At 38.6% G+C, this 72,089-nt stretch overlaps 3 protein-coding genes across 8 annotated transcripts in view; 2 read left to right on the forward strand and 1 right to left on the reverse strand.

Moving 5' to 3' along the window:
• grsf1 (G-rich RNA sequence binding factor 1) overlaps positions 1–2,357 on the forward strand; it is a 13,762-nt gene extending 11,405 nt beyond the window's left edge. Inside the window, exons 10-13 of the mRNA XM_062025066.1 lie at positions 1,555–1,652; positions 1,817–1,952; positions 2,117–2,201; positions 2,273–2,357. Of these exons, the coding sequence (XP_061881050.1) occupies positions 1,555–1,652; positions 1,817–1,952; positions 2,117–2,169 (287 nt within the window). The 3' untranslated portion in view covers positions 2,170–2,201; positions 2,273–2,357. The remainder of the gene's footprint in view (positions 1–1,554; positions 1,653–1,816; positions 1,953–2,116; positions 2,202–2,272) is intronic.
• A 5,577-nt stretch (positions 2,358–7,934) lies between these two features.
• rufy3 (RUN and FYVE domain containing 3) lies at positions 7,935–49,496 on the reverse strand. 6 transcript variants are annotated; one of them, XM_062025076.1, is made up of 19 exons: positions 45,200–45,312; positions 44,824–45,167; positions 33,372–33,545; positions 30,772–30,889; positions 30,591–30,692; positions 30,389–30,512; positions 26,205–26,269; positions 26,010–26,075; positions 25,868–25,937; positions 24,661–24,753; positions 21,354–21,437; positions 21,122–21,289; positions 17,245–17,342; positions 16,471–16,590; positions 10,330–10,435; positions 10,180–10,259; positions 10,087–10,114; positions 9,924–10,001; positions 7,935–8,537 (listed from the first exon to the last, which is right to left on the reverse strand). In XM_062025076.1, the coding sequence occupies exons 2-19, from the start codon at positions 45,065–45,067 to the stop codon at positions 8,394–8,396; spliced, it is 1,962 nt and encodes a 653-aa protein (XP_061881060.1). In that variant the 5' UTR covers positions 45,068–45,167; positions 45,200–45,312; the 3' UTR covers positions 7,935–8,393. The 6 variants fall into 6 exon arrangements, with proteins under 6 accessions (XP_061881060.1, XP_061881062.1, XP_061881059.1 ...); XM_062025078.1 differs by lacking the exons at positions 44,824–45,167; positions 45,200–45,312 and adding an exon at positions 49,357–49,496; XM_062025075.1 differs by having other exon boundaries at positions 44,824–45,321.
• A 16,286-nt stretch (positions 49,497–65,782) lies between these two features.
• The window catches only part of slc4a4a (solute carrier family 4 member 4a), a 191,087-nt gene continuing 184,780 nt past the window's right edge, over positions 65,783–72,089 (forward strand). The window contains exons 1-2 of the mRNA XM_062025094.1: positions 65,783–65,927; positions 69,682–69,747. Of these exons, the coding sequence (XP_061881078.1) occupies positions 69,731–69,747 (17 nt within the window). The 5' untranslated portion in view covers positions 65,783–65,927; positions 69,682–69,730. The remainder of the gene's footprint in view (positions 65,928–69,681; positions 69,748–72,089) is intronic.

A 72,089-nucleotide genomic window follows, 5' to 3' on the forward strand; every position in this document is an offset into this window, starting at 1 on the left:
AAAAACAGTCAGATAGGTCAGTCAAACTTTAATAATATATTACAAACCAGCGTTCTAACAACTCTGTTCACTCCCAATGTAATGTGCAAATGTGCAATCACAAAAATAGTAACACTCAAAATAGCGCAGAGCAATAACAACATAAATAAGTCAACGTTGCTCATACGTTAATGTCACACAACACACAAAATAAACATTTAAAGCTCACTTTCTGAAGTTATTACTCATCCACAAATCCCTCGAATTATTCTTCGGTGTGCTTCACTTGTTTTTTGACACCATCTGTGATGTGGACGCGCATGCAGTCATAGATCAACAGGGACGGAGCTGCGTGAAAAAAGTCACCCGGTGTCTTCGCTCATCTTTTCTTCATCCATCCATCCCTTCGAGTTAGCTTTTATGATGACGCCGGCTGGAAAGTTCTCTTTTGGCAAGGTCTTCCTTTTGAATATCACCGTGGGTGGAAGTTTCTGGCCGTTAGCATGGCAAGCTAGAACCACAGTGAAGGACGACTTCTCATTCCCTGTGGTGCGAATATTCACCGTACGTGTTCCCGTTTTATCCACAGTGCGGTTCACAGGAATATCAAAAGTCAGTGGAACCTTGTACGCGTGTCTCTTAGTAGGAGCCATTTTGTGGTCTTTACAGAAACACACAAATGAAATAACTTAATATCCGCGCGCTTCTTCTTCTACGGGGGCGGGTGCTCACCTTGGCGGTTGCTTACCGTAGAAGAAGCAGCGCTTCCTCTTCTATGGGGGCGGTTGCTTACCGTAGAAGAAGCAGCGCTTCCTCTTCTACGGGGGCGGTTGCTTACCGTAGAAGAAGCAGCGCTTCCTCTTCTACGGGGGCGGTTGCTTACCGTAGAAGAAGCAGCGCTTCCTCTTCTATGGGGGCGGTTGCTTACCGTAGAAGAAGCAGCGCTTCCTCTATGGGGGCGGTTGCTTACCATAGAAGAAGCAGCGCTTCCTCTTCTATGGGGGCGGTTGCTTACCGTAGAAGAAGAAGCGCTTCCTCTTCTATGGGGGCGGTTGCTTACCGTAGAAGAAGCAGCGCTTCCTCTTCTACGGGGGCGGTTGCTTACCGTAGAAGAAGAAGCGCTTCCTCTTCTACGGGGAAAAAAGACGGCGGCTGTTTACCATAGTTGCGAGACCTAAACTTTATGAAAATAAATATGAATATTAATCCATATATAAGGCGCACCGGGTTATTAGCCGCACTGTCAGCTTTTGAGAAAAATTGTGTTTTTTAGGTGCGGCTTATGGTGCGGAAAATACGGTATCATCCCTAGATTGTACTGTGCTTCAACATATGAGTATTATTATGGTGTGTGTATAAGGTAAGACATATCTGCCGTTTTGTTTCGTAATATTATGCAAAACCAAATGTTCTTACCTTCTGGTACCTGCTGATCTGTATTTGGGATCTGCATGAGTCCTGAAAACGATCAGATGAATGAATATGCAGACTTATCCAGCAAATGACAGCATTTGAAAAATAAGAGGGAGGCAGAAAATGAACACTTAGTCATTAAAAGTGTGTTCTCTTCACTAGTTGCTGCACCTCGGCCTTCAAAGACCTCCAGCCTGTCATCACATTACGTCCACTTGAGAGGACTTTCCTTCCACGCGTCTGGAGAAGACATCGTTAAGGTAAAAAAATAAAATCAACAACGTTAGTGTTTATATTTATTGTTTGAATGCTGTAAAGCACATTGTAATCATCCTCAGCATTCACACATTTTTTATTTAAAAAAAAAAAAGGCTTTCTTTTTGTTGTCATTACTCATCTTCAAATATGTTTTCATCTGCGGCAGTTCTTCTCCCCGCTGTCGGTGTCCATGATCCGACTGGAGCTCGGTCCAGACGGGCGGCCGAGCGGCGAGGCCGACGTTTACTTCGACTGCCACGAGGACGCGGTGGCGGCCATGTCCCACGACAGAATGAACATAGGTGAGGCGGTGAACCGCTGAGTCAGCAGGAATAGCACCATCATCGTAAACAACTGCACTCTCTGACTTTCACACCAACTTTTTAAAAGATGCTGCTAGTTCCAAAAAAGGGAGTTCGCCTACAGCCACAGTGTTTCCAATTCAATCCCTTGTGTGTCACTTCAGGTGGACGATACATCGAATTGTTTCTGAACTCTGATTCTGACGATGAAAGGTAAAAGAAATTCCGGAACGTCTGCTTGTAAACCAGGTGAGAACTTTTCTTTCCTTGACTTTGCATCCTTTTTGTCACCAGTGAAAACATTTCTTTCTCTCTTTTAGCAAAGTGCCTGAATCCACAAGCATGAGACTCCGGTATATTTATTTACGAATGACAGCAAACATTACAAATAAAACAATAAGAATGTTTCCGTCTATATATATTTTTTGACACTTTTACACTACAGCAGGGGGTCGGCAACCCAAAACTTTGAAAGAGCCATGTTGGACCAAAAATACAACAACAAAATCTGTCTGGAGCCGCAAAAAATTAAAAGTCTTATATAAGTTATATGTAATCAAGTTATAATGAAGGCAACACATGAAGTAAGTGTCTATATTAGCCTACTATCAAAATGAGTTTAAAAGTCTTATATAAGTGCTTTAATGAAGGCAACACATGATGTAAGTGTCTATATTAGCTGTATTACCCTACTATCAAAATGACTTTAAAAGTCTTATATAAGTGTTATAATGAAGGCAACACATGAGGTAAGTGTCTATATTAGCCTACTATCAAAATGAGTTTAAGTCTTATATAAGTGCTATAATGAAGGCAACACGTGTCTATATTAGCCTACTATCAAAATGAGTTTAAAAGTCTTATATAAGTGCTATAATGAAGGCAACACATGTCTATATTAGCCTACTATCAAAATGACTTTAAAAGTCTTATAAGTGCTATAATGAAGGCAACACTTGATGTAAGTGTCTATATTAGCCTACTATCAAAATGACTTTAAGTCTTATATAAGTGTTATAATGAAGGCAACACATGTGTCTATATTAGCTTACTATCAAAATGACTTTAAAAGTCTTATATAAGTGTTATAATGAAGGCAACACATGTGTCTATATTAGCCTACTATCAAAATGACTTTAAAAGTCTTATATAAGTGTTATAATGAAGGCAACACATGTGTCTATATTAGCCTACTATCAAAATGACTTTAAAAGTCTTATACAAGTGTTATAATGAAGGCAACACATGTCTATATTAGCCTACTATCAAAATGACTTTAAAAGTCTTATATAAGTGTTATAATGAAGGCAACACTTGATGTGTCTATATTAGCCTACTATCAAAATGACTTTAAAAGTCTTATATAAGTGTTATAATGAAGGCAACACGTGTCTATATTAGCCTACTATCAAAATGAGTTTAAAAGTCTTATATAAGTGTTATAATGAAGGCAACACTTGATGTAAGTGTCTATATTAGCCTACTATCAAAATGAGTTTAAAAGTCTTATATAAGTGCTATAATGAAGGCAACACTTGATGTGTCTATATTAGCCTACTATCAAAATGAGTTTAAAAGTCTTATATAAGTGCTATAATGAAGGCAACACATGTGTCTATATTAGCCTACTATCAAAATGACTTTAAAAGTCTTAAGTGCTATAATGAAGGCAACACATGATGTGTCTATATTAGCTATATTATCCTATCAAAATTACTTTAATTTGAATTTATTATCACTATTTGAGTGTATTTAATTGTATTGTAAATGTTTGTAGTTTGAATAACGATTATTATATATATATATTTTTTTCGGACATTGATGAACGTCAAAAAAATTATGTTAATAAGGCTATTTGCTGTAAATTGATCTATATTTATTTGTTTTATTTAATGTTAATAAGGATGCAATGATATGCAGAGGTGTACTTATAACAATTCTATAGAAACAGAAAATGATTGAGAAGCACTGCCTCCATTAAATAACATTTTAGTCTAAAACAACACATTTGTTAATACAAACAAGTATCAAATGATTATAGTTGCATATTACTCCTCAAGGCAGAAGCGTATAAGAAAGTATCCAGTAACAAACGTGTCCGCATCATTCAATTTACGGCGTCATGAGCTTAACTTCATGAATTACCACTCTACTTCAAAAGTATACAATTGTCACAAGTGTAGTGACCAATTCTACTTGATCAAAACTTTTCTAACGTTCCACACTACATGACTTGTGCTAATTGGATTATTATTGGTATCGGCCAATACTCCAGCCTCCATTATCGATGGTATCAGAAGTGAAAAGGTTGTATCGCTATTTATGTGCACATGGGAACTATTTCTTGTCTGTAATATGGTAAATGTTCTAAGATGGCGGACAATATTCCACTTTTTACCTTCTTAAACACAGATTAAAAAAGGCCTCAAAGATGTTATATAAGAAGAAAAAGTTGAGAAACTAAATGAGGCCCAGTGTGTGTTTACACTGCACTGATGTTTCTTAAATGGTGCCATCTGCTGGATTAACAGGTCACTGCAATTGACCGGCAATAGTTATAAAATTGTTTCATGTGTAACGGCGCAGAAAGGAATATATCTAACACACAGGTGTCAAACTCAAGGCCCGGGGGCCAGATCTGGCCCGCAAACACCTGGAAATAAATATGTGTCAATAAAGTACTTCATATTTTCTCACTAAATGTAATTGATCTTTTTCATTTGGACAGAAAAAATATATATACTGCTTGAAATTGCATACCTTTAAAACGTGAATACTATCCAATATTGCAACAAATATTACAGTATATAATCATACTTTCCCCAAAAAATGTGTATAAATAAAAATAAATACTTCAATATCTGCTTGGCTTATGATTTTACAGCATATTTACGGTGTTCTTTACAGCATAATACTGTAAATTGAAAAAACATTTTTTTTTAGCGTTTAAATTCTGTTGACTGAGCTGCCAGTTTTTTACTGTAAAATCTACGGTTGTTGTTTTTAACGGTGTATTACTGTAAATCAAGGGTCACCAACGCGGTGCCCGCGGGCACCAGGTAGCCCTTAAGGACCAGGGGCCGTACTTATCAAGCTTCTTAGAGTGCCATTTTACACTTAAGTCCTGAGAATTTGCGAAATTTAGTCCTACTCTCAAACTTAAGAATAAAATCTTTTTATCAACGTTCTTAAGTCTAAGAATCACTCCTACTCTCCACGATATTTAAGAGACCTTCAGAGGTGTCTTAAGTGGTTAGGAGTTGCCAGCAGGGGATGGCACTGAGGCGAGAGAGACGTGCGCGAACGTTCAGGGAACGGAACAATGTTTTTTTTTTTTTTTATGACGAGCAGCTGATCAAACGGTATCGTTTAGACAGAGCGGATATTATTTTTGTCACAGATTTAATACTTTTCGATTCCTTGTTGATTTCTGCATGTGTCTGCAGTGGGCTAGTATATATAGAGCCACCCACACCAGTTTCAAATTAGTTGCCTAATTAATGAATTGGAAAGAAAATGTCATGACAGTAGCGTATGTGTGTGGCCGTGAGGTGAGTGAGTGTGTGGGCGAGAGAAGAGAGGGAGCGGTAGCGTGAGTGCCGGCGGGGACTAGTTTGTTTTGTATTATTTTGTAGTTTGTCAAAATATACACTCCCATTGTCCATTTAAATATTTCCAAGATATTTCTTTATTCTTAGACAACGGATTCCCTTCCGTGATTGGTCATTTCTATGGACACAGAAATGACGTCACCTAAAATTCCGTTTACGGCACATAGTAATGTCGTAATTCAGCTCTGAGTGTGACACTTAAGATTCAGTCCTACACTTCGCTGAAAGTGTGAGTAAGACGCTTTATAACTAACTTTTAAGTGCAGCTTTCAGCGAAGAATTTATTTACTCTTAAGTCAACTCTTAGCAGACTTCTTAGGAATAATTCTAAGAAGCTTGATAAGTACGGCCCCAGATGAGTAGCCCGCTGGCCTGTTCTAAAAATAGCTCAAATAGCAGCACTTACCAATGAGCTGCCTCTATTTTTTAAATTTTATTTATTTACTAGCATTTTTAATTCTAAGAGAGACAAAACTCAAAGAGAATTTGAAAATCCAAGAAAATATTTTAAAGACTTGGTCTTCACTAACTGACAAAGAAACAGATAACAGATTTGGTGTCCAGTTCAAAGTGACATGATTTATTTAAAAATTTCAGAGTTGACTTTTGTATTTTACATGAGTTATTATTTGTACAAACATGGTGCAAAGTAATTCATGATTTGTTAAAAAATGTTAGTGGCTAGCTAGTTAAAATGGGATATTGTGATTTCACAAGACTGTCTTAGAAGTGATCATTTGAACATGTTCAATTTGAAAAATGTGCACTTAGAGAAAATGTAAAAATAAAGTGTTGCATATTGATATTTATCTGTTTCTATATATATTTATTGTGAGAAATCATTAAGATGATCAGTGTTTCCGCAAAGATAAATATCATTAAATATTAATAATAACATAGAGTTAAAGGTGAATTGAGCAAATTGGCTATTTCTGGCAATTTATTTAAGTGTGTATCAAACTGGTAGCCCTTCGCATTAATCAGTACCCAAGAAGTAGCTCTTGGTTTCAAAAAGGTTGGTGACCCCTGCTGTAAATGGAAAGACTGTACATTTGGTTTTACGGTAGAAAAACTGGCAGCTAAGTTGCCAGAATAAAAAAAGAACTTGTACTGTATTTCTATTAACAATAAAATTTATAAATCAATGTAAATCTAATAGTAAAATTCTGGCAACTAAGCTGCCAGCATCTTCCGTAAAAAAGAAAACAGTAGTACTGTTTTTATATTACCGTAAATGTTGTAAGAAATATTTACAGTAAAATGTAAACGTTTTACTGTAAAGTCGACAGTCTACTTAATAAAAAAATATATAATAATGAAATCCAGAGGCAAATTCATACATTATTCGCTGTTATAAACGGCCCTCTGATGGCAGCCATAACTGCCATGTGGCCCTCAATGAAAACCAGGTTGACATTCCTGGTCTAAACGCACAATGCTGGTCAGTAAGCCAAATAGGATTATACACGCCATGTTTTCCAGCACAGGCTGTCACTCCACAGTTGTTTTGCCCTTAAAGCGACACACACAGTATCACTCCTTGTTTGAGTGCATCCATGCTACAGTATGGCTTGACCCATCACGACTAACACTAGTACTTGTACTGGTAACTTCTTAGCACATCTACATTAACTAGCTTTAGCCTTTTTGACAAAACACAAACATATCAAAGTACCGTATTTTTCGGAGTATAAATCGCTCCGGAGTATAAATCGCACTGGCCGAAAATGCATAATAAAGAAGGAAAAAAACAAAAACTGGAGAATAAGTCACATTTTTTGGGGAAATTTATTTGATAAAACCTAACACCAAGAATAGACATTTGAAAGGCAATTTAAAATAAATAAAGAATAGTGAACAACAGGCTGAGTAAGTGTACGTTATATGAGGCATAAATAAGCAACTGAGAACGTGCCTGGTATGTTAACGTAACATATTATGGTAAGAGTCATTCAAATAACTATAACATATAGAATATGCTATACGTTTACCAAACAATCTGTCACTCCAAATCGCTAATCTCAGTTTTTATAAATTACCGCCAATGTTGAAATTATCAATTTTCATAGGTACGGAAGTAGCATGTAGCATCTTTTTTTTCACAATGCACTTCTGCCATGACCCGCCCCCGCCAAATTTTTATTGGTTGACGGGTGTGTGACGATTGCTGATATACGCCTAGTCTCTTACGTGAATGAGATAAATAATATTTGATATTTTACAGTATTGTGTTAATAATTTCACACATAAATCGCTCCAGAGTATAAATCGCAACCCCGACCAAACTATGAAAAAAACTGCAATTTATAATCCGAAAAATACGGTAACCCATGAATCATTTGAATTTTCAAATAAAGGATACAAAAAAGGCTAAAAAAAAACTCCAGCAGGTTTATTAAAGAAACATTTCTATGGGATATGAATCAAGTCATTGCTGCAACAGAAACATCAATAACGTACGATCAATAAATCAGCTGTTGTAATCAAGTAGAGACATATTTCTAACATGATTATATGGCATTGATGAAAACTGTATTTTGTATTTCCTTAATAATAAAATTATTTTGATGTATTGTGTATGTAAAACTGTTGCACGTTTCACAACAACACAAATCTAGTTCTTCCTTTTGTTAAAAACAATGGAGGTTAAAAACATCTGTGGTAGCAGTAAGCTTTGCAAATATACACTATATATAAATATACATCTATACTGCGTGTGTATACAGTATAGATCTATATATAAGTGAAACGTGAGGAGATCTTTGGAGGAGTCTTCCAAAAAGAAAAGTGCACCTTGCAGTTCCAGTGGGAGAGGAGGCGTGTCCGTGTTTCAGGAGGGCGTGGAGGCGTACTGCTGCAGCAAGAGGGCGAAACAGGCGCTGCACACCACCTCGGGCAAGATGGAGGACGGCAGCGGCAGCTGGTTGGACACGCAGCTCTCACAGAACACACCGCTGCAGTTCTTGCACTGCTTCTACAACAGCAGCTTTGTTATATTTGCGTGCACATATTCATCAATGAAGTAAGTCAAAACACTTCTTTAGACACACTGGACGTGCTTTTGGGCAAGAGTGGGTTTATGGGATTGAAAATTTAAAAAAGACAATTTGGAGAAACGTGCTTTTGAAGAAAAATATTGTTTTTGGATAACATGAGGAGATACATGTTTTCCTATGAAAAGAAAACATTTTTATACTAGATTTTTCCTGATCGCAAGAAAAAGTTACAATTGTGAAAAACTACATACTAAAACAACAACATTGTGAGATAGATGATGTGTCAAAGGTCAGGGGATCAAAAAACCCACACAATTTAAAAATTATTTAATTTTTTTGGACAGAAAACATTTGGAAGTACATGGTTATGATCATTTGTTTTAGATTCAAATTAGTTTATTGCATTTAAAGAGAAGTAAAAAATTAAAATGGTTTTGGATTAAAAGGAAAGTTGAAAAATTAATTAATTTTCAAAAATGGGTTTGGATAATAAGTAATTCCATCCATCCATTTTCTACCGCTTGTCCCTTTTGGGGTCGCGGAGGGGTGCTGGAGCCTATCTCAGCTTTTTTTTAGATTTAATTTAATTGATTTAAAAGGAATAAAAAAATGAACAAAAATGTTTAGTTTTTGGGGTGAAAACTGAAGTAAAATAAGATATGTTTTTTTTTAATAAAAAGTAAAAAATGAACACATTTTTTTAGTTTTTTGTCATTTAAAAAAAGAAAACATGAAAATGTGTAGTTTACTATTGAACGAAAAGAAAAGTCGAAAATTAACATTTTTTGAATGAAAAAAATAAAAATGCTTATTTTTTGTAATTTAAAAGAAAAACAAAAATCTTTGAATTACATTTTTTTAAACAAAGTAAAAAATAATTAACAAAAATGTTTAGTTTTTTGTCATTTAAAAAAAGAAAACATGAAAATGTGTAGTTTATTATTGAATGAAAAGAAAAGTAGAAAATTAACATTTTTTAAATGAAAAAAAAAACGTATTTTTTGTAATTTAAAAGAAAAACAAAAAGATTTTAGTTCTTTTAATGCAGTCAAAAATTAATTCAGTTTTTTTAAACAAAGTAAAAAATAAAGTAGAAAGAAAAAAGTACAAAATTAATTGAATGAAAAAAGTCAAAATTAGTTTTTGTTTCAATGATAATAAGTAAAAAATTAAATATTTAGTTTTTTGGATGAAAAGAAACGTTTACATTTGAAGATACTGTACATGCTTGGTGGGAATTTCTATGATTGTTTTATAGGTGAATGATAAAATGAAGGAATATTTATTATATAATTATGGTATGATTGTTTTACAGCGGAATGACAAAATGAAGGAATATTTATCATATATTTATGGTATGATACCTTTGCCTTGATAAAAGAGTCGTCCAGCTGACACATGTCACAGATGGAGGGTTGGTTGATCTCCACAAAAGAATCATCCTGTGCAACATCAACATTGTTATGAAATATGAATCACACGGTTTGAACGTTTGACAGAAAATCTGCATTGAAGGTGGACGCTCACCTCCTCACCCTCAGAGGGACACAAGGACCTTTGAAAAAGAGAGAGAAATATCAAGTTTGACATCATATCAGCAATGTTTCAACTTGTCCCTACAAGTTGGAGCTCAGGCTGGTCTTGTCCTCCGTTGTGACGACGACGTTCTCCTCCGTCCTCGATGGAGACGCCCGGTCCGGCTGGAAGATTTAGAAGAACAAATAAACACAAGAGAATATAAAGTAGCCACGTTGGAGACGCAGTGTTTACTTTAGGGATGTGCTCAGGTTGCTTCCTCTCCCTGTGCGGCGTGCTGGGATGTCCAGCCTGCAGGGGGCGCTCTCGCTCCCTCCTCAGCTCCGCCTCCAGATTGGACCTTTAGGAAGGAGAACGTCGCTCATCGTTTTGGTTTTAGGTCTCTTCAGAAGAACATCCTACTTTATTCGTACAGTGCAAAATAGGATACTTTCACACAGCACGGCCAGTTTTTTTTGTTAAATCCAATCTTTTTAGTGGCATATGACATGACAAAAAAATAGCGATTTCTACCGTGAATGCAATCCGACTTGCTGCAGTGTTAACGCAAGTAACCATGGCGGAAACTTTCACGTGACTTCCTAAAACATTTTATTCCCACCCGTTTTCCGCCCTATTTATTTTATATCCGTCTATTTTGGAGAATAATTATGACGCTTTTTGACGACCTGGTGGGATGTCCGCGGCCCGAGCGTGGGAGCGTTCACATTGAGGACGCATCGCACACACAGTGGGTACGGAAAGTACTCACTCTGTGTGTCATTGCAGCTGTTTGCTAAAATCAAAAAAGTTATTTTTATTTCTCATTAATGCACACTCGGCACCCCATCTTAAAAGGAAAAAAACAGAAATTTAGAAATGTTTGCAAATTTATTAAAAATTCAAAACTCAAAAAGAACATTTACTTAGGTATTCAGACCCTTTGCTCGATACTTTGTTGATGCACCAATTATTTTTGGTTTTCATCCAGGATGTCTCTGTACATTGCTGCATTCATCTTTCCCTCTATCCTGACTAGTCTCCCAGTTCCTGTGGTTGAATACTTGCTTGTCACCTTTACGTATGATGTATCCATTAATTTGTACATGAAAAAATGTAACAGTCATAGGCAATAATGTAATAATATGAGGTGATTATACAGTATTTATATCAATGCTGTCAAATGATTTTTTATTCTTTTTATGATTGATCACAGGTTATTGCCCGCATGCATAATTTTAAATAATGTAAAAAAAGTGGCCCTATAAAGTTAAAGTACCAATGATTGTCACACACTGTGTCCGCCCTGAGATCGGTAGGTCGCGAGTTCAAACCCCGGCCGAGTCATACCAAAGACTATAAAAATGGGACCCATCACCTCCCTGCTTGGCACTCAGCATCAAGGGTTGGAATTGGGGGTTAAAATCACCAAAATGAGTACTGGGCGCGGCCACCGCTGCTGCTCACTGCTCCCCTCACCTCCCAGGGGGTGAACAAGGAGATTTGTCGAATGCAGAGGATAATTTCACCACACCTAGTGTGTGTGTGTGTGTGACAATAAAGGCAACCATTACTGCGATGTGGCCCTCAATGAAAACGAGTTTGACACCCCTGCCCTAAAGCGCCCCTCGTGACATTAAACTGTACAACTCTACACTTGGAGGTAGGAAGGGGGCGGGAGGACTGATAAGGACTGAAAAAAAAAAAAAAAAAGGAGGGGGGGGGGGGGGTGAATCAGGCCAGACCATCTGTTAATAAACAGGACAAATACAACAACGCTAACGACAATGCTGCTGCTATAACACCTGTGTGTGTACTAGAGATGCGCGGATAGGCAATTATTTCATCCGCAACCGCATCACAAAAGTCGTCATCCACCCGCCATCCACCCGAACTAACATTTTATCAAAACCACAACCGCCTGCTGTTATATATCTAATATAGACGATGCAAGGCATTAATATCTCTTGCGTGGCATTAATATCTCTTGGCCACGCATTAGAGGCTAAGAGATATTAATGCGTGATAATATTATTTATCATTATTATAATATTATTGTCATTCCCATTAAGAAAGTGTTGACTATTATTATTTTTTCCCCCTGGTCTTTAGTATTCCCTTTTTTAGTTTGTCGCGTACCACGTTTTTTCTTCTTCTTCTGTTGTGTTATGTTGTGCTGTGTCACGCCAAACTTCTTCCCCCTACAAAATCTTCCCCACCCCTATTTACTTCCGTGGTCATGTTTCCTCTTACGTCATTGACAGCGATCGATAGCACTTCGGCTTTGACTGCCCGTCGCTGGAAGGATACTTCGTCTTTGACAGCTGCTGGAATCTGAAGTTTTTTTTTGTACAGGCGCGATACAGAACAGTCGCGTGCCGGTTAAGGACCCCCGGCAACTTTGTGACTTTATTGGACGCTGGCCCGGACGGCATACCCCCAGAGGTCGTGAAGAACTGTGATCTTGATGACATCATTCTAGAGTTCTGCAACCTTGCTCTGCTGCACAATCGGCTGCCTGATATGTGGTCTCTATCAAACATCGTACCAGTGCCCAAATCCGGAGACCTCTCGAAGCCAGACAACTACCGAGGCATCAGCCTGACCTGTATCACTGCGAAAGTCTACAACCGCATGATCCTAAACAGGGTCCGGCATGCAATTGACCCTCACCTGAGAGTAAATCAGAACGGCTTTCGAGAAGGACGAACAACTACAGCCCAGATCTTGGCACTTAGGAGATTGATTGAGGAGGTGAGGAAGGAAAAACTGACTACAGTCCTTTGCTTCATAGACTTCAAAAAGGCATTTGACTCGATACGTCGAGGCACGATGGTGAAGATCTTGAAGGCATACAGTATTCCTCCGAACCTACTCCGGGCAATAGAGTCCATGTACGCAGGAACAAGGGCCAGGGTGGTGACCCCAGATGGCAACATCGAGGAGTTTGACATCCTGACTGGAGTTATACAAGGGGATACATTAGCCCCCTTCCTCTTCACCATAGTCCTTGATCATGCGCTCAGGAAGGCAATAAATGGGCGAGAGCAGGAACTTGGCTTCACGCTGACACCAAGGAAGTCGAGTCGACAACCGGCAGTGGTCCTGACAGACCTTGACTATGCGGATGACATCAGTCTGCTCTCCAACAACGTGGAACAAGCACAAGAACTCCTACACAGGGTAGAGCTAGAGTGCGCCAAGGTTGGCCTTAGGCTAAATGCCAAGAAAACTGAGGTCATGACCTACAATGTTCCACCAGAACATCAACCTCTGATAACAGCAGGAGGCACTGTGCTGAAAGAAGTTGAGGACTTCAAATACCTGGGCGGATGGGTCAACTCAACTGAGCAGGATTTAAAAGTGAGGAAGGCACTTGCATGGAGGGCCCTGAACGGCATGACCAGTGTATGGAGCTCCAACCTCCCCCGCCAAATCAAACTCAGCTTCTTCTACGCGACAGTTGAGTCCGTTCTCCTCTATGGCAGCGAATGCTGGACCCTGAAGCCAACCCTGGAGAGGTCTCTGGATGGTTGCTACACCAGGATGCTGTGTGCAGTGCATAACATCAACAAGAGTGCGCACGTAACCAACAGAGTCCTCTACAGGGGAATACCAAGGGTGAGCGAGAAGATTGCTGTAAGGAGAATGAGACTAGCAGGGCACTGCCAAAGGCATCAGGAGCTGCCAGCCAGCAAATTGGTACTGTGGGAACCAACACATGGGCATCGGTCAAGAGGACGTCCCACACTAACATACGTGGATGTACTCAAGAAGGATGCAGGAGCTCAGAGTACCAAGAAACTGGCCAAATGTATGGAGAACCGGGATGACTGGAAGCAACGATGGAAGGCTCGTCTGAGGACGACCTAGAGAGAGGACGCAGCCCCGGAAGTAAATGGGGGGTGGGGGAGGTTTTTGTAGGGGGGAAGAAATTTGGCGTGACAGCTGCAGCAGTGCCTGATGAATAATTGCCTGTTTCAAGGAGTGCTGCTTGTTTTTCGTATGTGGGTAACAACATTTAACTATGTATATATATTTCCGAATTGGTTCAACCGCCACCCGCCCGAATCTATTTAAAATGTATTTTTTTCGTCATGCATCCGCCTGACCCGCAGATTATCCGCGGAGTCCGCGGTTGTGTCCGCAAACCGCGCATCGCTAGTGTGTACATATAGATATTCTATAGTATCCTTATTTGTTAGTGCTTTTTACTGTATTTCTCAGTGCTAACCTGCAACTGGAATTGGAATTTCCCTGAGGGAACCTCCCCAAGGGACTAATAAAGTTAATATCTATCTAACAAAGTTGGAATTGCCACAAAACACACTTTAAGATATTCAACACTCTACTGCCATCTGGCGGCTAAAGTGGATAGTGCACCCCCTCCGCCCCCAATTTGTCACGTTTCATGTGTCAGGTAAACCGTTGTGAATGTATATAGGTAGTGTTGAGTCAAACATCAAATGGAACTGCATGAATAGGGGGCAGGTATTTTAAGTTTTACTTCTTGTTTATTTTGGGCCTGCTGCAATGCAAGCAGCCCATAGTATCATTCCTCATACTTCAACTTTTATTATTATAGTATCACGCGTTTCTCTTACGCTTAATACGTGACAAACCGGCCAACAAACCCCCACATATGCTATACCATCGGAAAGGTCTCACTCGCGCCAAGGCGGTATTTTAAGTTGGCAACATTTCGTGTTACCATGGTGACGCTATTCACGAATAAAAAAAAAAATGGGCCAATTTAATGGGTACATATCCTTTTAATGGATGATTGCTCTGAGGCAAATGCCAAAAAGACAAGATTACCTCCTCTTGTAGCTCAGCCATACTTTTACGTAGCTCTGTGCTTAATGTCTCATTTTGTTCACACACTGGTCTACTTTCGACACAAGCTAACTGATAGCGGAAGGCTGAAAAGCAGACGGCGGAGCGAGCAGCAGAGGGAGGCGCAGCTGAAAAGCGACCCAACCGCAGACAAGGTTTATTTGCAAAAATAAAAGCTCGCAGAAATGTCTGTCCTTGATGGTCCATGGAACCCACACGACGGCTTGAGACTGTCACAGGGTGTTACCATTTAGTGGTCAATTGTACGGAACATGTACTGAACTGTGCAATCTACTAATAAAAGTTTCAATCAATCAATCAAAAAGCAAGCCAATATTAGCATGCTAACTTTTTTTGCTGTTTTTTCACCTTACAGCCATGTTACTTGATATGTGAGACATGCTAACTGTTAGCATGCCATCGTTAACACACATGTTAAGTGCTACTGTGGAAGGGGGGCGTGGTCTGCGGGGTGTGTAAGGACCGGCCTCGAAGCCAGCGGCAGGTGAGTAGATTGCCCAGCTGGGGCTGGTTACCTAATCACCTGTCGCCTTTATTAGCAGCAGCCGGGCCGAGACACGTTGTTGGAGTTGGAGCCAGAGAGAGAGACACGCACAGAGACACGCCGGACTGGAAAGTCCCAAATATAAATACTGCTGGAAAGCAAGCCATCCCCGGGTGTTTAGGTCAATAAAAGACTTGATTCAAACTGTCTACCGGACTCCCGAAGACCGGTCGGCGTCAGGAGAACCCACCACGTGCAGAGACGTTCACAGTTACATTTTAATGTACACTACCGTTCAAAAGTTTGGGGTCACATTGAAATGTCCTTATTTTTGAAGGAAAAGCACTGTACTTTTCAATGAAGATAACTTTAAACTACTCTTAACTTTAAAGAAATACACTCTATACATTGCTAATGTGGTAAATTACTATTCTAGCTGCAAATGTCTGGTTTTTGGTGCAATATCTACATAGGTGTATAGAGGCCCATTTCCAGCAACTATCACTCCAGTGTTCTAATGGTACAACGTGTTTGATCATTGGCTCAGAAGGCTAATTGATGATTAGAAAACCCTTGTGCAATCATGTTCACACATCTGAAAACAGTTTAGCTCGTTACAGAAGCTACAAAACTGACCTTCCTTTGAGCAGATTGAGTTTCTGGATCATCACATTTGTGGGGTCAATTAAACGCTCAAAATGGCCAGAAAAAGAGAACTTTCATCTGAAACTCGAAAGTCTATTCTTGTTCTTAGAAATAAAGGCTATTCCACAAAATTGTTTGGGTGACCCCAAACTTTTGAACGGTAGTGTATGCATGATAATGTTTTAGGCTAGCTCTATAGCTCATTTTGTACAGTTATACCTAAAAATCACGGATTCAGACACTCGGCACCATCTTAAAAGTACGGCGGCTTCCGACGGCCAGAGGTCCAGGGCACAGATAGCAGGCCCATCAAAATTTCAGCGGGGATTTTCTAGTTTTAAATGTTATGTTGATTGTTTTGTGTTTGACCTTAAATGAACGAAATAAAACAATTGGATTTTCAAGCGTACCTGTGTCTTCGGAGCTGCTCCACCTCCGCTTGCAGGCTCTCTATCTTGTCTCCAAACTCCCGCTTGAAGAGGCGGTTGGCCTCCAGCGCCGCCTCCTTGTCCCGCTCGGCCTGCTTACATCTGGTTCGAGGAGGAGGAGGAGGTGGGATGGAAAAACAACAAAAAAGAAAACCACGGCTGAAAGGAAATAACTCAAAAAAGGTTTCCCGAGGCCGCTGTGGTGGTTGCGATTGTTTTATTAGCCTAATGGTTACGACGACAACGTTGACATACAGCCATAAATCCATATGTTATAGTCCCCTTCCTTCACTTTCTTTGGAGCAACACTGCACTGCCCTTACACAGGGGGGCGCTCATGAGCGCAGAGCATCTGGAAGGCTGCGCGTCCGACAAGAAGAAGCAGCATGAAAGAAACAAGCTTAAAAGATGTCCAACTCTACTCAAAGCTGAAGCTGGTGGAAATGTTTTTTTTTACAGAAAAGTTAAATCCCTAATTTGGTTATTTCTACATGAGTGGGACTTGAAGGTTGGTTGGTACTACTACGACTGCTAATACTACGACTACTAATACTACGACTACTACTGCTGCAGCTGGATGAGCTTCTCTGCGGCCGAGTTGAGGTTTCGGGCCTGCTTCACCAAATGCTTCTCACTAACGTTGCCGGTGGAAATGATTAATAAAAAGATGGCGGAGGGGGGGATGAAGGAGACAACAAGAGTGTTTTATGGTCAACAAAAGGAGGACGTCCAAGGGTGACACAGTGATGCTCTCACCTGCTCTCCATCTGTTTGACGGTGCCTGACATCTGGTTGATTTTGTCCTCCAGCCGAGTGATGACGTCGCTCTTCTGCTTGGAGCTGGCGTCGGCGCTCTTGAGGAGGAAGAGACCCGGGCGTCAGTTTTAAAGTCAACCTCGCCCCGAATTTTCCACTGAATGCGGACTGGCTTCAGTCCATGCGTTATCACAAAATTTTATTTTGTCCTTCCAGAGAAGCAGAAGCAAATAAACTCGGTCCTGTCACTTTATTTTTTAGCAGCGAGCAACAACACAACAGCATCATCATCCCTGGCGAGCGTGTCACACAACCAATCCTCCCATCAGCTAATATTTAACAAAGAGCCCCCACATTGCCATTTAGCTGCCCGTGATATGCCTGTACATTATTCTTTAATTTTGCACCTCCAGAATCAGCATGTCCTCATCCATTTTGTCAACTAGGGTCGTACAGTATACTGGTACTAGTATAGTACTATACTGCCTCTAAACTGTACCGGTCCCCCTCCCCCCCTTTTTTTTTAACGGGCATGACATTGCTGGTTTTCCGAGCAGAGGAGCATGTTCGGCAGCGCACAATCACAGAGTACTTACAAGCAGACACAGTGTGTAGACAGAAAAGGGAGAACGGACGCATTTTGGCTTAAAAACTAACAATAAAGGTGAAGTTATAACACTGAAACGCCCTCGGGAAGAGGTGCTTTAAGACATGGCTAAATAGCTAGCGGCTAGCGTCCAGCCACAGTCGGCAGTGTTTTAGCTCCTTCTAAATCACTAATCCTCGTCTCCATGGCGACAAATAATTTCTTACAAGTATCATCCCTGCAGGACGAGGAATAGCTAAACACGCTTCACTACACACCGTAGCTCACCGGCGTGACAATGTAAACAAACGCCATGGGTGGATCTACACCTGACATCCACTGATACCAAGTACAGGAGCGTATCTAGTCGATACTACTATGATTACATCGATATTTTTTTAGTATCACAAAATCTTTTTTCCTTTTTAAAAAATGATATTATGTTTAAAAACTCAGGCAATACATCCCTGGACACATGAGGACTTAAATCATGACCAATGTATGATCCTGTAACTACTTGGTATCGGATCGATACCCAAATTTGTGGTATCGTCCAAAACTAATGTAAAATATCTAACAACAGAAGAATAAGTGATTATTACATTTTAACAAAAGTGTAGATAGAACATGTTAAAAGAGAAAGTAAGCAGATATTAACAGTAAATGAACAAGTAGATTAATCATTCATTTTTTACCACTTGTCCTTAATAATTTTGACAAAAAAAATTGAATGATAAATGACACAATATGTTACTGCATACGTCGGAAGCTAAATTAGGAGCCTTTGTTTGCTTACTTACTACTAAAAGACAAGTTGTCTCTATGTTCACTATTTCATTTAAGGACAAAGTTGCAATAAGAAACATGTGTAATGTACCCTAAGATTTTTGTTAAAATAAAACCAATAACGAAATTTTTTGTGGTCCCCTTTATTTAGAAAAGTACCGAAAAGTATCGAAAAGTATCAAAATACATTTTGGTACTGGTACAACAATATTTGTATCAGGACAACCCTAGTGTCAACAAGATTAAATTAAGTCTGAAAACCTTCGACAAGTTGACTTCACGCTCATTAGGACGTTTCAAAGTGTAAAATACAATCCGCCTTGAAGACGGAGTATCTTATTTTGAAAGTAAACCGGATACTTAATTTTGTGTTTGTGCATGACATCCTGTCCAACACGAGCAGACTTTAGCTAAACTGAACAGATTTGTTGCGGCGTCCGGCAAAAATAGAAGCTCTGCGTATATTTAGCGCTGGAATGCAGAACGGAAACGGCATGTTGATGACGTTCTGCAGGCGGTGGAAACGGACACATTGACTTGAATAAAAATGGAAAGCATAAGCATAAGCATTCAGAGGAATTTCGGGTTTAGAGGCACAGCCTGGTGCACCTGTGCACACTGCTGAGTCATGTGTTTGGTCTTTAGACAGCAAACGGCTCGTGATGCGTTGAACGGACACGCGGGCGCCTATTGCTGCTTGCCGCCAAGTACTGTGGAACATCGATTTACAGACGCCTCTTTGTACCAACTTTTCAATTTAGGAACCACGTCACATTGTACAAATGGCCGGCAGCACATCCATTGTGGGTGGGCCGATAAATCTCCAGTGCTCATTCAGTCAGCACACAGTGCTGTTGTTGGCTACTTTGGGTACTCTTTAAGGGTTTTTAGCCTTTTTCTGAATGCGTCCAAAGAAACCAATGGATAAGCGATGTGCTGTTTGAAACTCTCCCCTTTTCTTCCACTGAAAGGATGACATTTATTATTTCCTAGTGATAATATCTGTTGAAGATAAGTGGTTTTGTGATGTCAAACTGTGAGTACACCACGGGGCTGAAGACACAATGTGTGTGTGTTGGCAGGGTGGCGACATAAGAGGACAGTTTAGCTAGTTGTTGTTCTCAATTCAAACTCTAATACAGTTTTGAGTTGAGCTTTTGATTGCCAATGATAAAAATCATAATAATGGATTGAATTTCTTTCACCGAATTTCCAATTTTTATACTGTAATTAATACTTTTTGTTTTTAATGTATTTAAATTACCGTAATTTCCGGACTATTAGCCGCTACTTTTTCCCCTCGTTCTGGTCCCTGCGGCTTATACAAGGGTGCAGCTTATTTACGGCCTGTTCTTCTCCGACACCGACGAAGAGGATTTCGGTGGTTTTAGTACGCAGGAGGAAGACGATGACACAATGATTAAAGACTGACTTTTCATATACCGGTAGGCTGGTTATTTTGATAACGTACAGGCAAGCACTTTGTATTACTTTGCAGCGTTGTATTATTTGTACTCTGCACAAATGCTGTTCGCCATGTCAAAGATGTGAAAGTTTGATTGAATGATTGAAAGATTTATTGTTAATAAATGGGACGCTTTGCGTTCCCAAACAGTCATCTCTGTCCCGACAATCCCCTCCGTGGTAGCAGGAACCCCTATATACTACGCTAATTACACATCAAAACCCTGCGGCTTATAGTCGGGTGCGGCTTATATATGGAGCAATCTGTATTTTCCCCTAAATTTAGCTGGTGCGGCTTATAGTCAGGTGCGGCTTATAGTCCGGAAATTACGGTATTTGTATTTGATCAATACACATCCTTTTTATTGAATTTCTTTACAATAATTTAGGCATGATTGCAAGTATTTCATAATTTTTTACCCCAATATTCAAATAAAATATTTTATTTGACCATTTTATTTCATTCTTTTGCAGCCTTTGGTGCATCTTCATTGATAATGATGATATTTTCTGATCTGTTCAAATGTTTCTAGTAGGGCTGTGAATCTTTGGGTACCACGCGATTCGATTCAGAATCGATTCTCGATTCAAAATGAATACTTTTTAAATAACATTGGATGCCAGCTCTACGATTAACTGCATTCCTCTAAAAAATAGATAACAGTTCTGTTCATTTTCTATATTACTTAAAAGAAAGCTGGTTTGGTAATAAAATTCTACCCAAACATTTAATAAAGTCAAATACAAATAAGGCTAATTTTGATTTTAATGAATCGATTAAGAATCGCGATTCATTCGAAAATCTTATTTTTTAACACCCCCTAGTTTCTAGTCTCCTTTAAAACGGCTTAGCTCATCTTCAGACCTTCAGGTGTTGCTCCTATTTGTCAGTCCAAGAACCCGATTGATTTTAAATGTCTTAAAGACTCTTTGCTTTCAACAACGACAACACACAGTGTCTGTTTTCTATCCTGTTAGCTGCAGATTAGCTCTTGTCTACCACATTTGTAGTTGGGTTAAGCCCCACCCACGCAGCCTGACCTGTGACTTGTGGCTGAGCTGCTGGTTGATGACGCGAAGGTCTTCCAGCTGCTGCCGGAGCTCCACCAGCGCGTCCTGCTTGTCGCAGACGTCCTTTTCCAGCATCTTCATGGAGAGCTCCATCTCCTGCTTCATGCCGATCTGCACCTCCAGCTCCTTCTCCACATCCTGCGCACAGTCGGACCTCAGACATCTCATGGCTTGTCGAGGTGTGGCGGGTAGGAGGACTCACCAGTCGAAGGAGCGTTTCCTCCTTGAGCTGCTTGCGTGTCTCACCCAGTGCTGGACCGTCTGATGCAGAGTCGCTTCGCGACGCCTGAAACGCCAACAGCAACGGACATGAAAACACTGACAAACCAACACAAACAGGATCTGGACGTCTGTTGCAAATAGGGATGTACACAGAGTATTTTTTGGAACCAGTTCTTAGTTAGGTGAAGATTCTGTAACAATACTGCTATCTGTATTTTTTTTAATCTAGCTAATTATGACACGCTGTCACATTCATTCAATTCCGCTGCTACACATTAAAAACAGATTTGAATAATGACAAATAAAGAAGCAACACCACACAAACGTTTGTAACAATATTTCCTCTTCAATGTCACGCACACTGTCAGTGTGAAGTGAACACACTTTACTTACGAGTCATAACCCTTAGAACCTTTAGCATATCAGTATGTGGAATTAAATTATGGAATGGATTAAGTAATGAAGTTACACATTGTACTGATATGATCCAGTTTAAGAGGTTGTTCAAATTAATAGTGCTTATAAAGTACAAAGAAGAAGAATTATGAGAATTACTTTCAACCTTATTGAAAATAAGATATTCTTCATCTCAGTATGTTAATAATGACTAGGGATGTTCGATAATGGCCTTTTGCCAATATCCGATATTGTCCAACTCTTTAATTACCGATACTGATATCAACCAATACCGATATCAATCGATACCGATATATACAGTCGTGGAATTAACACATTATTATGCCTAATTTGGACAACCAGGCATGGTGAAGATAAGGTCCCTTTTTTTTAAATTAATAAAATAAAATAAAAACATTTTCTTGAATAAAAAAGAAAGTAAAACAATATAAAAACAGTTACATAGAAACTAGTAATTAATGAAAATGAGTAAAATTAACTGTTAAAGGTTACTACTATTAGTGGACCAGCAGCACGCACAATCATGTCTGCTTACGGACTGTATCCCTTGCAGACTGTATTGATATATATTGATATATAATGTAGGAACCAGAATATTAATAACAGAAAGAAACAACCCTTTTGTGTGAATGAGTGTAAATGGGGGAGGTTTTTTTTTGGGTTGGTGCACTAATTGTAAGTGTATCTTGTGTTTTTTATGTTGATTTAATAAAAAAATAAAATAAATTTAAAGAAAAAAAACCCGATACCGATAATTAAAAAAACGATACCGATATTTTCCAATATTACATTTTAAAGCATTTATCGGCCGATAATATCGGCTGGCCGATATTATCGGACATCTCTAATAATGACTGAATTAATTAATTACATATTACAAAACTGTTGTATATACTAATTCACAGATGTCATTCTATTATAAAAAGGTCAGTAAATGATGTATATATTTGTAAACGCTCTGAAGTGGGAAAAGGGTAGGATTAAATAAGCTTTGCTTCTTCTTACTCCTTTTCGGACATGATGTAAAGTGAATGATATGAAATTGTGTGATGTATTATGCTGTAAGTGTGTTCATGTTCGAAATAAACTAAAGAAAGAAAGAAAGAACCGCATTTTATGAACCGTCCTCCTAGCGATCCATTAATCCGCAGGCCAACATTAATCCACTTACAAAAGTAAAACATTTAGGTAGTATAATAATCCATTAAGTTGCTTTGAAGCAATATAGCATCAGCTGTGACTGACAGGTCTCTGGTTGCCGTCTGACGTCACTCCATTGCACCGCGTTTGCGTGTCAGTAAACACATCTTGCTTAAATGTGTTTCAGTTAGTTAAATAAATAAATGATAAATGGGTTATACTTGTATAGCGCTTTTCTACCTTCAAGGTACTCAAAGCGCTTTGACAGTATTTCCACATTCACACACACATTCACACACTGATGGCGGGAGCTGCCATGCAAGGCGCTAACCAGCAGCCATCAGGAGCAAGGGTGAAGTGTCTTGCCCAAGGACACAACGGACGTGACTAGGATGGTAGAAGGTGGGGATTGAACCCCAGTAACCAGCAACCTTCCGATTGCTGGCACGGCCACTCTACCAACTTCGCCACGCCGTCCGTTCTGTCTCTTGACTACAAAATGGACCATCGAGCATTATACTTGCTCACTTTTTAGTTCTATAATACACACCCACATACATCGGTAGCTGTCAACACTCAGTAAACACAAATAATTCCTATCGTTACAAAGTGCACACCCACATAACATGCTAATTGATTGTATTAATTTATATGATGGATCATGTAAAAGGTATGTTCTCTGCATATGCATGCCATTAATAAGTATTATTCAGTGTTTCCCATAAACTGCCAAGATACCTGTGGCGGTGGGGGCGTGGCTATGGGCGTGGTCACCTTGACATCATCGAGTAATTTGCATAATTTACTACAATGATATAATTTTCTCTAAAAAGGCTCAAAAAATGTATACTTACTAATAATAACATTTTTGTTTTAAACGTCCATCCATCCATCCATTTTAAAATATAATTACAACACTTTATGTACATATTTATATACAGATTTGAACAATAAGTTGTTCACTGAAATATATTTATTAATTGTGGTTCTTACAAAAAATATATCTTATAAAATATACAAGCTAAAATGTCTCTTAAAGCTCTGCCCCTTTAATTAGTGCATACTAAATAATTTAACTTTAGCCTACTACTACAACCATATTATTTACCAGCAACATAAAGTGAAACAGAGGCAGAGGTGTCCTGCCACAGTCAGTAACAAATAAACAGAAAACAGTAGTGGTCAAATACAAATAAGGCAACAAGAGAAGTATCCTACACTTCTCTTTTGTAAAGTAAAACTGAACAGCCTATATGGGCATCTACATCAACTATATGATTTGCCTGAGAAGCTGGACAGGACAAAAAAAATTAAATAAATAAAAATTTTTATTTTTTATTTGTGGCGGACGTAATTCTTTCGTGGCGGGCCGCCACAAATAAAGGAATGTGTGGGAAACACTGTTATTTACAGCGGAGTGTAATTGTAATGCATAAAACCAAAGTGATGGATCTGTGTGGTCTTTACAAAATTATGACATAACTGCATTGCACCTTGCACTGCACACACAGATGACTTGTTTAAGACTTAAACAAACAGGCGTTGATAAAAGACTTCCCTGCTCTGAGATGTTTCAGTACATCGTGTTGGAGGTTTTCAACCTCTTGTGCTAATACAAATGCATCTATATTTCTGTAAATTATATATACTACAGATAAACACCGATACCCATAAATACTTGTATCGATAAGGAATATCGATAAGGGTATCGTAGAAAAGGGAGACTTCACCTTCCTGTTGGACTCCAGCTGATACGAGCTCTCTTCCTTCACTCGCTCCACGTCTTCTTGTAGCGTGATGATCCTGTTGTTGGCCACCGCCAGCTACAACGCAAAACATCACACATTACATCATAGCGCACTCTTTTGGACCAGTTTGCTCACTGCAGGTGCTGCGGGTTGCACGTCTACAGTATTTTCTTCTGTTTAGTGCTTTGAACTGTAAGTAAAAGTTCTGTTCCGTCTTCTAGTTGTCCCCAGCGTTTCTACTCGTATGTGATTCTTCATTCATAACTCCAAGCAACGTTTGTAAGTTTTACAGTATTACTAATACAATTCCTACTTACTAAATTATGTGTGATGTCTCCAGGAGTGTTTTCATGCATATTTGTACGTGTTATTGTAATGTAATCAAGCTAGCGTCGTCAGCATTAGCTAATATACTAACACATTTATGAGTGTCTGTTACTATTATTAACTTACAATGGCATTCTTTTTGTATTATTTCACAAATTCCTCAGTAAACTCACCAAATTGTCACCGTGGACTTATTGAGTCTGTTTAGCAGATAGCGGGTCCATGATGATGACTTCTGTTTTGCTTGATCAGCCGTTTTACTGCCGTGTTACAGACACCGCTTGGAAACAATTAAGGTATAATAATAATAATAATAAACATTTGCAAAATCTTTGTGTAAATATATAATTTCAAATCGCATATCTGCGGTTTATAGTACAGTACGGCTAATACATGGGAAAAAAAATTTCTTCTAAAATTTGGTGGGTGCGGCTTATATACCAATGCGCTCTATAGTCTAGAAAATACTGTAGTTAAGATGAAAAAAACTAACTTCTATTCATTTGTGATTAATTGCGAATATATACGAGTTAATTGGATTTAATCATTAATTAAATATTCTTATCGTTGGACAGCCCTAATACTAAGAGATATACCTAATTTGAGATTGTATTTATTTTATTACCACACATCCTTTAATTATTATGATCATATATTATTTTAGAAGTTGAAAACATTGTTGCACAATATACAATATATACAATACAGCCATTATATTCTCTTATGCACCCCAAATCAGAGTTAAAAAATGTACTTATGTACAGTTTAATGACTTTTCAGAATAAAAAAAATAACAGCCTCTCCTCAATAATGAGGTTATAAAATAAAAACTATAATATATACAGTATAAAAATAGTTTTACCTCTTCTGTTAGCTTCGTGTTGGACTTCTCTAGCGCGTCCACTTTGGCCTGGAGGTTATTTACTGAAGCACTAATGAGACAAGATACAACACACCGTTTAGCTTCAGTTGCACATCGAAGAGGAAGCTGCAGGGTGACCAACCTCAAATGTCTGTTGAGCTCCTCCACGTAATTCTTCTGGTCCAGAATGGCTGTGATCTGACCGTCACTGGAAAAAGAGTCATGGATAGATTAAAAACTTGCAAAAAAAAAGCTTAAAGCAGACAGTGGGACTTCTCATGGATCTGTAACATGATCACACCTTTTGGTACGTTAGTATTAAGGAAGCGGCCCTCACCCTTCTGCACTCTTGCTGCTGTGTCCACCATCTTTCAGGTACATTGAGAAATCAATCACTCCCACCTGCAAAGAACATTTTACAGTGAATCAATGACACCTAAGACCACACTGTAACTTTAGTAAATAAAATAGAACTAACACCATGTGTGCTGTCATAGAATTACAAGAAACAAATTGTAATATAGCGAGTAAATGTGCATGATAAATATCAGACAGATAATTATCGGGTCGATATGAGGAATTATTCCATCACATAGATAAATTCAATAACAAAAAATAGCTCCGATAATCGATTAAAAATTGCTCCAATGAGGCAAGATTACTCCTACTGTGCTTTAGGTGGGTTCGGGTGAGCTGTTTAGTGTCTTCCATGTTGATTTGTTTGCTTCTGCAGCCTGTCCTGACTGCATCAATTGCACATGTGTGACTCCAACTACTTAGACAGACTACCCAAAATGCATTGCCGGAGAGATTTTGAGTCATTCTGCGCTGTGGATGGGTTCATTTTTAACCACATTAATGATTCTGGATTAAAAATAGGAATGCAAGATAGTGTTTATATTTTTTTCAAGCTGACGACACAAGACTTTTTGCCTCTCAAGACCGATACCCGATACCTTACATATATTAAAAAAAGGATTTAAATGTAATTTGTGCACAACTTTGTTTGTGGTTGACTTTCGAGTCATACCAAAGACTATAAAAATGGGACCCATTACCTCCCTGCTTGGCACTCAGCATCAAAGGTTGGAATTGGGGGTTAAATCAGCAAAAATGATTCCCGGCCGCGGCCACCGCTGCTGCTCACTGCTCCCCTTACCTCCCAGGGGGTGATCAAGGGTGATGGGTCAAATGCAGAGAATAATTTCGCCCCACTTAGTGTGTGTGTGTGACAATCAATGGTACTTTAACTTTTAATTTTAACTTTGGGGCAGCTTCTTTAGCAGCAGGCATCTTCTTTGATATGTTCAAGTGTTTTTTTCCCCCTCCTCCTTGTGAAATGTTTGTAGAACATTTGTTGCAAATAGCACACAAAAAGTCTTCCTTTGAAACGGTGATGAAGTCCCACACGATCGACGCCATGTTTGATGGGATAAAAAGGAGCGCTTAATTTTCTCACCCTAACATACCAACAGCACAGTAGGGGTAATAGTGCTGTGAATCTTTGGGCACCTTACAATTCGATCCAGATTTCTAGATTGAAATCGATTTTTGCAATATTTTATTTGGTATAATAATGATAATAATAATAATAATAATAATAGTGAAACGTTTTCAAAACAAGTTACAGGTTAGAGAAGCTTGTTCTGGTTGCATGAAGATGGTCTAAAAACTTATTTTTAAAAATTGAGTCTTATAGAAAACAAAACCATTTTTATTTTTGTTTTCTTAATCAATTTTGAAAATTATTGATTTAGAATCGGAATGGGTGATTTGGATGTGAATCAATCTTTTTGTGCACCCTTAACAGGATAATCACGCCTCATTGGAGAATGTTTTTAGGGACAAAAATATTTTTCATTTATGTTATGTTTATGTTATTGGATTTATCGGTACGACATCATAATTACTCATAATCGGCCCGATAATTGCCTTGCACACCTAAATAAACATGTTAATTTGGATAAAACTTATTTTTACCTTTAAAAACTATTAATTTTATACCTATAGTCAGTGTTTCCCATAAACTGCCAAGATACCTGTGGCGGTGGGGGGCGTGGCTATGGGCGTGGTCACCATGACATCATCGAGTAATTTGCATAATTTACTACAATGATATGATTTTCTCTAAAAAGGCTCAAAAAATGTATACTTACTAATAATAACAGTTTTGTTTTAAACGTCCATCCATCCATCCATCCATCCATTTTACAATATAATTACAACACTTTATGTACATATTTATATACAGATTTGAACAATAAGTTATTCACTGAAATATATTTATTAATTGTGGTTCTTATAAAAAATACATCTTATAAAAATATAAAAGCTAAAATGTCTCTTAAAGCTCTGCCCCTTTAATTAGTGCATACTAAATAATTTAACTTTAGCCTACTACTACAACCATATTATTTACCAGCAACATAAAGTGAAACAGAGGCAGAGGTGTCCTGCCACAGTCAGTAACAAATAAACAGAAAACAGTAGTGGTGGTAGATAGACACAGAGCTTCATCATACATCTAATCCACTGAACAAAGAGCTACAAAAATCTTGATCCTACACTTCTCTTTTGTAAAGTAAATCTGAACAGCCGATATGGGCATCTACATCAACTATATGATTTGCCTGAGAAGCTGGACAGGACAAAAATTTTTTTTTTAAATCTATTTGTGGTGGCCTTAATTCTTTCGTGGCGGGCCGCCACAAATAAATGAATGTGTGGGAAACACTGTATAGTACTCCAACATTAAAGGCCTACTGAAACCCACTACTACCGACCACGCAGTCTGATAGTTTATATATCAATGATGAAATCTTAACATTATAACACATGCCAATACGGCCGGGTTAACTTATAAAGTGACATTTTAAATTTGCCGCTAAACTTCCGGTTCGAAACGCCTCTGAGGATGACGTATGCGCGTGACGTAGCCCGGCGAACACGGGTATGCCTTCCACATTGAAGCCAATACGAAAAAGCTCTGTTTTCATTTCATAATTCCACAGTATTCTGGACATCTGTGTTCGTGAATCTGTTGCAATCATGTTCATTGCATTATGGAGAAGGAAGCTGAGCAAGCAAAGAAGAAAGTTGTCGGTGCGAAATGGACGTATTTTTCGAACGTAGTCAGCAACAACAGTACACAGCCGGCGCTTCTTTGTTTACATTCCCGAAAGATGCAGTCAAGATGGAAGAACTCGGATAACAGAGACTCTAACCAGGAGGACTTTTGACTTCGATACACAGACGCCTGTAGAGAACTGGGACAACACAGACTCTTACCAGGATTACTTTGATTTGGATGACAAAGACGCAGACGTGCTACTGTGAGTATGCAGCTTTGGCTTCTAAACATTTGATCGCTTGACCGTATGTGCGCAACTTTTTTTTGCGTATGTACGTAACTTTTTAAAAATATATAAGCTTTATGAACCTTGGGTTAGGTGAACGGTCTTTTGGGCTGAGTGATTGTGTGTGTTGATCAGGTGTTTGAATTGTATTGGCGTGTTCTATGGAGCTAGCAGAGGAGCTAGGAGCTAGCGTAACAAACACGCAGGTGTTTTTATGCAGGATTAATTTGTGGCATATTAAATATAAGCCTGGTTGTGTTGTGGCTAATAGAGTATATATATGTCTTGTGTTTATTTACTGTTGTAGTCATTCCCAGCTGAATATCAGGTACCGTGAGTATGCAGCCTTGGCTGCTAAACATTTGATAGCTTGACCGTATGTGCGCGTCACGTACGTAACTTTTTAAAAATATATAAGCTTTATGAACCTTGGGTTAGGTGAACGGTCTTTTGGGCTGAGTGATTGTGTGTGTTGATCAGGTGTTTGAATTGTATTGGCGTGTTCTATGGAGCTAGGAGCTAGCAGAGGAGCTAGGAGCTAGCGTAACAAACACGCAGGTGTTTTTATGCAGGATTAATTTGTGGCATATTAAATATAAGCCTGGTTGTGTTGTGGCTAATAGAGTATATATATGTCTTGTGTTTATTTACTGTTGTAGTCATTCCCAGCTGAATATCAGGTCACCCCCGGCTCTCACAGCATCTTCCCTATCTGAATAGCTTCCACTCCCCACTAGTCCTTCACTTGCACTTTACTCATCCACAAATCTTTCATCCTCGCTCAAATTAATGGGGAAATTGTCGCTTTCTCGGTCCGAATCTCTCTCACTTCATGCGGCCATCATTGTAAACAATAGGGAACTTTGCGTATATGTTCAACTGACTACGTCACGCTACTTCCGGTAGGGGCAAGCCTCTTTTTTATCAGATACCAAAAGTTGCAATCTTTATCGTCGTTGTTCTATACTAAATCCTTTCAGCAAAAATATGGCAATATCGCGAAATGATCAAGTATGACACATAGAATAGATCTGCTATCCCCTTTTAAATACAAAAAATTCATTTCAGTAGGCCTTTAACTTATAAAACCCCTTTTATCCATTATGTACAAATGTTAAATCAGGCCACAATTCTCTACTTCCTGCTTAAGTCATTTGTGCCCAACCTGCGAGTCCAGGTCTTCTCCTTTCATACACAGGTTGGCGTCAATGACGTTGAGCCCCACGAGCAGCCCGGCGATAACAGCGCCCTCCTCCTCCATCATCAGTGCATTGGGCTCATAGAATTCACTAGGAAAGAAGAAGACAAAATCACACATTTATTAAGAGGATTAAGACAATATAAGTGTTACTTAAAACGCCATCGACCTGAGCAGGTCCTTCCTGTTGATGATGGTCTTCATGTAGTCGGAGAGCTTCTTCTGCATCAAGGCAAGTCGTAACCAGGCCCGCCCTCTTCCTAAAGGGGTTCTGTCGCCCATAAAGCAACATGTTTCATCATGGACAATCATGCCATTGTTGTGAACTACATAAACGTCAATGAACTCACTTGAGGCCGGGCAGGTCTTTCACACTCGCGGTGATCTCCCCAGCCTCGGGTGTCAGCTTCTCCACCAGCTCTAAGGCCCCCCAAAAGGACTTGTTCTGGCCCAGGAAGGTTTTCTTGGCTGGTGGGTTGAGAACACAAATGGAAAAATGACTTGATGCATGTCAATAGTAACGTTGGAACCTCATATTTGCTAACATTTCGATTGGCAAACTTTTCGATTGATCCAAATATGCCTGGGTGTGCAATCCATGTCTGTGAAGACACTTAATCAGTCATTCATTTTATGTCCCGCCTGCAGGCAAAAAGCAGGGTGCAGCATTTTTTGTTGCGGAGACAGAGCCTTCCATGTCACTTGCTGCAAGGACACAGTACTAGTCACTTCACAGCGCTTCAGCGTGGGTTTTCCCATTTTGCTAACTCAGTATGAGTCCCAAAAAGACAAAAGACCAGCGTGGAAAGGAGGTGGGAATCGCTGTGGGGTTAGAAAAAGACCATTTGCGAGGAGTACATTAAATGGCGCTCCAAAGTATGGAAGAATCATCAAAGCAGACTTCGTACCACAGCTAGTTTTAGTTGTGATGAGATCGGACTTCAAAAGCACACTTGGAGAGAAGAGCTACTCTGGTTCAGCTACCCCTCGGTCTGCTGCTTTTTGTCAGCTCCTCTTTGCCAAGGTTAATATAGACTACCGTAAGTGGATTTTACTCTTTCAAATGTTTATTATTGTAGCAATACGATTGTTAAAGTTAAGGATTTTTGTGATTTCTGTGAGGTCACCATAGTGACTTCTGTGTTGGCAGAGCAGCGCATATGGCACTGTTCAGTTTGTTTTGGGTTGTTATTAAATATACAGTTGATCCATCACCCCCTTGTTATGTTTATTTGATATACAGCAGTGGTCCCCAACCACAGGTACTGGTCTGTGAATCGATTGGTACCGGGCCGCACAAGAAATAAAAAAAATAAAAAATTAAAAAATAATTTATTTTATTTTTTATTTTATCAAATCAACATAAAAAAAACAAGATACACTTACAATTAGTGCACCAACCCAAAAAAAACTCCCTCTCCCATTTACACTCATTCGCACAAAAGGGTTGTTTCTTTCTGTTATTAATATTTCTGGTTCCTACATTATATATCAATATAATGATCATTATTATGATCATGGAAATGTATAAGAAACAAAAAAACAATGAAAGTGTCAACTGTATATGGCTTGTATATATGCATTTTCATGAAAGGAATAAAAAGAAAATGAATGAATGAATGAATATAGATCAATACAGTCTGCAGGGATACAGTCCGTAAGCACACATGATTGTATTTTTTTATGACCCAAAAAATTTTTAAAAAAAATAAATAAATAAACCCCCCCCCCCGGTCTGTGGGACAAATTTTTAAGCGTTGACCGGTCCGCAGTTACAAAAAGGTTGGGGACCACTGATATACAGTACTGTATTGCACTTCATTGTTTCTTATGAAGAAATTTGCTTCACTATACAAAGTTTTCGATTTTACAAACTCTGTTTAAGAATCAATTACCGTATTTTCCGGACAATAGAGCTCACAGGGATATAAGCTGCACCCAATAAATTTTAGAAGAAATCCCCCCCGCCCCCCATATATTAGCCGCACCGGACTATAAGTCTTTGATTGATTGATTGAAACTTTTATTAGTAGATTGCACAGTACAGTGCATATTCCGTACAATTGACCACTAAATGGTAACACCCGAATAAGTTTTTCAACTTGTTTAAGTCGGGGTCCACATTAATCAATTCATGGTAGATTAATACATTGCGAAATGAGTTATCCACACATACATTAATTGTTTCCAAACGGTGTCTGTAACACGGCAGTAAAACGGCTGATAAAACAAAACTGAAGTCATCGTCATGGACCCACTGTAGAAGGTAGCTCTCCAATCAGCTAAACAGACTCAATAACTTCACTGTGATGCCTTGGGGAGTTTACTGAAGATTTTTTTAAACTGAACAATACAAAAATAATGCCATTGTAAGTTAATAATACTAACACAGACACTCGTTAACGTGTTAGCATATTAGCTAATGCTAATTATGCCAGCGCCATTACATAACGATAGCACGTACAAATATGCATGAAAACACTCCTACAGACATCACACATGGGACGGTTTAGTAAGTATAAACAGTTTTAGTTACATTGTAAAACTCACAAACATTGCTTGGAGCGATGAATGAAGAATCCATACGAGTAGAAACGCTATAGACGGCTAAAAGTCTGAACGCCACATCTATTTCCGGTTGTTGAAAACACTAAATGGAGGGACACTGTAGCACCTGCAGTGAGCGAATTTGTCCAAAAGATGATGCCAAAGCAAAAACAATAAAACACTGTCTCAAGTTTTTTTGCATGTTTTTTTATGAACATATTTTTATTATTGCCGTCAACGAAAAATCCATAAATTAGAGGCAGGGTTTGAAGTGTACAAAAAAATAGCGGCTTGTATTCCGGAATTTACAGTAAGTTCGTAAATCGAGGTTCAACTGTAGTGGTAACGACAACGTGGTAACGTTAAACGTAAAGATGGAGAATCAATCCCATGTCTTACGTACTTTTCAAGCCGTGTTTCAGGCAGTGCTCCATCACCACGAAAAACTGCTGCAGGGGCGCGTAGTCCGAGTCCAGCGTGCGCCCGAGGTTGAGTGCCGACTCGATCAGGCCCTTGATGCTCAGCTTGGCCATGTTCATCAGGTTGAGGCGCTCGATGGTGATGGGGTCTTTAGGATCTGGACCAAACACAAGAGGGACAACAGGACAGAACCGTATGGTTATTGCGACTAAAGGGTTTCACTCAACAAAAAAACCCTAAAATGTTCAACAGAAAATCGTAGTATATGATAAACTAGGGCTGGGCGATATGGCAAAAAAAATTATCACAATTAATTTTTTCATATCATCCGATCTCTATTAAAACCACAATTTAAAAAAAAAATTATAGTCGGATTGCTTCATGCAGGATAATCCAGTATATTATCATATTTTCCAAACATGTTTTTTGTCTAAATGAAAATAAATAAAATACTTAACTTTACAGCAAACTACCCATCAAATTAATAAAAATTACAATAAATTGTACATTGTTCTTTACAGCATTTTACTGTAAGATGAAAAAATCTACTACAGTTTTTTGCGCTAAAATTCTGTTGACTTAGTTGACAGTTTTTGACTGTAAAATCTACGGTTGTTGTTTTTAACGGTGTAAAAAAATGGAAAGACGGTACATTTGTTTTTACGGTAGAAAAACTGGCAGCTAAGTTGCCAGAATAAAAAAAGAACTTGTACTGTTTTTCCATTCACAATATCATGTTGTAAAAACCAATGTCAATTTAGTAGTAAAATTCTGGCAACTAAGCTGCCAGCTTTTTCCGTAAAAAACAAAAAAACTAAATAGTGGTACTGTTTTTATATTTACCGTAAAATGTAAGAAATAAATACACAATTTTACACTAACTAAAGTTTTTACTGTAAAATCAACAGTCTACTTAAAAAAATATATAATAATGAAATCCAGTAGCAAATTCATACATTATTCGCTGTTACAAGCGTCCCTCTGATGGCAGCCATAACTGCCATGTGGCCCTCAATGAAAACCAGTTTGACATCCCTGGTCTAATACAAGAGCTTTATTATACGGACTATAGTGGCTCTAGCTAGCATGGTCTAGCATTGACAATAACAGCTGTGGCTGCAGTCAACCTCCTGATGTCAAGGGTGGTCAGCGTCTACAGTCTTCTTTGCGGTTTCAGTAAATAAATGTGTCGTAAATGAGTAAATAAATGTATAAGTAGAGATGTCCGATAATATCGGACTGCCGATATTATCGGCCGATAAATGCTTTAAAATGTAATATCGGAAATTATCGGTTTCAAAATGATCAGTATCGGTTTCAAAAAGTAAAATGTATGACTTTTTAAAACGCCGCTGTGTACACGGACGTAGGGAGAAGTACAGAGCGCCAATAAACCTTAAAGGCACTGCCTTTGTGTGCCGGCACAATCACATAATATCTACGGCTTTTCACACACACAAGTGAATGAAAGGCATACTTGGTCAACAGCCATACAGGTCACACTGAGGGTGACCGTATAAACAACTTTAACACTGTTACAAATATGCGCCACACTGTGAACCCACACCAAACAAGAATGACAACCACATTTCGGGAGAACATCCGCACCGTAACACAACATAAACACAACAGAACAAATACCCAGAACCCCTTGCAGCACTAACTCTTCCGGGACGCTACAATATACACCCCCCGCTACACCCTACCTAACCCCGCCCACCTCAAACTCCTCATGCTCTCTCAGAGCATGTCCCAAATTCCAAGCTGCTGTTTTGAGGCATGTTAAAAAAAATAATGCACTTTGTGACTTCAATAATAAATATGGCAGTGCCATGTTGGCATTTTTCTCCATAACTTGAGTTGATTTATTTTGGAAAACCTTGTTACATTGTTTAATGCATCCAGCGGGGCATCACAACAAAATTAGGCATAATAATGTGTTAATTCCACGACTGTATATATCGGTATCGGTTGATATCGGAATCGGTAATTAAGAGTTGGACAATATCGGATATCGGCAAAAAAGTGGTACCGTATAAAGTTATAAAAAAAAACAAAAAAAACAACACTATATTTTACAGTAAAATTTTGTAAATGGAAAGTTTTTACTGTAAAATCAAGAGTCTACTTAAAACAATGTATATAATTAATAATGAAATCCAAAGGCAAATTCATACATTATTCGCAGTTACAATCGGCCCTCGGATGGCAGCCATAAATGCGATGTGGCCCTCAATGAAAACTAAGTTTGACATCCCTGTGCTAGCTGATAACATGAGAGATCATTCCTAGGACAATTTGTTCCACAAAAACAGCAGCAACAAGAGACAACTGTTGGGGTAGAGATCCATAACAAGAGCCGCTTGTCAGGACGCATTTCCGGCTGCCTTTATCAGGATTGGTGGGAAGGCGTGGCAAGCGGAAGAGGAAGGAAGGAAGGAACAACATCCTTAACTGCAGTGTCATTGCTGCGCGTTAGGATGTTGTGTTTTACGCGCACGTTTAAGCACTTCCAGGCCGCCGGGCGACGACTATCAATGACGCCGCCCGTAACATGTTACCTTCATGGGCGGGCTCGGGGTCCGGGGTGAGGGAGATGTCGTTGAGCTCGCGCAGGCACAGCCACTCGCCGTCCACGGACACGCGGAAGTTGCAGAGATAAATGGTCTCCCGGGCGGCCTGGGTGATCTTGTCTGTGGTGGGAGTCGGGGTCTCGCTCTGAGGCGTCAGATCCGACATGATGATGACTCAGCAGATGCAAGGGTTGTGAAAAAAACAAAACAAAAAAAAACAAAGGAAGATAAAGAGAAACAAAAGGCAGAAGTGTTTTTGTTCCGGGAAAATGCCCTAGCAAAGGGTGAAAAAAAGAAAAAACCAAGACGAGGATGCTGTTAGCAGGTGTCTGTGGGGTTGCAGCCTCCTCGTCACCGTCTCTGAGACGCTGCTCTTCCTGCTGCGCCTCCTTCCCCCGTCGACCCCTTTTGTGCAGGCGAGGGAGTTAAGGATGCAAGGAGCGGCGACCCTCCTCCGCTAAGTCGCTCTGATTTTGGCTCGCCTGTGCACCGCCGCGGATACACACTGGGTGTTGACCAAGATGGCCGACTGTGGAGGAGGGCTGGGTGGCAGCCAGCACGGCGTCACGTGAGCAGATGGTGCATGCGTAAAAGAAGAGGGAGGAGGGCCAGAGAGAGGGGATGATAGTGGCGGTGGTCCCCAGAGAGGCCGGTAACGGTACGCCATAAACAAGGCTTGGCTTGGATGATTAGAGCATTTCATATTATGGTTATTGAAACAAAAATGTTCATTAATATCAGGGTAAAAAGTATTTACTAACTTGTATATACACTGAAATAGCTAAGCGTTATTAAAAAATACATTAACAGACACACAATAGATATCTTTATATTTACAACTCTGTCTTAAAGGGAAACTGCACTTTTTTTTGGAATTTTGCCCATCGTTCACAAACCTTATGAGAGACAAGAAGACAAAATGTTTTAAGTTAATTCTAATTTGTAATAATTAGAGATGTCCGATAATGGCTTTTTTTTGCCGATATTCCGATATTGTCCAACTCTTAATTACCGATTCCGATATCAACCAATACCGATATATACCGTATTTTTCGGACTATAAGTCACAGTTTTTTTTCATAGTTTGGCCGGGGGTGCGACTTATACTCAGGAGCGACTTAGGTGTGAAATTATTAACATATTACTGTAAAATATCAAATAATATAATTTAGCTCATTCACTTAAGAGACTAGACGTATAAGATTTCATGGGATTTAGCGATTAGGAGTGACAGATTGTTTGGTAAACGTATAGCATGTTCTATATGTTATAGTTATTTGAATGACTCTTACCATAATATGTTACGTTAATATACCAGGCACGTTCTCAGTTGGTTATTTATGCCTCATAACGTACACTTATTCAGCCTGTTGTTCACTATTCTTTATTTATTTTAAATTGCCTTTCAAATGTCTATTCTTGGTGTTGGGTTTTATCAAATAAATTTCCCCAAAAAATGCGACTTATACTCCAGTGCGACTTATATATGTTTTTTTCCTTCTTTATTATGCATTTTTACGATAATTTTCATTTAAAACGGTAATAATAACCGTCTGGAGTTTTACTGCAGTGGCGCAGTTGGGAGAGTGACCGTGCCAGCAATCTGAGGGTTCCTGGTTCAATCCCCACCTTCTACTAACCTCGCCACGTCCGTTGTGCCCTTGAGCGAGACACTTCACCCTTGCTCCTGATGGGTGGTGGTTAGGGCCTTGTATGGCAGCTCTCGCCATCAGTGTGTGAATGTGCGTGTGAATGGGTGAATGTGGAAATAGTGTCAAAGCGCTTTGAGTACCTTGAAGGTAAAAAAGCGCTATACAAGTATAACCCATAACCCATATTGTTATAACGCTAATCATTCCATCCCCAATGCAGTGAAACCTCGATTAACGAACCTATCATTACACAAACTTTTTGATTTACGAACGGCAGACCGAAAGAAAATATGCTTAGTTGTACGAACCATGCCTTATTTAAAGTAACAAAAAGGTCAAAAGATTTCAGTGTTTGTAGAAGTACTTTCGGAGCACATTCAACAATACCGCAATAATAATTTCAGTCACAATAACCGTGGTATGAAATGTTCATATCATTAACCCCTACTACGAAACCATAACACTTCCTGTCCCTCCTTTAATTTTTACTTTATTTTAATTGTTTGTTGATTCTATTTTTACATATACAGTTGCCAGAAATACAATTAAATACATGTCAAATGTAATTTTCCCCAAACACGTAACCTGCAAAAAAATATATAAAATAACAAATAAAAATACAAAAAAAATACAAAATTTAAAAGACAAACGAAAAAAACAAAAATAACCCAAAACATGCATCAGTCAAATAAGCACAGGCAAGTATTGACATGAAGCCCCAGACAACTGCCCTCCTGAATGTCCCCAACATGGTGCAGCAATACACAAACGCAAACAAAAGGCTCATCACTTATCTACAGTACAGGCCAAACGTTTGGACCTCCTTCTCATTCAATGCGTTTTCTTTATTTTCATGACTATTTACATTGTAGATTGTCACTGAAGGCATCAAAACTATGAATGAACACATGTGGAGTTATGTACTTAACAAAAAAAGGTGAAATAACTGAAAACCTGTTTTCTATTCCAGTTTCTTCAAAATAGCCACCCTTTGCTCTGATTACTGCTTTGCACACTCTTGGCATTCTCTCGATGAGCTTCAAGAGGTAGTCATCTGAAATGGTTTTCACTTCACAGGTGTCATAGTTTTGAAGCCTTCAGTGACAATCTACAAAAGGGGTCACCAACGTGGTGCCCGCGGGCACCAGGTAGCCCGTAAGGACCAGATGAGTAGCCCGCTGGCCTGTTCTAAAAATAGCTCAAATAGCAGCACTTACCAGTGAGCTGCCTCTATTTTTTAAATTGTATTTATTTACTAGCAAGCTGGTCTCGCTTTGCTCGGCATTTTTAATTCTAAGAGAGACAAAACTCAAATAGAATTTGAAAATCCAAGAAAATATTTTAAAGACTTGGTCTTCACTTGTTTAAATACATTTATTTATTTTTTTACTTTGCTTCTTATAACTTTCAGAAAGACAATTTTAGAGAAAAAAAATCCAACCTTAAAAATGATTTTAGGATTTTTAAACACATATATCTATGCAATGCCAGGCTTCCCACTAACAGACAAAGAAACATAACAGATTTGGTGTCCAGTTCAAAGTGTGACATGATGTATTTAAAAATTTGAGAGTTGACTTTTACATGAGTTATTATTTGTACAAACATGGTGCAAAGTAATTCATGATTTGTTAAAAAATGTTAGTGGCTAGCTAGTTAAAATGGGATATTGTGATTTCACAAGACTGTCTTAGAAGTGATCATTTGAAAATGTTCAATTTGAAAAATGTGCACTTAGAGAAAATATTTAAAAAAAGTGTTGTATATTGATATTTATCTGTTTCTATATATATTTATTGTGAGGAATCATTAGGATGATCAGTGTTTCCACAAAGATAAACATAATTAATTATTAATAATAACAGAGTTAAAGGTAAATTGAGCAAATTGGCTATTTCTGGCAATTAATTTAAGTGTGTATCAAACTGGTAGCCCTTCGCATTAATCAGTACCCAAGAAGTAGCTCTTGGTTTCAAAAAGGTTGGTGACCCCTGATCTACAATGTAAATAGTCATGAAAATAAAGAAAACGCATTGAAATGAGAAGGTGTGTCCAAACTTTTGGCCCGTACTGTACATTTCAATTAGTTTTCAATCAGGGTTAAATTGGAGATCAGTCCCTTTGACATATTTTAGGAAAGTCCCTCCTTTAATTTGTTCCGCGTGGAACATGGTACCGTAATGAAACTCCCATTACAGAAGCATGCAACATTCTGAGCAAGGGACTCCACAGTAGCACATGTCTCCTATTAGGAAAATGTAATTACGAAGAAGAAGCGCTGCAAATCACGGATGATGTCGGAAATCACGGGATGCAGTCACCTCCGCCTGAAGACCGTGACACAGCATTACAACTGAAAAAAGTGCATGTTTACTTGCAACATGACTGTCGATGGGACAACAGAGACATGTGCATAGTTCCTAAAGACAGGGTCTAAAAGAAAAAAATAAAACCTATTAAACAAAAAATGCCGCATTTGAAGTTAAGGCTTCGCTACAGATCTTAAAATGTAGCCTGGTGCCTTGCCAATCATTCGGCAGTCAGTTACAGATGTGGAAGCTGTAAGTCTGAACATTGTGATTATTCTTTAGCATGATCCATCCATCCATCCATCCATCTTCAACCGCTTATCCGGAATCGGGTCGCGGGGTCAACAGCTCCAGCAAAGACCCCCAGACTTCCCTCTCCAGAGCAACATTAGCGACTTCCTCCTGGGGAATCCCGAAGCGTTCCCAGGCCAGAGAGGAGATGTAATCCCCCCATCTGGTCCTTGGCCTGCCGCAGGGTCTCCTCCCAGTGGGACGTGCAACGAGGACCTCCCTAGGGAGACGCTCGTGAGGCATCCGCACGAGATGCCCGAACCACCTAAGCTGGCTCCTTCCCAAGCGAAGGAGCACCGGCTCTACTCCGAGTCTCTCTCGGGTGACTGGACTTCTCACCCTATCTCTAAGGGAGATGCCAGCCACCCTTCTGAGGGAACTCATTTCGGCCGCTTGTATCCGCGATCTTATTCTTTCGGTCATGACCATAGGTGAGAGTAGGAATGTAGATAGCTCGGTAGACCGAGAGCTTTGCCTTCTGGCTCAGCTCCCGTTTCGTCACAACAGTGCAGCAGAGAGACTGCAATACTGCCCCAGCTGCTCCGATTCTCCGGCTGATTTCCTTCTCCGTCTTTCCCTCACTCGTGAACAAGACCCCAAGATACTTAAACTCCTCCACCTGGGACAGAGTCTCGCCCCCTACCCGGACTGTACAATCCATCGGTTTCCTGCTGAGAACCATGGCCTCAGATTTGGAGATGCTGATCCTCATTCCAGCCGCTGAACACTCGGCTGCGAACCGATCCAGTGAGAGCTGAAGGTCACGAACCGAAGGTGCCATCAGGACCACATCATCTGCAAAGAGCAGTGACGCAACCTTTAGCCCCCAAGACGTATACCCTCTCCGCCATGGCCACGACTCCGCCTAGAAATCCTGTCCATGAAAATCACAAACAGGATAGGTGACAGAGCGCAGCCCTGGCGGAGACCAACCCCCACTGGAAACGGATCCGACCTACATCCAAGCACCCGAACACAACTCTCGCTTTGGTTGTACAGAGATTGGATGGCCCTCAGCAGGGTTCCCCTCACTCCGTACTCCCTCAGCACCTCCCACAAGATCTCCCGGGGGACGCGGTCATACGCCTTCTCCGAATCCACAAAGCACATGTAGACTGGATAGGCATACTCCCAGGCCTTCTCCAGGATTCCCGCAAGAGTAAAGAGCTGGTCAGTTGTTCCACGACCAGGACGGAATCCTCTCTTTAGCATGATGTCGCTGTTAAAACCTTACCAAAATGTTAGCATGTAGCATGCTGCTAATGTTTTTGTCCTGTCTCACTCCTTACTTAATTTTACATTATTTTTGCGATACATGTCATCGACAAGTGGATCAAGTGCCCAATGGCGCTCCTTGCAAACACACTGGTGTGGACAAACACAGCTCGTTAACATTAAAGCTGCAGACACACAAATGTTCCAAGTGGGGCTAACTGAAAGCACTTTCAAACTGTCTGAATTCCAGTAGCAAAGCTACATTTTGGACACCACATTTCCAACACATTATTGAGGGACCTCTGACCTCTGTTGAACAATACTATAATATGCACTGTAAAAAGTCTGTAGATCTTACGGTAAAAAACTGGCAGCTCAGTTGTCAGGATTTTACTGTAAAAATAAAAATGATATCGTTTTTCCATTAACAGTAATTTTTGTAAAAATTACTGTAAATTTAATGATCAAACTTGGGTTACCAAGCTACCATTTTACAGTAAAATCTACAGATAAATTTTTTTTACAGTGTGGGGACTTAATTTATTTTTTACACTGGTATAGGATAGAATGTGATTAAGTTAAGTTATGTGTTAAAATGTTCAGATATTGTGTTTTTAAAAACAATGGAAATTATGTTTCAAGTAAAGAACAACAGCCTTCCAGCTTGTATTCTTAGGTTTTTGTTTTTTTTAATTGAGAGGAGAAAACTATAATTTACGGGGGATATTGATTTTTGAAATATGTAAACTAAGAACAAATATAAAATACAAATGCATTTCAGTTTTAGGAGTTAAATGTTGGAACAAGCTCAGTGATTGAATGTTTTAAAGCCCCACGGCACATCCTAAAAATACTATTAAAATAAATAAAAACATAACAAAAGTGGAATAAAAAAGCTTACAGGTGAAATGTAATTTAGAAAAAGTTGCGATGTTGACTAATAAAACAAAGCGTTTTTTTTTATATTTAAAACTGTCATTGCTCAAAACATAATATTGAATCAAAATCAATGTTTTTATGAATTATTGACCTATCAAAGTCTCCGATTACTTCACATCAAATGTTCCAATTTGAAAAATATTTTGCATATTTTGTGTTTGCCATAAAAACACATGGTTTGTTTTGACAAAAAGGGCAAAAAACAAACAAACAAAAAAACAACTTAAAAAAAAAAAATTGGACGGAGGGATCTGAAGTTGATGAATGTTATAACTGAATAAATTTACATGTGCATAAAAATGTGTTTTCTTTTGTGTTATTTTTTTAATGAATTACGTAGCGTTTATGACAACCTTTTTCCAAAACACAATATAGAATGTGAGATATAACAGGATAATGCATACATTTATCATTCCTTTTCAAAACGGTTACAAAAAAGTGGGACCCCCAAAATTTACGGTGGGACCCCGTTTTTATGACTTGATGGACCCCATTTTGAAAATTCCTAGCGCCAACACTGACTATAGCACATAGATACTACACATTCCATACTATTCAATAAAAGGTTAAATGAGGACAGTTTGACTTTGGAACAGATCATTTATTTTTCTCATTATTTTCCTATAGGACAGTTAACAAAGTTATTTTTTCTGTAGTTATCATTACGTATATGTATTGTTGCATTTGAACAACTGTGTTGTTGATAATAGAGGTAAATTATTGGTATTGTTCATTATCAATAGCACTATTTCTATTGGTATGTGTATTGCTTCATTTGTAGTGTAATAATGCTCATTGTCATTTCTGTATTATTATTTATTTCACTAACTGCTTCTTTGCTATCACTTTTATCATCATATTTGTACATATCATATTTGCTGATGTTGCTCTATTGTTGTTGTTACTATTATTTTTGTTGTGTTTGCTGTTGTTGTCTATCTGTCTTATCCCCCTCTTGTCCCCACAATTTCCCCCTCTGTCTTCCTTTTTCTCTCTCTTTCTATCCCCTCCTGCTCCGGCCCGGCTGCACCAAATGATAATAGAAATACATTTAATAAAGTCAAATACAAATAAGGCAACAAGAGAAGTATTCCACACTTCTCTTTTGTAAAGTAAATTTGCACAGCCGATATGGGCATCTACATCAACTACCGTATTTTTCGGAGTATAAGTCGCACCAGCCAAAAATGCATAATAAAGAAGGGGAAAAACATATAAGTCGCATTTTTGGGGGAAATGTATTTGATAAAACCCAACTAGGGCTGCAACAACTAATCGATTAAAATTGATTATAAAAATAGTTGGCGATTAATTTAGTCATCGATTCGTTGGATCTATGCTATGCGCAGGTGCAGAGGTTACTTTTTAAAATTGTTTTATAAACCTTTATTTATAAACTGCAACATTTACAAACAGCTGAGAAACAATAATCAAAATAAGTATGGTGCCAGTATGCTGTTTTTTTTTCAATAAAATACTGGAAAGATTAGAAATGTAGTTTGTCTATTTTATCCGATTATTAATCAATTAATCAAAGTAATAATCAACATATTAATCGATTATCAAATTAGTTGCAGCCCAAAACCCAACACCAAGAATAGACATTTGAAAGGCAATTTAAAATAAATAAATAGTGAACAACAGGCTGAATAAGTGTACGTTATATGAGGCATAAATAACCAACTGAGAACGTGCCTGGTATGTTAACGTAACATATTATGGTAAGTGTCATTCAAATAACTATAACATGTAGAACATGCTATACGTTTACCAAACAATCTGTCACTCCTAATCACTAAATCCCATGAAATCTTATAAGTCTAGTCTCTTACGTGAGTAAGCTAAATAATATTATTTGATAATTTACGGTAATGTGTTAATAATTTCACACATAAGTCGCTCCTGAGTATAAGTCGCACCCCCGGCCAAACTATGAAAAAAACTGCGCCTTATAGTACGAAAAATACGGTATATGATTTGCCTGAGAAGCTGGACAAGACAAAAAAATAAAATAAAAAATTATATAGATACGTTAATTTTAAACATTCGCAAATATGATTGCAGTATTCACAGCTCCAATAAAAATATGTTTTGTGTGTTTTAGTACGTTAAAGTAGTAAAACAATTCTAAAACAAACAGAAGGTCTAACACGAGACACGTGGTCATGTGATGACTCGACTTGTTGACATTAGCTGGAATTAGCTTACATTTCTATCAAGTCATGTAGTGGTTTATCATCTTTTACTTCTACAGTCTCAGTTTGAATCTTATACCGCATTCATAAACCAGGTAAAACAGAAAACGTTAAATTAATAGATTATACATAGAGTTATGTAGGGAGTTCCTGTGGACAAGACATGTTAGCTTGTTCAGTTAGCATGAGAACCAGGAAGTTTAACAAAAATGGAGGTCGTAAAAAAAAAAAAAAGTGTGTTAATTTTTTATTTGTACTCACTTTTACGTTTCGGGTCCATCCTCTCAATGTGGAAGTCATACTTGACAGGCGGGGAGGGCGGCAGCGACACCGCCTTCCCGAAGCCGACGCTGGCGGAGCTCAGAGCCTCCTTGAAATAGATGACGGAGGTCGGCGAGAGCGTCTCGTCGGCGCTGTCCGCGTGTCCGTTCTCCTCCGAGGGACTCACCCCGCCGCGGCGCTGCGGAGGAGAAGCGTCCCGAAGCGGCGCGTCCCGGTCCGCCATCCTCGCCAGCGAATCCCGGAGGAAACTCACTGCATGTGACCCGCGAGGCGGCTCCCTGCGCTGGGCGAGCTAGGCGCGGCTAGCCTCGGTCTCTCATGGAGGTCGATGTACGGAAACAGAAACAGTCCCGACGGTCTTAATCCTCCAGCTTTGCGCCACAATTGTGCAGCTAAAATGACTCAATGGATGATGTCCTCCCCGCCGTCCAGCAAAACATGCACATTTAGTGCGAATTTTCTTCTTCTCCTCCCTGTATTTGATCGGTTGTCATGATGCGTGACGCACTACCGCCCCCTCTGTTGATTCTAGCGCATTGCAGGTGCATCTCAAATGACAAATTGTGCAATAGTTATCAGAATCATCCATCCATCAATGTTTCCCACACATTCATTTATTTGTGGCGGCCCGCCACGAAAGAATTACGTCCACCACAAATTAAAAAAAATAAAATAAAAACTTTTTTTGTTGTTGTTGTTGTCCTGTCCAGCTTCTCAGGCAAATCATATAGTTAATGTAGATGCTCATATAGGCTGTTCAGATTTACTTTACAAAAGAGAAGTGTAGGATACTTCTCTTGTTGCCTTATTTGTATTTGACCACTACTGTTTTCTGTTATTATTTATTTATTTGTTACTGACTGTGGCAGGACACCTCTGCCTCTGTTTCACTTTATGTTGCTGGTAAATAATATGGTTGTAGTAGTAGGCTAAAGTTAAATTATTTAGTATGCACTAATTAAAGGGGCAGAGCTTTAAGAGACATTTTAGCTTTTATATTTTATAAAATATATTTTTTGTAACAACCACAATTAATAAATATATTTCAGTGAATAACTTATTGTTCAAATCTGTATATAAATATGTACATAAAGTGTTGTAATTATATTGTAAAATGGATGGATGGACGTTTAAAACAAAACTGTTATTATTAATTAGTAAGTATACATTTTTTGAGCCTTTTTAGAGAAAATCATATCATTGTAGTAAATTATGCAAATTACTCGATGATGTCATGATGACCACGCCCATAGCCACGCCCCCACCGCCACAGGTATCTTGGCAGTTTATGGGAAACACTGATCCATCCATCCATTTTCTACCGCTTGTCCCTTTTGGGGTCGCGGTGGGTGCTGGCATACTTGCCAACCTTGAGACCTCAGAATTCATCATCATCATCATCATCATCGGCGGTCACTCCTCCTGGTAGGGGGGTATCCCTTTATGGAGGATGCCTGTGCGTGACTTTGTTTAACGTGGGGAGACTGGTGCACAGACAGTCACCACACGATCCTTGACAGATCCGGGTCAGGGTCCGGTTGCATGGAGTCCAAGACGACTGGGGACCCTTTTCTGCTGCAGCCTTCATCCCCCATCTCAGCCGTTGTGACGCTCCATAGGGTTAGCAATCATCCTCCGCCTGTTCCACCGTTGAGGTCTTGGGTCGTTATTTCCCCATAACTGGGCCCACATGGATGTGGGGGTGCCTTCTTCCGCCATCGCAGCCGTTGAGGTCTTCACCATATCCCTGGCTAGGGGGCAGTCAGGTACTAGGCCTTTGCCAAGGGCCACCTGGGGTAACAGTAGTAATTTAACAATTTAATCTTAAAATATGGGACGACTCCGTATTATAAGGGACGGGTGGCAACCCTATACACTCACCTTTCACTATTTGAGTAGCCTTTGTTCTGCCATTTGCGTACTGGTGAGCGATCTCTGAATCCGGGAACATATCCTTCACGGATTTGTTGAAAACATCCGCAAATGAGAACGGGATGTTGCTTGTAGCTATCAGCATAGCCATCTTTGTCTCGGCATAAGTTACACCGTCGGGTCTCCATTTAGCAAGGCGGCCCATAATACTGGGCTGTGACCGGTGCTTCTCTGACCGTTCATGAGTGACTATATCCGTTCGGCCACCGTGTTCAATGGAGAAGTCTGATCTACAAAATGTGCAGGCAGCATACCCCTTCCCCTTCGAGCTGTCCTGGATGAACTGAAATTATTTTTTCCAATCATTTTGGAACTTGCAAGCGTACTTCTTCTTCTTCTTACTCGTCGTCGCCATTTCTCTTCGTCTGCTTCGTCTTCTGTTCTGATTGCAGCGCTTGACTTCTAGGTGTAACCATTATTACTGTCCGGCCGGAAACGGCGCCCAGTGAAGGATGGTGTAGCAATATTATTGTCCGGGTGGAAATCGGGAGAAATTCGTGAGAATGGTGGCCCCGGGAGATTTTGGGGAGGGTTGGCAAGTATGGGTGCTGGAGCCTATCTCAGTTGCATTCGGGCGGTAGGCGGGGTACACCCTGGACAAGTTGCCACCTCATCGCAGGGTCAACACAGACAACATTCACACTCACATCCACACACTAGGGCCAATTTAGTGTTGCCAATCAACCTATCCCCAGGTGCATGTCTTTGGAGGTGGGAGGAAGCCGGAGTACCCGGAGGGAACCCCACGCAGTCACGGGGAGAACATACAAACTCCAAACAGAAAGACCCCGAGCCCGGGATTGAACTCAGGACCTTCGTAGAAATACTTTAATAATCCCCGAGGAGAAATTAAGATTTTCAGCACAATCCCATTCAAGAGCACACAATCATTCAATCAATCAATGTTTACTTATCTAGCCCTAAATCACAAGTGTCTCAAAGGGCTGCACAAGCCACAACGACATCCTCGGCTCAGATCCCACATCAGGGCAAGAAAAAACTCAACCCCTTTTTAGACCAGTTGATCTGCCGTTTTTTTCTTTTCTCCTCTGCCCCCCACTCTCTTGTGGAAGGGGGGGGGGGGGGGTCACAGGTCCGGTGGCCATGGATGAAGTGCTGGCTGTCCAGAGTCGGGACCCTGGGTGGACCGCTCGCCTGTGCATCGGTTGGGGACATCTCTGCGCTGCTGACCCGTCCTGCTGGCCCCACTAGGGACTGGACTCCCACTATTATGTTAGATCCACTATGGACTGGACTTTTCACAATATTATGTCAGACCCACTTAGTCCATTGCATCCGGTCCACCCTAGAGAGGGGTGGGGGGTGACCCACATATGCGGTCCTCTCCAAAGTTTGTCATAGTCTTTCACATCGACGTCCCATTGGGGTTGTGAGTTTTTCCTTGCCTTTATGTGGGCTCTGTACCGCGGATGTCGTTGTGGCTTGTGCAGCCATTTGAGACACTTGTGATTTAGGGCTATATAAGTAAACATTGATTGATTGACTGATTGAACCCAATGGGATGACAATGAGACACCTTGGAGGGGACCGCAAAAAAATCTAAATTAATTGAAAACTTTTAACAATGACTGGACAACAAAGTATGAATGTTTTGCCCCGAGCAAATACCCGAGTCGTTGTTCCCTGTCGGACATTTTAAGCGACGAACACGGTGTTCTAGACAAGCAGCAACAATGGTATTTGTTGTTAGTTTTGTATTAAATTGATACATTTTGTTATGTATTTTGTATACACGGTCGTCTTGTTTTTGGCTTAGAGTAACTCTGGTAATCAAAGCTCGTTAAATACACATAGCGCTAAACTTGACCAATAAAGGGCGATAACGCTACACCTTAGGTTTAATTGTGATGAGCCACATTCATTGTGTGCAATGGTTGATGTGGCTGTTGTTTAATTTGTATATGCGTAAACATTTGTAGTTAATTGTGTGAATGTATTTACACTTAACCTTCTATTTGATTTTTGTAAAATATTCAGTGAACATTATTGTATGTAAAATACACAATGGACGTTATACTTTTGTGATATTTATTTTATGTTTATATTTTCTGTCTAAATGAAGGACGAAATGCAAAGACACACAATTAAGGAAGGAAAATAATTCAAAATATTTGATTTATTTTTTGTTTATTTTTTTTCATAAAGAAATACAATCATGTGTGCTTACGGATTATATCTCTGCAGACTGTATTGATCTATATTGATATATAATGTATAATTGTGTTTTTTATATCAATTTAATTAAAAAAATAAAAATAAAAATGTATTTCTTGCGTGGCCCGGTACCAATCGGTCCGCGGACCGGTACCGGGCCGTGGCCCGGTGGTTGGGGAGCACTGGACTATGGGGTTTGTTTTCCCGGAATGCAAAGGAAAGTTGGCGTGGGCAAGGCGTGAGGGTAAGGACATCTTTTAATTATTACTATTAAAAAGGAACAAAAGGCGCGCACAAGGCGGAAGTACAAAAACTTGGCTAATGAAACAAAATCTTGCACAAAGGCAGAAACTATGAACATGAAGCAAAACATCACTAAGTGTGGCATTAATAACAAAAACTTACTTGGCATGGAACTATGGAAACATGGGTAGCAGAAGTCATCAGAGGTAAACAGGGGTCACAGAGTTAATGTTGCCAGGCCGACCAACAGAAAATCCATCCATCCATTTTCTACCGCTTATTCCCTCTGGGGTCGTGGGGGGTGGGGCGCTGGAGCCTATCTCAGCTACAATCGGGTGGAAGGCGGGGTACACCCTGGACAAGCCGCCACCTCATCGCAGACCAACAGAAAATGAAAAGCTTAAAAAACACAGACATGATTAACAACAGGTGCGTGAGTGCGAATGAATCAGGTGTGTGACATGAGGGCAGGTGAAAACTAATGGGTTGTCATGGAAACAAAAGAGGGAGTGAAAAAACAGGAACTGACAACATCCAAAAAAGCACATGGCCAAACAAAACATGATCACACAGACATGACAACATGTGTTCATTCATAGTTTTGATGCCTTCAGTGACAATCTACAATGTAAATAGTCATGAAAATAAAGAAAACGCATTGAAATGAGAAGGTGTGTCCAAACTTTTGGCCCGTACTGTACATTTCAATTAGTTTTCAATCAGGGTTAAATTGGAGATCAGTCCCTTGACATATTTTAGGAAATGTATAATTGTAGCAATATATACATATATATACACTACCGTTCAAAAGTTTGGGGTCACATTGAAATGTCCTTATTTTTGAAGGAAAAGCACTGTACTTTTCAATGAAGATAACTTTAAACTAGTCTTAACTTTAAAGAAATACACTCTATATATTGCTAATATGGTAAATGACTATTCTAGCTGCAAATGTCTGTTTTTTGGTGCAATATCTACATAGGTGTATAGAGGCCCATTTCCAGCAACTATCACTCCAGAGTTCTAATGGTACAATGTGTTTGCTCATTGTCTCAGAAGGCTAATTGATGATTAGAAAACCCTTGTGCAATCATGTTCACACATCTGAAAACAGTTTAGCTCGTTACAGAAGCTACAAAACTGACCTTCCTTTGAGCAGATTGAGTTTCTGGAGCATCACATTTGTGGGGTCAATTAAACGCTCAAAATGGCCAGAAAAAGAGAACTTTCATCTGAAACTCGACAGTCTATTCTTGTTCTTAGAAATGAAGGCTATTCCACAAAATTGTTTGGGTGACCCCAAACTTTTGAACAGTAGTATATATATATATATATATATATATATATATATATATATATATATATATATATATATATATATATATATATATATATATATATATATATATATACATATATATGTATAATTCTATACATATATATGTAAAAAAAATTTTTTTTTTTTTTTTTTTCAATTTATTTTTCTACTGTGTCCTTGAGTGCCTAAAAATGTGGCCTTTAAGTAAAATGAATTTCTATTATTATTAATATTATTATTATATGAATCCCCTTCCTACTGTAAAAATGTGCTACAAAAGCTACCCTACTAACAGTAGCATGCTAACAGGTATCATTCGTCATGTAACAAAAAAACTTGACGCTGAGGTGTATACCTGCAAAATGTGCAAACAAAATCTATCACGCTAACAGTAGAATGCTAACGATTGTGCCACGGGCCGTCAAAAAATAGCTACGGGCCGCAAATGGCCCCCGGACCGCACGTTGGACACCTCTGACTTAGACATTGTTTAGCTGCAAAGTCATCATCATCATCATCATCATCGGCAGCTCAGTCTCGAGAGACCATACTGATGCGCGTCTGGAGTCTTGTCATGTTGTTTGGCATCGTCTGCTATGGCTGCGCAGTCCGATCTGTGAGTGACAGTCTTTATTGCAGTTTGTGCAAATGAATAAGGTGGCCTGGGTTTGAGGGGTTGCTGCAGTGCACTTCCTGCGTCTCCTCTTCTCTGCTGCAAGCCGATCTCTTGCCACCTCAGCTTCTGCACTGCCCTTGTGGACAGTCTGACGCCAAGCATTTCTGTCCATGGCCTGTACCTCCCAGCTGTCAGGAGAGATGTTGCATGCTTTCATGTCTCTTTTGCAGACGTCCTTGAAGCGTAGTAGGGGGCGACCAGCTCGTCTGGTGCCAATGGTCAGTTGTCCATACATGATGTCCTTAGGTAGTCTTCCATCCTCCATCCGTCGGACATGGCCGAGCCAGCGGAGACGGCGTTGACTCAGCAGGGAGTACATGCTGGGGATCTTGGCGCGCTGCAGGATGTTGGTGTATGGGATGTGGTCCTGCCAGCTGATGTTGAGGATGCGCCTGAGGCACCGCATGTGGAAGGTGTTGAGCCGACGTTCTTGCTTCATATAGGTGGTCCAGGATTCACTTCCATAGAGAAGGGTGCTGAGAACGCAGGCCTGATATACACGGATCTTGGTGTGTTCTGACAGCGCTCCGTTCTCCCACACTCTCTTGGTCAGTCTAGCCATGATGGTATTTGCCTTTCCGAGACGCCTGTCCAGTTCGATGTCCAGTGAGAGGTTGTTGCTGATTGTTGATCCCAAGTAGGTGAACTCGTCCACAGTGTCCAGTCTGATGTTATCAACTGTGATGGAGGGGGCAGTACTGATGTCTTGTGCACTGATGTTGGTCTTCTTCAGGCTTATTGTGAGCCCAAACTGCTTACAAGCATCGGCAAAGCGGTCAGCCAAACTCTGAAGGGCATCCTCTGTGTGAGTCATGAGGGCTGCATCATCAGCAAACAACATCTCCCTGATGAGAACTGTCCTGACCTTGGTCTTAGAACGCAGTCGCGCCAGGTTAAACAATCTCCCATCAGACCGGGTGTGCAGGTATACACCATCAGTGGAGGAGTCGAAGGCGTAAGACAGGAGCAGGGAAAAGAAAATCCCGAAAAGGGTTGGTGCAAGTACACAGCCCTGCTTGACACCACTGTTGATACAGAATGGTTCTGAGGATGATCCGTCATACAGGACTGTGCCCTTCATGTTGACATGGAAGGAGGTCACCATGCTGCCGAGCTTTGGGGGGCAGCCAATCTTCTCAAGGAGCTGGAATAGGCCTTCCCTGCTGACCAGATCGAAGGCCTTGGTGAGGTCTATGAACATCATGTAGAGTGGCTGGCCTTGCTCTCTACTCTTTTCCTGGAGCTGTCGAAGGGAAAAGATCATGTCAGTTGTCGACCTGCCTGCTCTGAAGCCACATTGGGATTCTGGATAGACACGATCCGCGAGTCTCTGCAGCCTGTTGAGGAGGATGCGTGCATACACTTTGCCGACAATGCTGAGAAGGGAGATCCCTCTGTAGTTGTTGCAGTCACTGCGGTCACCTTTGTTTTTATATAGCTGCAAAGTACGTACAAAACATATATATAAAACATTATTATTGTTGTAAGAACAAATGGAAGAGTCATGTACAAAATATAATACAAAATTGTATAAGTTTATATGTGCTTTGAGTAGGAGGGGAAATAAAATACTGATTTTTGAAAACAATTTCCCCTTGAAATGTCTGGAAGACATTAAAAGACAGCTGCAACCCAAACATCGGCGAGAGAACGTTCCGTACGAGTTCCCGCCAGCAACAAAGCGCCGGCGGGCCGAGTCACATTCCCCCCCAAAGCCTCCTCTCAGGACACAACATATTGGAGACCTTTGAAGAAAGTTGTCAGCCGTGAGCGCAGCTGACCCGTGATTTGATTTCCTCTCCTGCGTGAGGGAAAAGGCCGACCTGCTTGCTCCTCAAAGGTGTTTTGCATCACACACTAATGTATGTGGGACGATCCCCCCTCCGACGCTAATTTGTCTGGCCTATGTCACACTCATGTTAGGCGTCACAATATTATGTGTTGTGAATAAAAACAATAAAGCAGCAACAGCAATGAATTTCCACTCGGGGAAAATGGCAAAATTGTCCCCTAAGGACACTAATGCATTCACTTAAGGCCATTGTCTTCAAAATAGACACGCCACGTATGCCATGTTTTGTTATTAAATCCAGCTCAAGCACGGGCGTCCAAACTTTTCCACTGAAAAATTAAAGCATGCTGGGGCCATTTTGGTATTTGACATTTTCAAAACCAATATAATTTATAGATTTCTCTTTTTTTTTTTATACCTTTATGACTCCCCTCAATTTTGATTCTGGGGAATCGGAAGGGTCTCAGTCCTAGAAATGTTCCAAATAAGTCATATGAATCAGAATCAGAAATACTTTATTAAGCCCAGAGGGGAAATTTAAAATTTTCAGCACAATCCCATTCAAGATCAGACAAACATTACAGGGAGACAGAACAGGATCAAACATTACAGGGAGACAGAACAGGATCGCTAACGGGTCTGCCAACATCTGGCGTCCCTTTCAAAAAAGGTGAGATAAAGGTAAACAGTGGGGGGGAGGGGGGGGGTCTAAGCCTGGGCCCCTGGAGAGAGGGTCTAGAACAGGGGTGTCCAAACATTTTCCACTGAGGGCCGCATTCTGAAAAATCAAAGCAAGCGGGGGCCATTTTGATATTTTTTATTTTAAAAACCATTACAATATATGTATAAAAAATATACATTTAGGCCTCCACTCAGGCTTGATCCCGGGGGACCCCAAAGGGTTTTGGTCGAAAAAATATAAAAAATGTGTCATTATTCAGTATTATTATTTTCTCAGTGGCCTAGTGGTTAGAGTGTCCGCCCTGAGATCGGTAGGTTGGAGTTCAAATCCCAGCCGAGTCATACCAAAGACTATAAAAATGGGACCCGTAACCTCCCTGCTTGGCACTCAGCAACAAAGGGTTGGAGTTGGGGGTTAAATCACCAAAATGATTCCCGGGCGCGGCGCCGCTGCTGCCCACTGCTCCCCAAGGGGATGGGACAAATGCAGAGGACAAATTTCACCACATCTAGTGTGTGTGTGACAATCATTGGTACTTTAATCTTTAATCTTTTATTATTCTTCAAGTTTTAAATCTCTAGATCAACATTAGGTCTATCTGTCAGTATAACGGTTTTAAAGATTTAAGTTGTACGCTCTTGTTGTCAAAGAAAACCCTGTTTTTTTATGGAAAAAATACAAAATATGCAATATTTTCACACAATAAAATTTTCAAGTGGAATATTTGAGATTATACCCTACCGTTCAAAAGTTTGGGGTCACCCAAACAATTTTGTGGAATAGCCTTCATTTCTAAGAACAAGAATAGACTGTCGAGTTTCAAATGAAAGTTCTCTTATTCTGGCCATTTTGAGCGTTTAATTGACCCCACAAATGTGATGCTCCAGAAACTCAATCTGCTCAAAGGAAGGTCAGTTTTGTAGCTTCTGTAACGAGCTAAACTGTTTTCAGATGTGTGAACATGATTGCACAAGGGTTTTCTAATCATCAATTAGCCTTCTGAGCCAATGAGCAAACACATTGTACCATTAGAACACTGGAGTGATAGTTGTTGGAAATGGGCCTCTATACACCTATGTAGATATTGCACCAATAACCAGACATTTGCAGCTAGAATAGTCATTTACCACATTAGCAATGTATAGAGTGTACTTCTTTAAAGTTAAGACTAGTTTAAAGTTATCTTCATTGAAAAGTACAGTGCTTTTCCTTCAAAAATAAGGACATTTCAATTTGACCCCAAACTTTTGAACGGTAGTGTATGTATAAAAAATATACATTCAGGCCTCCATCAGGCTTGATCCCGGGGACCCCAAAGGGTTTTGGTCAAAAAAATATAAAAAATGTGTCATTATTCAGTATTATTATTTTGTATTATTATTCAAGTTTTAAATCTCTAGATCAACATTAGGTCTATCTGTCAATATAACGCTTTTAAAGATTTAAGTTGTATGCTCTTGTTGTCAAAGAAAACCCTGTTTTTTTATGGAAAAAATACAAAATATGCAATATTTTCACACATTAAAATTTTTAAGTGGAATATTTGAGATTATATAATTGGAGCCTTAAAAAGGTCAATAACTCATAAGAACATTGATTTTAATTCATTATTATTTTTTGAGCAAAGACACTTAAAAACAAATCGCACTAAAATTATTAGGGATCCAAATAATTATAGTGTTAAAAAATAAATTATATATATATTTTTTTTACTGTTTACTTTTAACACAATAATCTCGAGATCAACTTCAGATCTATCCATCAATTATACGTTTTATTGTTGTTTACGTTTTTCGTTTGTTCGTTTTAGGCCCTTATTTATAAAAAACAGCTCAGTTTTTTATATGGCAAACACAAAATATGCAACATTTTCCCCTAAAATATCTCAGATGTGACGTAATTGTAGCCTTGAATAGGTCAATAATTCATAATGACATTGATTTTGATTCATTATTATTTCTTAAAGAAAGCTGCATGGCAGCTTTGTGTTATTAGAGTAAACATTGCGACATTTTCTTGTTACATTTCACCTGTTTGCTCTTTTATACCACTTATCATGTTTTTAATTGTTTTCCTTCGTATTTATAAAATGTGCCGTGGGGCCGTTAAAAAATGACCTGCGGGCCACAAATGGTCCCCGGGCCGCACTTTGGACACCCCTGGTCTAGACTGAGGCCAAGGGAAAAAATATGTTATTATTTATTAAGGCAAGGCATGTTTATTTATAGAACACAATTCGTACACAAAGCTTTTCAAAGTGCTTTACAGAAAATAATACATTTAAAAAAATCATACTTCCATTTAAATGAGGCAATTCTTGAAGGAATTGCGTGTGAATGCTCCAATGCTGAAGTTGAACTGAAATCCTGGAATTTTTTTTTAGAATTGTTGAAGTAGAGCACACAATTCCCAAACAGGCTGAATATTTTGAAGTTGGAACCCAGGAATTCCTGGAAATTTGTTGAACGTGGGAAAATGGTAGTTTGAATGTCCAGGATGAGTTGAACGTGTTGAAAGTGGAATGGTTTGAATTGGTTGAAGAATGTGGGAATTGTGGAAGTTTGAAAAATGGACAATACCTTTTGAATGGGGAAAAAATAAAAAAAAAGGAATTATGGGAAATCCTGGAACTTTTTTTTAGAATGGTTGAAGGCGAGCACACAATTCTCAAACAGGCTGAATATTTAGAAGTTGGAACAGTTTGAATCAGATGAAAAATGTGGGTGTTGTGGAACTATTAAGAATGTCCCACTGATTTCAATGGGAATTTCCCCCAAAATTTGGGAATTTTGTGAAAAGCGGGAGTTTTTAAAAAAATGGTAAAAAACTTGAATGTTGTGAATGAGTTGAAATGGTTGGTGTTGGAATTTAGAATGTTGAAGAAGTAACATGTTGCATTGAGAAATGGTATTACGGAATTCCTGGAATTTTGGGGAAAACAGGGAATTTTTACAGTTCATAAAACAACTTTGTTTTTTGTCCTGATTAAGAGGAATGTTTTGACGGTAGAACGGTTGAAGTGGGTTGAAAAATGTGGAAGGAGTCGTCGCCAGAAAAAAGGGTGGAAATAGGGCTTTGGAAAACCAGGAATTCTGGAAAATCCTATAATTTTTTTGAACTTGGAAAAAGGGAAGTTTGAATTTTCCAGGAGGGTGGAATGTGTTGAAGGTGGAATAGTTTGAATCGGTTGAAAAATGTGGGAATGGTGGAAGTTTGAAAAATGGCCAATTCATTTTGAATGGGAAAAATGTCCCGGAAAACCTGGAATTCTGGGAAATCTAGGAATTTTTGGAATTTGTCAAGGGAAAGCCCGCGATTCCCGAATAGACTGAACAGTTTGAAGTTGGAACGGTTTGAATCGGGTGAAAAATGTGGAAGGTAAAACGCGCCAAAATCTTGATAAGAAGAAGAACTAGAAGAGGCAATTCCTGAAGGAATTGCGTGTGAATGCTCCAATGCCGATGTTGAAGTGAAATGCTGACAGAATGTAGTGTGAATGTAAAAATAGTTTGAATGTAGAAATGGTTTAAATGTTGAAATTGTTTAAACGCTAAAATGGTTTGAATGTTGGAATGGTTTGAATTTCCAGGAAAACCGGAATTTGGTTTGGAACTCGGGAAAGTGTTAGTTTGAATGTCCAGGATGAGTGGAATGTGTTGATGTTGGAATGGTTTGAATAGGTTGAAAAATGTGGGAATTGTGCAACTTGGAAAAATGTCCCATTCATTTCAATGGGAACTTCCTGGAATTTGGGGAAAAGCGGGATTTTTTTGAAAACGATTAGGAGCAGGAATGTCCTGAATGAGCTGAATTGGTTGGTGTTGGAATTGTTTAAATCGGTCACGAAATGTTGAAGTAGTAACAGTTTTTTAATTGAGAAATAGTATGATGGAATTCCTGGAATTTCGGTAAAACCGGGAATATTTCCAGTTCCTGAACCAACTTGTTTATTTGTCCTGTCTAAGAGGATGTTTTTGATGGTGGAACAGTTGAAATGGGATGAAAAATGTAAAAGGTTGTAAATAGGGTAAAAAAACCCCCAAAAAAACAGGAATTCCTGGAAATTTGTTGAACGTGGGAAAATGGTAGTTTGAATGTGTAGGATGAGTTGCATGTGTTGAAAGTGGAATGGTTTGAATTGGTTGAAGAATGTGGGAATTGTGGAAGTTTGAAAAATGGACAATACATTTTGAATGGGGAAAAAAAGAAAAAAAAAGGAATTATGGGAAATCCTGGATTATTTTTTTTTAGAATTGTTGAAGTAGAGCACACAGTTCCCAAACAGGCTGAATATTTAGAAGTTGGAACAGTTTGAATCAGATGAAAAATGTGGGCGTTGTGGAACTTTAAAGTTTGAATGTCCATTCAATGGAAATTTCCCCCAAATTTGGGAATTTCGGAAAAAGTGGGAATTTTTTTGAAAATGGTAAACCTTTTTTGAATGGTCTAAATGAGTTAAAATGGTTGGTGTTGGAATTTTTCAAATCGGTCGAGAAATGTTGAAGTAGTAACATGTTGAATTGAGAAATGGTATTACGGAATTCCCGGAATTTCGGGAAAACAGGGAATTTTTCCAGTTAAAAATAACAACTTTGTTTTTTGTCCTGATTAAGAGGAATGTTTTCACGGTGAAACGGTTGAAATGCGTTGAAGGAGTAGTCGCCAGAAAAAAGGGTGGAAATAAGGCTTTGGAAAACCAGGAATTCTGAAAAATCCTGGAATTTTTTTAACTTGAAAAAAGGAAAGTTTGAATTTCCATAATGGTGGAATGTGTTGTAGGTGGAATGGTTCGAATAGGTTGAAAAATGTGGAAATGGCGGAAGATTGAAAAATTGCCAATTCATTTTGAATGGGAAAAATGTCCCGGAAAACCTGGAATTCTGGGAAATCTGGGAATTTTTGGAATTTATCACGGGAAAGCCCGCGATTCCCGAATAGGCTTGAGCAGTTTGAAGTTGGAACGGTTCTATTGACAAATGTGTTCCAGACTGCAATACTGTTCAACCAGGGACACTTGCTTGTGTGCTAGCATGTGCTGAGCTGTTGCGTAGCTGCTATCCCCTAGCAGCCTCCAGCCTGTCATGTTTAGTGTCTAAAAAAACATGGCGACACAAGAGTGTCCACCTCACAGTGGACGTGTCCAAATTGTGGCCACAAAGTGTCAATATTTCACTCAAGGAACCGCAGCTCTCCTCCTGCTGGTGGCACTCGTGCGCCTGTGTCGAATCATTTTTGAGCAAAGTGTAAATCTATACTCTCTAAAGTGTATTAAAAAAAAACAGAAAACTTCTTACTGTATGTACAGTAGCTGCTTGACTGATTGTTTTATCAGCAAGAGGTCACATTTATTCAATCAGCTATCTTATCTGCTGACAAGGAAGGCCACTCTTTGTCTCTCACAACAATGTTGACTCTTGCTTCACTTCAAAACATATTTATCTTTACTTCCTGTTGACGCCCACGCCATGACGTCCATACGTTTTTTTTTGTTTTTTTGTGTTCTTGGTAGTTGTCCAGTAACAGGACCGAGCCCAGCACGGATTAATGAGTGAAGACATTCCTCTTGTGGACGTGTGATTTTAAGGGTTAACATACATACTTTATTTTGGCGAATGTAACATGTTTATTACACCAAGAATGCAAAATAAAAGCCTTATTTTTACTTTAGTGGGTCAAAGAAAAATCTATGTTATATGGCGGATTTTACGGTAGAAAATTATACCGTAGAATGTACGGTGTTTTTACATAAAATGATTATAATTTAAAAAAATGCTAGTACTATTTTTTATTCGGTAAAATTCTGACGACCACTTCTTATTTTTTATTTTTTTTATTTTTTATCGTAAGATCTGTTATCGTTGTTTTTAGAGTGCATTACTGTAAATATATATATTTTTTTACAAAGTATTTTAAAAATTGTTGTTAGCGATGTTAGCAACACTAGCTACAGTGCTAACATTGCATGCTACGTTGGCTTGTTCGCACAAAACTTTTAAAACTACATCTCCCTCGTCTTTCACCGACTGTCAGATGGTCGGCGGAGCGTCATTTTAAGATGTGTAGGGAAGCCTGCTTTGCCTGTCATACAAGTAGGAAAAGAAGGCAGCAAAATGGTCAACAGTCAATTTTTTCCACTCACTTTTAAATTGTTTTAAAATTTTACAGTCAAAAACTAGCAGCTCCGCGACAGATATTTAATGTTTTTTAGCTGTAAACAAACATTTTTACTATTGTCATTTTTACTGTGTAATCCATTTTTACAGTAAAATGTTCATTGTTTGTACAGAAATCGGTACCAGTTTTATTTTTATGGCATAATTCTGGTGACGAAGCTGCCAGATATATTTTTTACCGTAAAATCTACGGTCAGCATTTTTACAGGAAATGGAAAAACACTATCACTTTTATTTTTACAGTAAAATTCTGGTGACTTAGCTTTATTTTACATTTTTATTTTTTTTTACCGTAAGACAAACTGAAATTTTTTTTTCCCATACATTTTTAAATTGTTTTTAAATTTTACAGTCAAAATCTAGCAGCTCCATTGACAGAATTTTACCGTGAAATGTAATGTTTTTCTTTTTTTTACCAAATTGCTGTAAACTAAAAATTTACTATTGTCATTTTTATTGTGTAATCCATTTTTACTGTACATGTTCGTTGTTTATACAGAAATCGGTACCAGTTTTATTTTTATGGCATAATTCTGGTGACGAAGCTGCCAGATATATTTTTTACCGTAAAATCTACGGTCAGCGTTTTTACAGGAAATGGAAAAAAAACTATCACTTTTATTTTTACAGTAAAATTCTGGTGACTTAGCTTTACTAAATTTATTTTTTATTTTTTTATGTAAGACAAACCAACTTTTTTTTTCCCATACACTTTTAAATTGTTTTTAAATTTTACAGTCAAAAACTATGCTGCCAGATTTTATTTTTTTAATTGTAAAATCCACGGTCAGCGTTTTTATAGGAAATGGAAAAACACTATCACTTTCATTTTTACAGTAAAATTCTGGTGACTTAGTTTTATTTCATTTTTTTTTTTTTTTACCATGAGACAAACTGACTTTAAAAAAAAAAATGTAAACAGTGTAAATAATAATGGAATTAAAAATACTATGTTCTAGGGTCAAACAAGTGTGAAAATAAATTACTGTACAATAAATTAAAATAATCTTAACTTATTAATGGACAAACGTCTCACATTTTAACACGCCGTGAAAAGATGTGGAGTAATGAAAAAAAAAAAGAAAGTCAACTTTTGATATAATTGGGTGGTTATTGATGAAATGTACTGTACAGTACGGCGTTAAGGAGAAATATATTTAAGATTCCTCAAGCATTTTTTTTGTACAGGCGTGTCAAACTTATTTTCATTGAGGACCACATCGCAGTAATGGCTGGTTTCAGAGGGCCAATTTAAAAAAAAAAAAAAGTACATTATGCATAACTTGTGATTAATCATGATTAATCGAAATGCATATGCATTTGATTATTAGAATTTTTTATGTATAACTTGCTTTAAAATCATAAATATAGGTGACAAGCAGATATTGAACTATTTGTTTTTATCTCAAAAAAACAGTTTTGCAATAAAGTATATAATATTGTCATGATCCGTTTTGGACTCCCTTAGTTCCTGTTTTGTGCACCGTTGAGTTTGTTTTAGTTACCCTGGTTACTTATTATTTTCACCTGCCTCTGATTGGTGTTCGTGACACTCACCTGTTTCCCGAGCACTAATCAGAGGCATTATTTAAGCCTGCCTTTGCCGGTCAGTCGGCCTGACTTCATTGTTGGCTTTTGCTACAGTTACGTGAGTATTCCTTGCCTTCTTGCCTATGCTAAGTGTTAGCCTTAGCTTCGAGTGCGATCGGCGCATTTGTCCTCTGGCTTGTTTTCAGTTTTTGGTACTTGTTTGACTTTTGACAAATAAACCATGTTCCTACCCGCACGTCCTGTCCGGAGTGGTCCGTTTGCATCCTAGGGGAACGAACCTTGCAGCAAGCTGCGACCCCCCCGTCGTGACAAATATAATTAGCATGATCAGATAATATTAAAGTTTAAAATATGCATTTTTTTTCTGTCAAACTTGGACGAATGAATGCATTTAGTAAAAAAATAAGTAAATAAAATTAAGTATTTTATTGAAACCCATTTTTTCAGGCTGTCGCGGGCCACATAGAATGATGTGGCGGGCCACAACTGGCCCTCGGGCCTTGAGTTTGACACCTGTGCACTCAATCCAAACATGAGACAACCCCCAGAAGGGTGAACAATAAAGGGGGCGTGATGCAAGGAGAACGCCGCTGAAATACTGGATCCCTCTGTTGTCTAGTGCAGTATGAGTGTGCTTGTACGGAAGTTGGTATACTTTAGAGTAGTCAGTGTGCAAAAAAACCAAAAACCAAAACAAAAACAGGTTAAAAATATGCATTTTTTTTCTTTCAAAATTGAAAGAACGAATGCATTTAGTAAAAAATAAAAATAAATTAAAGTATTTTATTGAAACGTATTTGTTCCAGGCTTTCGCGGGCCACATGGAATCCTGTGGCGGGCCAGTTTTGGCCCCCAGGCCTTGAGTTTGACACCTTTGTGCTATACAAAACACGACACGTGTGAATTTGATTTTGTAATTAAGTGTCCAAATATGAGCAAATATAATACAACACTGTTTGAGGAACATCATTTCATAAAACCAACACTTGAAGCAGACCTGGGCAAATTAAGGCCCGGGGGCCACATGCGGCTCGTTAAGATTTTCAATCTGGCCCGCCGGACAATCCCAATGAATTTTTTTCAGATCTTTAAGATGGAAACTGTAGCTGCCATTATGATGTGCAGTGATGTTTTTAAATGACCGTAAGTCTTGAACTATACAAAGTAATTCAATTGTTGGAATCTGCGCTTTTGCATGATATACTAGTTACTATGGTAATCTAATTAGTTACTATGGTAATCTAATTAGTTACTATGCTAATCTAAGTCACAGCAGCTCAGACGAGGCACCAAGCAGTGTGGGTGGGGAGCGTTTCCACAGAGTATTTATAAATGGTTGATTTATATAGGCTAGTAAGGTAAAAGTTTTGTACCTGACAAGTTTCGGCTATCTTGCTTCTGCAGCCTTCCTCAGAGGTGTCACGTGATGTTAGCGTGACGTCATCTGTGACGTGTTATATGTCATAATATATAAGTATATATATATATATATATATATATATATATATATATATATATATATATATATATATATATATAAGTTTCCACAGAGTGTTTCCAGAGCGGCCAGCCTGAAATGTGGGTGTCAGGGAGCGACGCGGAAGGAGATTTTTACAGCAAAGTTCTAAAGCTTAGTGATGTATCAGATATATCAGATAGTAGTTTTTTTGTTTTTTTTTACCCTTCATGTTCATATTTTGCTGTTTTTGTTGCATTTTTGTTGCATTTCGCTTGATTGTAAAATATGTGGATGGAGAGGTGGTGTGACGTTCATATGTTGTCAATATTCAGTGTTTTATCCTTCATAGTTAATATTGTAAATCCCACATATCTTTATTTTCATGTACATTCTGGGTGTCTCATTCAGTAAAAAAAAATAAATTCCATTCCGTTTTTTTTAAGGCGGTCTGTCATAACGTTTTTAGCATTCAATCAGACATTACTGTGAGGTTTTGTATTAGTGTTCCTAAAAATAGATATACAAAAAAAAGGGTTATACCTGTATAGCGCTTTTCTACTTTCAAGGTCAGGGGTGTCCAAACTTTTTCCACTGAGGGCCACACATGGAAAAATGTAAGCACACGGGGGCCATTTTGATATTTTTCATTTTCAAACCATAACAAAATATGTAGATTTTTTTTTTTTTTTAACCTTTAAGGCTCCCGGGGACCAATCAAGGGTCAAGGGTCTCAGTCATTAAAATGTTAAAACTAAGTCAAATTATTATTATTATTTTTTACAGTATATCTCTATATCAACTTCAGGTTGATATCAAGTAAAAAAAACAAAACAGGTTTTATGCCTTTTCTGTCAAAGACAACTTTGCTTTTTATAGTAAAACTGAAATATGCAGTATTTAGTAATTAGAGCCCTAAAAGATCAATAATGCAGGACACCATTGATTTGAATTATTTAATATTTTTGAGTAATCACAGTGAAAAGTTAAATAAAATCCCACTAAATATATTTGGGATCCAAAAGGTCTCCCACTCATAAAGTGATACATTTTTATTAGTTGTTTTTTTTTAACTTTTCACACTTAAATTACAAGATCAACTTCAGATATATTATTATTATTATTATTATTATATTATTATTATTATAGAGGTTTATTTGAAATAGGGACAGATAAAAAAACATAGACATCTGAAACAGTTATCCGATGCATGCATCACAGTGTTTGTAGCCAAAGCTAATTTACAACACTTGTCCCCAACAACAACAACAACAACAACAACAACAACAACAACAACAACAACAACAACAACAACAACAACAACAACAACACAGATCCAACATCATTAAAATAGGAAAATAAAAAATAGTAATAATACAGACAAAGTGCAAACTAAATAAAAGCCAATAATAACAATAACACAGACAAAGTGCAGACTAGATAAAAAAAACAATTAGTAAAAATTAGTAAAAACTAAACATGGGAACACGATTGTTGCTCAACTAGCCATCATTTTGTTTGTTTTTTGAAAGTGACAAGTGCAGGTATACTTTTCAAAGTGTCCGGTAAAGAGTTCCATAGTTGTGGTCCTTTTATTGATATATCTGTCGATTTTACGTTTGAACTATTATTTTGTTTGTTTTATGCTCTTTTGTCAAATAAAACGTTGATGTTTTTGTACGGCAACCACACAATATATGCGATATTTTTTCCACATAAAACATTTTAAAGTGACATTTTTTAAGTAGGGCATCACGGTGGAAGAGGGGTTAGTGCGTCTGCCTCACAATATGAAGGTGCTGAGTAGTCTGGGGTTCAATCTCAGGATCTTTCTGTGTGGAGTTTGCATGTTCTCCCCGTGACTGCGTGGGTTCCCTCCGGGTACTCCGGCTTCCTCCCACCTCCAAAGACATGCACCTGGGGATAGGTTGATTGGCAACACTAAATTGGCCCTCGTGTGTGAATGTGAGTGTGAATGTTGTCTGTCTATCTGTGTTGTCCCTGCGATGAGGTGGCGACTTGTCCAGGGTGTACCCCGCCTTCCGCCCGATTGTAGCTGAGATAAGCTCCAGCGCCCCCCGCGACCCCGAAGGGATTAAGCGGTAGAAAATGGATGGATGGATGGATTTTTTAAGTAATAATTCATTGTAACATAGATTTTTTGTCTTTTTTTTTCGAGCAATGGCAAAAAAAATACAAATAAACAAAGACAAAAGAAGAAAAAAAAACAGCCTCCATGGCAGCTTTGTGTCAACATTGCAACTTTTTCTCGTTAGATTTCACCTCTTTCCACTGTTTGAAAATGTTTTTTTTTTGAATTTTTGCAATACTATCAATTTAGCAATTTTTGCAGAATGTTTGGGGGGCCGGTAAACGATTAGCTGCGGGCCGCAAATGACCCCCGAGCCGCACTTTGGACACCTCTGTTCAAGGTACTCAAAGCGCTTTGACACTATTTCCACATTCGGACGTGACGAGGTTGGTAGTAGGTGGGGATCGAACCAGGAACCCTCAGGTTGCTGGCACGGCCACTCTCCCAACCGTGCCCAGACACATTTGTTTCTCTATTATTGGCCCCCCGAGTCAAAATAATTGCCCAGGCCTGACTTAAAGCGTATAGTTGTTGCTCTTGAACATATATTAATGAGAAGCATTAAGGGTGTCATACCGCAAAAAATACCAGCAGAGGTCGCTGTACATTGAAAGTATACAATAGCAAAGAGACCAACTTGACTTACTACTTCATGATAATACAAACTGATAGTGATTAATTCATCAACTTTAGATACAAGTTCACCCCATATCATATACTTTATTGTGATTTATTTCAGGGCCTGGCGGATGATTATGATTATGGTTATGATGATGAGGATGATGATGATGATGATGATGGAGGACCAGCAGCAGCAGCGGTGCGTGTCTCCTCGTCCTGCCCCAGAAGGAGTGGCTTTGACGGGCGAGCAGCTGAGCGTCACTTACAAACTTGAGTGGAGCTCTGCAGGAGGGACACTTCTTCACCTTCTCCCAGCCAGAGAAGAAGAAGAAGGAGAAGAAAGAGAAGGAGGCAAAGATCAACCCTGCAGCTGTAAGTCATTGACATGCATTGTACTACAACATATTCTCTTTTATAATGATATATACATGTTACTTTGATTACTCTTTCTTTTGGTCATTGGATCAATAAATACATTGTTAGTTATTCTATACATCTATTATATGGCCACATAGCAGGACACCTCCTGGACACTTCATTAGGTACACACTTTATATCCAACAAAATGGACATTAATGCATGATTGTATTCATGTAATGTTTCATGTCCTTGACGTTTTTATTCGTTAATTTCAAATATGAAAAATTATGATCATATATTACTTTACATTGCAAGAATTAATTGTATTAATTAATTTCAAATTCACCATATATTACTTTACATTGCAAGAATTAAGTTAATACATTAATAAATAATCAAAATGTAATTAATTGTTATTAAAAATTATATTTTTTGGAAATTGTAATATATTTTCATACAAGTGGACAATTTTTTAAAATATTTTTTAATCCAAGTTACAAGTTGCTGTTTCTTGTAGTAAAATAAAGCAGAAAAATAGTAGAAACTGCAGCAAATGTTTGCATTGTAGTACAACTTGTATAGAGGATAAATATTGTCATTTCCAGCACTCCACACAATGTTCTATGGTTTTTGTTAATTGGATCAATTAATACATTGTTGTCTGTATATACACTACCGTTCAAAAGTTTGGGGTCACCCAAACAATTTTGTGGAATAGCCTTCATTTCTAAGAACAAGAATAGACTGTCGAGTTTCAGATGAAAGTTCTCTTTTTCTGGCCATTTTGAGCGTTTAATTGACCCCACAAATGTGATGCTCCAGAAACTCAATCTGCTCAAAGGAAGGTCAGTTTTGTAGCTTCTGTAACGAGCTAAACTGTTTTCAGATGTGTGAACATGATTGCACAAGGGTTTTCTAATCATCAATTAGCCTTCTGAGCCAATTGCAAACACATTGTACCATTAGAACACTGGAGTGATAGTTGCTGGAAATGGGCCTCTATACACCTATGTAGATATTGCACCAAAAACCAGACATTTGCAGCTAGAATAGTCATTTACCACATTAGCAATGTATAGAGTGTATTTCTTTAAAGTTAAGACTAGTTTAAAGTTATCTTCATTGAAAAGTACAGTGCTTTTCCTACAAAAATAAGGACATTTCAATGTGACCCCAAACTTTTGAACGGTAGTGTATTTTATGGCAAAATCTGGACAAAATGACGACACCCATTAGACACTTCATTAGGGACGCAATCTATATCCAACTAAAAGGATATTAATGCTCGACCCCAAAAGGGACAAGCGGTAGAAAATGGATGGATGGATGGATGTTTCATATCCTTGAAGGTTTTATTCATTCATTTCAAATTCGAAAAATGATGACCATATATTACTTTACATTGCAATAATTAAGTTAATACATGAATAATTAATCACATTTAAATTAATTGTTATTAAAAGTGATATTTTTTTGGAATTTTAATATATATTGTTTTCATACAAGTGGACACTTTTTTTTTTTCTTTTTTTTTTTTTCTTTCAAGTTACAAGTTGCTGTTTCTTGTAGTTAAAGCAGAAAAATAGTAGAAACTGCAGCAAATGTTTGCATTGTAGTACAACTGGTGTAGAGGATAAACATAGTCATTTCCAGCACTCTACACAATGTTCTACTGTTTGTTTTTGTTAATTGGATCAATTAATGCATTGTTGTTTGAATAGATTTTATGGCAAAATCTGGACAAAATGATGCCACATAGCAGGACACCCATTAGACACTTCATTAGGGACACAATCTATATCCAACAAAAAGGATATTAATTCTTATATTAATGATATTAACGCATGGTTTGTAATGTTTGATATCCTTGAATTTGAAAAGTTATGACCATATATTACTTTACATTGCAAGAGTTAAGTTAATACATATTAATATATATGTTAATACATAATAATTAATTAAAATTAATTATTAAAAATGATTATTTTTTGAATTTTGATACATATTGTTTTCATACAAGTGGACAATTTAAAAATGTTTTAATTTTTTTATCCAAGTTACAAGTTGCTGTTTCTTGTAGCTCAATAAACGAGACAAATAGTAAAAAAAAAGCTACCCTTGCAAACTGCAGCAATGTTAGCATTGCAAAAATTAATGAATACATTAATAATAATAAAATACGATTTAAATTAATTAATGTTAAAAAATGATATTGTTTTAAATTGATACAAGTGGAAATTTTTCGTTTTTAATTTTTTAATTTTTTTATTGTATTCATGTAATGTTTCAAAGTATTATATCCTGGGTATTGTTTCTTAAAGTTTTTATTTATTCATTTCAAATGTGAAAATGATGACTATTTTTTCCAGAGCAAAAATTAAATAAATAATTAGGAATAATAATAATTATTTAACATTTAATATTAAAATAATATTGTTTCAAATTAATACAAGTGGACAATTTTTTGGTTGTTTTTATTCAGGTTACAAGTTGCTGTTTCTTGTAGCTCAATGAAGCAGACAATTAGTAGAAAAAAAACCTACCCTAGCAAACTGCAGCAATGTTTACATTGTAGTGCAACTAGTATAGAGGATAAATATTGTCATTACCAGCACTCTACGGGATTTTCTATTGTTTGTTTTGGTGAATTGGATCAATTAATACATTGTTGTTTGTATATATTTTATGGCAAAATCTGGACAAAAGGATGCCACAGAGCAGGACGCCCACTAGACACTTCATTAGGTACATAGTCTATATCCAACAAAAAGGAAAATAATGCTCAGTTTTGATTGTATTCATATAATGTTAAATGTATTATTATTATTATTGTTTTATCCTGGGTATTGCTTTTTGAAATTTTTATTTATTAATTTCAAATTGGAAAAAATATGAGAATTTTTTACATTGTAAAAATTAAAATATGAAAAAAATTGTAATTAATTAACATTTAAATTAATTTATATTAAAAAATAATAAATATATATTTTTAATAATACAAGTGGACAATTAAAACATTTTTTTTTTTAATCCAAGGTACAAGTTGCTGTTTCTTGTAGCTCAATAAAGCAGCCAATTAGTAGAAAAAAAGCTCCCATTGAAAACTGCAGCAACGTTTGCATTGTAGTACAACTTGCATAGAGGATACATATTGTCATTTCCAGCACTCTACAGGATGTTCTATTGTTTGTTTTGGTGAATTGCATTAATTAATACATTGTTGTTTGTACATATTTTATGACAAAATATGGACAAAATGATGCCACATAACAGGACACCCAGTGGACACTTCATTAGGTACACACTCCAACAAAAAGAATAACCAATGCTCAGTTTTTTTCTTTAAAAAATGTTTTCAGGTTTTTATTTAATAATTTCTAATGTAAAAAAAAATATGAATATAATTGTTTTTACATTGTAAGAATTAAATAAATTAAATAACTAATGACATCATTAAAAGGATTACATTATTATTTTTTAAATTAATATAAGTGGACAATTTTCAGTTGCTTTCTTTTTAAAGTTGCAAGTTTTTTTTTTTTTTGCAGCTAAGTAAGGCAGCTTTAGTAGGGAAAAAAAACTCCCCTTGCAAAGTGCAGCAGTAATAATAACAATTATAAAGTGATGATACTGTTCAAGATGACCTAATGAAGTGTCTTCAGGGTGTATAACATTCTCCATTGCCGTTTCATCATCATCATCATCATCCACTACTTCATCTGTCACGGTGGAGGATGCTTTAACGCCGCCTGTGTGTCTCTGTCAGGTCCCAGGACATTCAGCGAAAGGACGTCGGTCACACACCAGCCGGCGACATGAGCAGCAGCAAGAAGTAAGTGACCCCCGACAGGAACACGGCCGCCCGGCCATGAAATAGGGTGAACGCCGAGGTGTGCGAGCGCACCGAGGAGTTGTGGCCGCTTTATTTTTTCAGGTCATTTGAAGCGCGAGTGTGCGTTAAAGTTCCCAAAAGCTTGATCAAGGGTAGAGACAACATTTCAACGCCATTCAAGTGTAAAAAGAAGTTACGCCATGAACTTTAAAGGCATAGTTTTCCTTTACAATGTCGTCTGATTCCAAAATTGTGCGACCTCAGAGATTCAATCAATCAAAAGTTTATTTATATAGCCCTTAATCACAAGTGTCTCAAAGGGCTGCACAAGCCACAACGATTGGGGAGGAACTTTTTTTTTACCTGTCATACAAATAGGGGTACCAAATCTGGTAAATGTTTTGGTACCGATCGAATCCCGCTGGTCCTACCGGGCTACCGATTCACATAAAATCCAACAGTGTGAACTTGAGCACGTAGTGATCACTCCAGCAGCACTGAGAGCGGACTCAGCCAACCTACCTCGAGGTATTGATGCAAATTTCCATGCCGACAAAGAAATTGACTCACTGAACGCTCCAACGTTGGGACGCTCGGGTTGCATGACGGCGATCGCTGGTGTGTTCCTAATATGCAGGTTAAAAAAAAATTTTTTTTAAGTGATGCTGAAAAACAAAAGTGCTCTGGAAGCATGGGGAAGGCCACGCTATTCAAAACTCAACAGGTTACAAAAATAGCTAAACGGAATTGCTGGAGAACAGCAAAAACTTACGGCGGGAGAAGCGTCCACAATTTCTCGAGGTATGAGTCAATGCCAGCAAAGAAATTGACTCACAAAACGCTCCAACATTGTGACGCCCGGGTCGCATGACGGCGATCACTGGTGTGTTCCTAATATGCAGGTAAAAAAAACTAAACAATTTAAAGTGATGCTGAAAAACAAAAGGCGAGAGCTGGCGAGTGCTCTGGAAGCACGGGGAAGGCTTCGCTAATCAAAACTCAACAGGTTACAAAAATAACTAAACGGAATTGCTGGAGAACAGCAAAGACTTACGGGTAAACACAAGCGGCAGGAGAAGCGTCCACAATACCTCGAGGTATTGATGCAAATTTCCATGCCAACAAAGAAAGTGATTCACAAAATGTTGCGATCGCTGGTGTGTTCCTAATATGCAGGTAAAAGTTTTTTTTTATATTTAAAGTGATGCTGAAAACCGAAAGACGAGAGCTGGGGAGTGCTTTGGAAGCATGGGGAAGGCTACGCTAATCAAAACTCAACAGGTTACAAAAATAACTCAACGGAATTGCTGGAGAACAGCAAAAACTTACGGGTAAACACAAGCGGCAGGAGAGGCATCCACAATACCTCGAGGTATTGATGCAAATTTCCATGCCAACAAAGAAATTTACTCACAAAACGCTCCAACGATGTGACGCTCAGGTCCCATGACGGCGATCACTGGTGTGTTCCTAATATGCAGGTAAAAAAAACTAAACAATTTAAAGTGATGCTGAAAAACAAAAGCGAGAGCTGGGAAGTGCTCTGGAAGCACGGGGAAGGCTACCCTAATCAAAACTCAACAGGTTACAAAAATAACTCAACGGAATTGCTGGAGAACAGCAAAGACTTACGGGTGAACACAAGCGGCAGGAGAAGCGCCCACAATATCTCGAGGTATTGATGCAAATTTCAATGCCAACAAAGAAATTGACTCACAAAACGCTCCAACGTTGTGACGCCCGGGTCGCATGACGGCGATCGCTGGTGTGTTCCTAATATGCAGGTGAAAAAAAATAAAACATTTAAAGTGATGCTGAAAAACAAAAGGCGAGGGCTGGGAAGTGCTCTGTAAGCACGGGGAAGACTACGCTAATTAAAACTCAACAGGTTACAAAAATAACTAAATGAAAATTGCTGGAGAACAGCAAGGACTTACGAGTGAACACAAGCGGCAGGAGAAATGTCCACAATGTGCATGAAGGTGAATCCCCAAACAAAGTCCTGACAAGCAAAAGGTGTAATAGTCTTACAAATAAATAGTCTTGGAGCGGGTGGGGGACAAGCGTGAAGCAGGAAGAGCCACCAAAAATAAACCCAAAAGACAGGAAGTGGACCAAAAACGGAAAAAAACACCCATAAATCAAAACAAGGAATGACCTGGCGTAAATTAAGTAAGTCTCCACTTTTTCTAAAATGCGTTAGCTTGATGACATGCTCCTGATTAGCATTAGCGATTGTACATGGCGATTTCAAATTTGTTATGAAAAACTACAATTAAAATGTACGCTACGTTTAAACAGCTGGTGCGTAATAAGTGCAATACTTACAGTATTAACCTTCT

The sequence above is a fragment of the Entelurus aequoreus genome, linkage group LG17 (assembly GCF_033978785.1).
Source record: "Entelurus aequoreus isolate RoL-2023_Sb linkage group LG17, RoL_Eaeq_v1.1, whole genome shotgun sequence".
Taxonomy (NCBI): domain Eukaryota; kingdom Metazoa; phylum Chordata; class Actinopteri; order Syngnathiformes; family Syngnathidae; genus Entelurus; species Entelurus aequoreus.

Coding starts and splice junctions, on each gene's coding strand:
- rufy3 (XM_062025075.1), bottom strand. CDS start 45,067: ATGGCGGACCGGGACGCGCCGCTTCGGGACGCTTCTCCTCCGCAGCGC. Junction 24,754..25,867: donor ACACGAAGCTAACAGAAGAG/GTAAAACTATTT, acceptor TTTGCGTTGTAG/CTGGCGGTGGCCAACAACAG. Junction 21,290..21,353: donor AGGAAACGCTCCTTCGACTG/GTGAGTCCTCCT, acceptor GACTGTGCGCAG/GATGTGGAGAAGGAGCTGGA.